We start from the raw sequence: 72,089 nt of genomic DNA, 5'->3' as shown, positions 1-72,089 counted from the left end.
GGAAATAGACCCAACTTCTTTGGTATATTTTCCTTAGTATGTACTATTTTAAATTTGTGTTTTTGTTGAATAAAAGACATTTTTTATATAATAAAAATGGTAAAAAATGTTAATAAGAAAACATGTAAAAAGGGCAAAGGTTTATTCCTAAAGCCTTACAGGGGTCGAGGGTTATTGAATACTCTTATAAATAACCTTCCATTTCCACTTCACATACCAACATATCAATACTGTGGACCTGGGACGAATGTACGTGAGAATTTAGCTAAAAATGTACCTCCAAAAAATAAACTAGACTCTTATTGTAAAGAGCATGACATATTCTACATGAATAATCCCGATACCGCTGCTCGGAACAAAGCAGACATGAGATTAGCAGACTTAGCTTGGACTAGAGTAACGGCGAATGACGCAAATCTTGCTGAAAGAGCTGCAGCTTATGCGGTGACAAATTTGATGAAGGCAAAAGCAAAAATGGGAATGGGATTAAAATTTAATAAAAAAGATGGACAACTACCAGCTGTTAGAGGCCGCAAAAGACGTGCCTCACTTCCGGGGGGTGTACCTAAAAAACGAGCTAAAAAATCTAACACCAAAAGTAAAAGAGTGCGGAATAGTTAATTTAGACAGTTCATCTGGCACACATTGGACAGCATATCGTAAAAATAAAGATATTGTAATTTATTTTGACCCATTTGGAATCCAACCTCCAAAAGAAGTAATTAAATATTTTGAGGGACATAAAATATTCTATATAACTGATCAAATACAAGATTTAAATAGTTCTATTTGTGGAATTTTATGTTTATCATTCATAAAAAATTTTTGTTTATAAAAATGGATTCATTTACTATAACATTTTCGGGTACAGAGCCAGAGCTAAAGTCAGTATTCTTTCCTCCCATAGAATTAAATGATGATTATGTTATTGGATTGGTAGATTTTCAAAGTTATAATTCAATATTTAATGTTAAAAAACCACTAAATACTTTAACATATTACAAAGTAGAGAAAATGACATTACCAAAAGGAGATATCTCAGTTGATGATTTAAACCGGTTATTAAATGGAAAACTTAAAGTTATAATAGATAAAAATGGAGAAGCATTAATTAATACTAAATCCAAACTTTTATTCAAAGGGCTTATTCCAAAATTAAATCAACTTAAAGGAAAAAAATTAACCATTAGTGAAGGTGATGATGTTTTCTATTATGACCACAATGCTCCAGTTACAATAGAAATTTCTGAAGGAACATATGAAGTGGTTGAGCTTGCAAAGGAAATTCAAAAGCAAGTCCCAGACTTTTTCCTTACAGCTAATAATAAAACTATGAAAGCTACACTACTTTCTAGCCACGTGTTTGATTTTACAAAACCATGTTTAGGGTCTGTTTTATTGGGATTTAAAGGTGTTTCTACTCCTGGTGTTCAGTTTGAATCTACAAATAAAATAAACATTAATAATGTAAATGTGATTAGAGTAAAATGTAATATTGCAAATGGGTCCTATTTAAATGGAAACAAATTACACACCTTACATAGCTTTTATCCAGAAGCTCCTCCTGGCTACAAAATTATTGAAGTTCCAAGAAATATTATATATTTTCCTGTAAATAAGAGAAGTTTAGATGTTGTCAGTATTACATTTGCCGATCAGCACGACAAGGCAATTGACTTTAACGGAGAAGAAACTACAATTACTTGTCATATAAAAAAGATATGAGAATTTGTAGTGTAACTTGAATTAAAAAAAATCTTCAAGACATTTAAAAATAATTTATTACTTCCAAATTATAAACCTTGATACACTGACTTCTTTTTCTTTAAATTAACTTTTAATAAGATTATTCTCTGCTCAAATTTGATTAAAATTTACTTTTCTTTACACAGTTTTCAATATTTCTTGAATTTGAAATTATCATTATTTAGTTTCATGAGCCCTAAAAAAAATACAATAACATTAGAATCCTAGAATTAATACTAAAATAAGCTGAAAAGGAGTAGATGAGACATACATGAAAATAAAAAGGTTAAGACTATTAAAAAAATTCGAACAAACTTACCCAATTTGGGGTACCAGAGACTAAGATGGTTAATCACAAACGAACTGAACTACAGTAATACAAAACTAAACCCGACTGAGGAAGAGCCTTGCAGCACGTGCTGTCTTATATACCTCCCCCTCCCCTATGACGTCTCATCTACTTTACAAGAATTATTCTGAATTGACTTGTTACATTTTGTTATTTGAGCAGAGTTGCAAACTATTTCTTTAATAATAACACAAAATTCAAATTTTATTTCAATACATAAACAAAAAATATTAACCTAATCAAAAAATGCTACAAAATTCCCCTGACTAAAATTTTTTGTTGGCAAAGAAATAAAATTTATTTATACGCCTTTACTAAATTCAAACAAAAGATTCTAATTCAAATTGTCTATTTTATCTTGTTACTATGTTTTGGTCCCATCACTTTGGCGTAGAACCCAACAGGTGAGCTCCCTTTTGGCATTTGTTTGACGGGAAGCATGACTGGACCTCCGGTGTATTGAGGAAGGTCAGGGATCAGCTGATCGGCTCATCCACTCTCATTAGCTAGTGTGTCTGCCCCGTCTGCTATGTAGGTGGACTGCATTTGACTTCTACACCATATTCTCGTACACCTCATAAAACAGTTTTAGACCAAGTATAAATAATAGGCATTGTAAAAATAAACAAGTTCCTTCACCCTTTTTAACATTTTCAGATAAATAATCGATTAAAAAGACAATTGAAGAGAAGACAATCATAATATGGTAATTAATACATATAAAACATTTCTTTTTCATTTTCCACATTCTCATCTCAAGTACGTTAGTGTTTTGTGGTGGTCTTCACACTTCGAGAGTGTATGTCAAGTGCTAAGTTTGTGTATAAGTATGTTTTCGTGAATCGAAGTGTGTAGGTAAGTGCGTGTAAGTACGTGTGTGGGTGCATGTCTAGTCAAGTGTAGTGATAGTGAAAGTGGGTCGTTGCGGCCGGCTCAAGTTCAAGGTCAAAGTATGTTTGTGTCTTGAGAATCGAACTGGAATTCTACTTTGAGGTAAAAGACAAACATGATTTTGTAATAAATATACCAATAATGTCATCATTCATAATAATCTGAAAATCAAAATAAAAACATTGTTAACATTTCTTTGATTTAAAACCTGTTCATACTGTACCATTAATAAAAATGTGTATACATAAATATTTACAATACTCTTGATGTTTGTTTACATTGTTTATCCAAGCTTTAGTTGTGAAACATGAACTCTTTTGATAACATCAGGATTATTTAACTTTTGAATTATACAGCTGACACCTGAAATAAAGATTAGTATTTTATAAGGTCCATCATACCTGAAAGCAGTTTTGGCTTGAAACTGTTTACCTTTGTTACTCAACTGATATGTCTTGACATAAACAATACTATCTTTCTTGAATGGATGCATATTTTTCTCTTCTCCATACTTTCTTAATTTTTCATTTGACTTGTTTCTCATTTTATTATTTACAATAGCTTGACTTAATTTTCCTGCTAATTCCTTCTTGTCCACTTCTTCCTCCAGTAGATCATTTAAATGCCACACGTTAGATAGAGAATTGTTTACTTTGTAGCTAAACATTAGTTCGTGAGGCGTGTACTTAGTAGCTTCATTACAAGCACTGTTTAAAGCTAACTGAATGTCACTTAAATTAGTGTCCCATTTATTTTGGCAATCATGAAAATAAATTTGGAAAATTGCTTTAATGTTTCTCAAGTATCTCTCGGCTATGTTACTCCTAGGAACATAAGGAATTATTGTTCTGTGCATAATGCTTTTACTGAATAAATAGTTTTTAAATTCACTGCTCATAAAACATTTAGCATTATCACTTATTAATTCTTTACATAGTCCAAAGTTTTTAAAAACAAAGTTCTCTAAAATATTTACAATTGATTTAGACTTCGCATCCCGCATTGCATATATCCAGACAAACTTAGTACACTGGTCAACTATGATTAACAAGTTATTGTTTTGAGCTTTCGTTCTTGTCAATGGCCCAAAAATGTCTATGTACAACCTATCCATCGGCGCTTGAGCACTACTTGACACCAAGGGACCTTCAAACACTTGTTGAGCCGGTTTACCTTTACTACATAGCTCACATGATTTTATTCTTTGTTTTACTACTTCCGAAATATTTGGCAAGTAAAAATATTCCGTTATTTTCTTGATTGTTTTGTACAATCCTAGATGACACCCGCTTAGTGAGTTGTGAAAATATTTATATACCATGTCTACCAAATTGTTAGGTAAATATATTTTCTTCGCACCTTTACCATTTGATTGGTGCATTAATACACCTCGGTTTAGTGAAAACTTTTGATTGTTAGTTCCCTCATTTATGCTGTCAATTATTTTACAAATATCCTCGTCTTCACTTTGGTGAGACTTAAAATCGCTAAATGTCAATGGAAAGTCTTTAATATTATTAATAAAAAGTACTTCCTTTACTTCTACTTTCTTATTTGCTTCATCGTTGTTGGACTTAACACTAGTATTTACATTATTTACAACTTTCAACTCCTCCTCGACATTCACTTCTTTAGTTTCAAAATGTCTTGACAAAAAATCGGCTACTGCATTGTCTTTCCCTTTAACATGTTGAATTTCAAATGGTAGACTAAGAATAGTTTCTACCCACCTACCTAACTTTCCAAGTTTACGGAAATTTCCTAAAACCCATGCCAAGGCACTGTTGTCCGTTATCAGAGTAAACCTTTTGTGTTCTAGATAGTTTCTAAACTTATTGATAGCACTGACTACAGCTAAAGCCTCTTTATGGTACACAGATAAACATTTCTCAGAGTCTGAAAATTTCTTAGAATAATAAGCCACAGGTTTAACATCCCCATTAAAGCTTTGAAGAAGAACTGCCCCAGCGGCTAGTTCGCTTGCGTCACATTGTAAGATAAACGGCAAGTTGTAATCAGGTATCGCCAAAACAGGTGGATTGATTATAGCTTCTTTCAATTTTTCAAAGTTACTTTGACATTCCTCAGACCAAATAAACTTTTTATTCTTTTTCCTTAGTTCATTTAGACATGCAGCTAATTTAGAGTACTCTGGTATGAACTTGGAAAAATATGACGTCATACCAATAAACCTACCTACACCTTTGGCATCTTTAGGCGGCTTACTATTCCTAATAGCTAATGTTCGGTCAGGGTCTATAGATACTTGATTTTTAGAGATTAGATAACCAAGAAAACTTATTTCCTTACTGGCAAATACAGCTTTACTAGGATTAACTGTAAGGTTATGTTTCTTTAACTTCTCAGTAACTTGTTTTAAATGATTTAAATGTTCCTCTAATGTTTGACTGTAAATAATCAAATCATCCACAAAGTTAAGTATAAACTTAAATTTTTCTTCTTTGAAAACTTGGTTAAGATAAGAAGATAGAATTCCGCTACCAGAATGAAGTCCAAAAGGCAAACGATTCCACTCATACAGTTCATAATTAGTTGAGAAGGCCGTAATATGTTTACTATCTTCCGCTATTTTAATCTGATGAAAACTTTGTGTCAGATCTAGCACAGTAAAATATTCAGAATCCCTTAGATAGTGGTATAATTCATGAAGATCACCGATAGGATAATTAACTTGTTCTATTTTCTTATTCAACGTACTGTAATTTATTACCAACCTATGTTTGTCTGAGTTAGGCTTCTTAATAACAAAACTAGGACTGGCATAGCTTGATAGACTGGGTCTTATTATATCTTGTTTTAATAAGTCATCAATAATATCCTTGACAATTTTATTCTTAGGAGGACTTAATGGGTAACTTTTCTGTTTAACAGGGTTATTATCTTTCAACTTTAAACTAACTTCAAAGTTAATAGCTTCACCTATCTTGTTAGTAAAAACAGTTGGATTATCTTGTATTAGTTTCCTTATCTCGGGTCCTGCTTGATTACAGCCGACAACAATTTCCTTGTTTACATTTGCACTGATTATTGTAGGGTTATGACTCAACTCAATTTAAAATCTGGACTGAATTTAAAATAACAACTGTCTGCACTTAGATCCAAAACTAAATTTGATTTCTTGATAAAGTCAGATCCTAATATTACTCTCCAAGCTAGACTTCTTGCAATTAAAAATCTTACTTTCCAGGAAAAATTATGTATCTTTACAATTAGCTTACATTCTCCAATTATAGAAATATCGTTATTTATTGCTGACTTGCAGTTAACATTAACTTCCCTTGCTTCTTTAACTAAGTTACATTTGGACATTTTCCTGTACATATCTTCACTTATTAAACTGACACTACTTCCTGAATCTAAGAGGACATTTTCATTTATTTTATTTCCAAACATTACTTTAAGAGTGGGAAGCATAGGTTTTCCTATCTTAGATTTTAATCTTGTTTGTTGTACTGATCCGGAGTGATAATTTATTCTTCTACTGTACGAGTTAAATTTTCTTACTTCCTTATTGTTTATCATTTTCTGAACTTTAATTCTACCAGAGGAATTTGCACTCTTTATCCGGGAAAAACCTATTGTATTATAGTGGTTTACGGTTTTTCCCCAGTTGACTCGTTTTTTGGAGAGGTAGGGGATTCTTTGGCACGATAGTTAGGGGTGTAATTGTTTTGTTTCCTAAAACAATTGCGAGCAATGTGTCCGAGTCGGTTACAATTGTAACACTTGGGAGGTGTTCTTGGAACATTTACATTGTTAACCATCCGGTTGTGTTGTGACATAGGGTGTACTCTAATTGAACGTCTACAATCATCCTCATAGGCGACATTTTGAGCGTGAATACAAAGTTGGTCTAAATCTTCAAAAGTTGAGGGCATTTGATAAAATACTAACTTAGCTCTTGTTTCGGGATTCATTCCGATTGTAATCAATTCTACTAACTCCCGTTCAGAGTATGCACAGTTCAATGGTTTAGCATTTTCTTTGACAGCTAAAATGTAAAAATTAAATGCTTCATTTACTCTTTGGGGTCTGTTAACTAAATTTCGTTTCAGACTCTCTCTGAGACCTACAGGTACAAAATAACTTAACAAGTTTTGATGTAAAGCAGTTAAGCCTAACTTCAATCGTTTACATTCCAATATCTTGATATGCAAAGGCCCTGTAGTGTAACCTAAACATAAATCCACGATTTGCTCATCTGACAGTTCGGTTTCATCTTTTAGCTTTAATATGTTTCTGATAAAGCCTAACAACTTATTAACATCCAAACCATCACAAACTTGAAAGTTTTGTAAGTGAATTTGAATTGGATTTGGTAGCTTAGCGAAACTACATTTTTGGTCCTCTTGTACATTAAAGCTCGATTGTGTTACTTTTTCTACACATTTTAATTTTTCTGAGAAAACATTTTCAAGCTCCTCCTCTTCTAAAATACTTTCACTTAGCTTACGTTCTACTGTAGCTTTTTCATTTGCATCAAAGTTAAGTTTATTAAAAGATTCTTTTACTGACTTTAACTTCTCAATCAACATGTCTACTTTAGATCTTTCATCCTCGCCCAACTTAAACTGATTTAAGTTCTTTACTCTACCTTCATAGTGGTTAATTTTTATTTCTGCTCTAATAAAACTATTAATATCTTTACTATCTTTAAGATCCACAATTTTATCATCCAAACTTTGCAAACTATTATTTAAAGTTTGAATTTCTTCTACAACAACTAACTTTTTTGATAGATTATGAGCGTTAGGCATTACTTTAATTTTTATTCCAGCTCTCAATAATTTTCTTAACTCTGACACACTTTCATTGGAATCAAACTCAATCCCTCTCACTAATAATTCATATTGAAGTTCTTGTTTTAGTAAAAATTCTACTTTTAATGCCATTTTAGTTTCTTCAATAACACATTTTAAATCAAATTAAAGAAATTATATCTTGGACTTGTCATCAAACTTGAGTTTAGCAGAGTTTAGCAGAGTTTAGCAGAGTTTAGCAGAGTTGCGCATTTTGTAGTGTAACTTGAATTAAAAAAAATCTTCAAGACATTTAAAAATAATTTATTACTTCCAAATTATAAACCTTGATACACTGACTTCTTTTTCTTTAAATTAACTTTTAATAAGATTATTCTCTGCTCAAATTTGATTAAAATTTACTTTTCTTTACACAGTTTTCAATATTTCTTGAATTTGAAATTATCATTATTTAGTTTCATGAGCCCTAAAAAAAATACAATAACATTAGAATCCTAGAATTAATACTAAAATAAGCTGAAAAGGAGTAGATGAGACATACATGAAAATAAAAAGGTTAAGACTATTAAAAAAATTCGAACAAACTTACCCAATTTGGGGTACCAGAGACTAAGATGGTTAATCACAAACGAACTGAACTACAGTAATACAAAACTAAACCCGACTGAGGAAGAGCCTTGCAGCACGTGCTGTCTTATATACCTCCCCCTCCCCTATGACGTCTCATCTACTTTACAAGAATTATTCTGAATTGACTTGTTACATTTTGTTATTTGAGCAGAGTTGCAAACTATTTCTTTAATAATAACACAAAATTCAAATTTTATTTCAATACATAAACAAAAAATATTAACCTAATCAAAAAATGCTACAAATTTATAAGAATTTATCTATAAGTGTACAAAATGCTAGGTTCCTAAAGTCAATAGGACTAAAGTTAAAATTTTCTATTAATAAAAATAGAAGATTTTCTAGACGTTACAGGGAAATCCCAATTCGACGATAGTGTGGTTAAAATTACAAATCACTCCTATGTTCCCCACAACACTTTAGCAATAAATAATTCTGATGAAATTCGAATATGTATTAATAATCAAGATTTGCTAACTCTCCCATGTAGAAGTTATCTGTATATTAAGGGAGAAATTGAAAATCATGATAAAGGTCATTTTATAAATAATGCATTTGCGTTCTTATTTGATGAAATTAGATACGAAGTTGCAGGTAAGGAAATAGACATTGTAAGAAACCCAGGAATTTCTAGTCTTATGAAAATATTGAGCTCTTACAATAAAACAACTAAATTGACAAATGTAGCATTTGATTCTGACACGAATTTAAAAGAGTTCCATAAAGGTGGCAAGTTTAGTACATGTTTGCCATTAGAGCTGTTAATGGGTGTATTCGAGGATTTTAATAAGGTATTAGTAAATGTCAAACAAGAATTGGTGTTGAAAAGATCCAAAAATGATTTGAATTGTATATTAACAACCGCTAGTGCTCCAGCCAGTGGCACTGCTGATACGATTCCCAAAATTACACTTACCTCTATTCAATGGGTCATGCCACATGTGATACCATCAGATGGAGAGAAGTTACAATTACAAAAGATGTTATTGCAAAATAAAAATTTGCAAATTGCATTTAGAAGCTTAGAGCTGCATGAACTTCCATCATATCCCAATACCACAAGACATACATGGTCAGTAAAGACATCTTCAAGTTTGGAGAAGCCTAGGTATATTATATTTGATTTCCAAACAGCTAGGGATAATAGTGCACGAAAAAGAACTGATGAATTTGATCACTGTAAATTAAAAAATCTCAAAGTATTTCTAAACTCTGAATATTATCCTTACAGTGATTTAAATCTCGACTTTGAAAATGGAGATGTCTCTAAAGCTTATGAGATGTTTATGAGGTTTAGAGTAATTAATACTATAATACTATCCCAGATCCTATGATTAGTAGGGCCGAGTTTATGAAGAAATATCCACTAATCGTAATAGACTGTTCTAGACAGAACGAAACAGTGAAGGAAGGAATTGTTGATATTAAATTAGAGATTGAAACTGCAGAAAATGTACCAGCAAATACATCTGCATATTGTTTGATAATACATGATAAAGTGTTTGAGTACAATCCTTTGTCAAATGAGATAAATAAAATGTAAATAAAAGATGAAAAACATTCAACAAGAATTGGTTGACTCTGCAAATCAAATACGAGAGAAATATAGAGCTTTAAAACGTGGCAAGTTTCTAGAGGCTGAAGAGAGGTTCCAAACATTCCAACCTTTAATAGAGCCATTACAAGAATTAAAGAAAATCACATCAGAGAGGCCTCGAATGGAGATACTCCCAATGACTCCATCTAGAATATCAATGATACCAAGATTACAACCATTACAACCATTACAACCATTACAACCATCCACCCCACAGAAATTAGATTTTGGTCTTTTAGCATCAGACTATTTAGGAAATTACCTCAGTAAAAGTAGTATGACAGACACTACATATGGTATTAGGCGAGAAGCAAATAAATTTTTTATTGGAAATAAGGAAGTTGATATTGCCAATGATGATGTTACAGTTGCAAATAAAACCTACAAGGGGACAAAAGGTTTATGGGAATTGTTAACATTAAAAGAACCTGAGAACTATACTCAGGCTGATTTGCAAAATTATAAAGAGATTTTGGAAGCTACAAATGGACATTTAAAGAGTTACAAAGATGGTGCACCAATTTCAAGTAATAGACATACTAAATATCTTAATATAATTAAACCTCTATTTAAATCTGTTGGTGAAGGTTTGAGACAAGTGACTGGTAATAAAATAGACTATATTTATTGGGATGATCCTAATGAGCTTGTAGATAGGTTAAGACTTCTTTGGCTAAGTCGCCAAGCCGGTAACTCAGGAGTGGATAATGAAATAGATTCCATTATTGAGGAATTGAGAGAAAGTGGAATTATTTATTAAATAAAAATATGTTTATAGATAAATTTTATCGTTTATATAATCCATATAATAAGCCTGCAGAACCCAGGGCTAGTAATGAACCTACTTTAAATTTACAAGACGATAGTTGGAATTGTTTAAACCGTAAAATTGGTAAATGTTAAAGATGGGGAGTTTGTAGATGATGTATCAACTTTGGGACAGACATTAACTAGAAAAGGTGATGTCTTTTTACAAGGTAAAACTAAATATGAGTTTTTAGAATCTAAGAATAAAAAGTGGAATGCTAAAAAACAGAAAATTACTAATGTGGAAAAGGGTGAAAGTTTAGATGATGTGCCCACTTTACAACAGACTTTAATACGAACAGATGGTGGTACATTTGTACAAGACAATAAAAATTATGAATTTTTAGAATCAGAGAATGGTGTTTGGAATGCTAAGAAACGGAAAATTACTAATGTAGAAAAGGGTGAAAGTTTAAATGATGTGCCCACTTTACAACAGACTTTAATACGAAAAGAAGATGGTAAATTTGTACAAGATGATAATAATTATGAATTTTTAGAATCAGAGAATGGTGTTTGGAATGCTAAGAAACAGAAACTTAGCAATTTGATAGACGGCACAGATAGTAAAGATGCTGTGAATGTTTCACAAGTTCCAAAAATGGAAGTAGGCTATTGGAATTTTAATAATAAAAGGTTAGTACGTGTTAAACCAGCCATTGATGACACTGACTGTGTTACAAAAGAACAGACTATAACTTATAATAAAAAACTACATTGTTGGGATGCCAAAAATCAATTCATAAGAAATCTACCAGAAGGGGAACATTCGGATGATATTTGTCTAATGTCACAAGCTATGCATTACGATGGATCAAAATTTGTATATGGAGAAAAAAATTTTAATTTGATGGAATATAATCCTGATTTATTAGTTGCTGACCCCACATCTTTGAGTGGATTTAAGTATATAGATAATAGACCATATATACCAGAAAACTATGTATTTAAAAGAATGGAAGATAATCTATTGATTGGGGCTAATGGTGATGTATTTAGAGTTACAGGAAAGGATGATGTTATAAAAAATGAATGAAATTGCATACGAACTTCGTAAGCCTGCAAGAAAGAATTTCATTAGAAGGTCTTTTAAAGTATTGAGTATAAACGAAACCATACAAATAGATTTAATTGATATGCAAAACTATGCTAGAGAAAATTCTGGCAATAAATATATTTTAACTTTAATAGATACATTTTCTAAAAAAGCTTATGCTGCTCCACTAAAGAATAAGACAGGGTTAGTGGTTACAGAAGCCATTAAAACCATTCTACCAAAGGGGGTTAAAAACATTCAATCTGACAATGGAAAAGAATTTTTTAATCAATATTTTAGCCAACTAATGAAAAACTTAAATATTAATCACTATCACACTTTTTCTACAACTAAGGCTGCAATTGTGGAGAGGTTTCAGAGAACTTTAAAGAATTGGTTATATAGGGAATTTAGTGCTCAGGGAAGTCATAAATGGTTGGATTTACTTCCAAAGTTAATTCGAAAATATAATAATAAGGTGCATAGATCTATAGGAATGAAGCCTAACCAAGTAAATATTAAGAATAGTAAATATGTGCATGAGAGGTTGACTTCTAAAGTAGTGCAAGTTAAAAAGCCAAGATATAAGGTAGGTGATAGTGTGAGAATTTCCAAGTATAAACATGTTTTTAGTAAAGGTTATACTCCGAATTGGACAGGGGAACTATTTACAATAGCAGAAGTAAAGAATACAAAGCCTGTGACTTATATCTTGAAAGATGAAAATGGTAATATAATCAGAGGAGGATTCTATACAGAGGAGTTGTTAAAGACCAAGTATAAAGACATGTATTTAGTAGAAAAGGTAATTAGGAGGAAGGGTGATTTATTGTATGTCAAATGGCTTGGGTTCCCAAGTAGCCAGAATTCATGGATTTCCACTAAGGATGTCCAAGGGAGCATGCCCGCGACCGAGAGCGCGCCCGCGCCATGAGCCGAGTTCGTGTGCAAACCACGCACATACATGATTTTGAAATAGAAATATAATATATCAACTGGAAAGGAGAATGGTAGATGTACTAGCAATTAGACATGGGGCAGAGGGGAGTAGTGAGGGGGGAGGGGGGGAGTTGGCTTAAAAACCCCGCACCTCAAAAAACGGCAGCGACAACCTATACTACTTTACATATACACATGCATGGGTCAATAAATGATTTTTTTTTATTTTTGCTTAATATCGAATATATTTATGAGGAATAAGTAAAAAATAAGGTTTGACAATTATATAGGGATTTGCAGGCAAAGATCAGGATTTTAGATTTGGTGGCCAAAAATAATCCCCATAAGAATAACATGGGAAAAACGTGTCTGAAGTGGGGTATCTTTCTGGGTTCACCACTACTAATATGTGTGTCCGTTAGCACGTTAACTCAAGTAAAGGTTCTAAAATATTTCATGGAATATGTTACGAACGTTTAAAACTAAATTTAAACTAGTTTGCAAACCAGCATGGCGTAAACATGGAGTTTCCCTATTTTTGATTCCTTTTACATAAGATTTCGCAATTTCTTTATTTCTATACTAGCAGTATGTCTTAAAAACAAATAAGAATAAAAGTACAAATATTTTAGCCTAATAAAGCGTTGTTGTACAACTTATGGTTACCGAGAAAATTCAAAAAAATAACTAAAAATGTCTATGTTATTGTTTTTAATTGGGAATAGATAAACAGTTGTCCTAATTAGCTTGTTTACGTACATATGGCAAATTGGTTTATTTTTTTCTGAGCTATCTATAAATCAATAAAAACACACTTTATTACCTTCCATGTTAGAGAAAATTGAGTAACCGTTAAAAATAGTGTTTTTTGAATATTAAAAATAGACAATTTTAAGGGAACTATTGAGAGAAAATTCAAATAGGTAAATGACAATTTTCGTTTTTTGCAGGTTTACTGTAGCAACAGTATTATTTTTTTATATTTCAATATATTTTCAGTAAATTCATTTAGCGCTTGCTGTAAATTTAAATAATTAATTTTGGTTGATTTGATTTTGATTACTAACATCACATTAATTTTGAGCTCAGTGTTTATGTTATTTATTATTAGGTACATTAGTTTACTGGATCAATTGCCGAAAGGAAGTATTTAATACATAAATATAATTATGAAATTTGTTAAATTTTTCCGTCTGTTTAAATGTGTAAAATGTTTTAAATGCTGGAAGGGAGGTTAGGTTTAGGATACTGTAAAGCTCAGAGGTAATATTAAGGTAATAAAGTCACCGTCGTTCCCACATTCTCTGACATAAATTCCGACAGGAATTTAAAATATGCCATTTAAATCAGAATCTATCCCCTTTTCATTTGAATTTAACGTTTTCCTTGAGTGCACCTAAAATGTAATACTAAGATTTATCTAAACCCTTGAATTTATTGATTACATTTCTTTGGGATTAGCAGACTATCGTGAAACTGGACCTTTTTTGCAATGTTTCGGAGCACCTTGTATCGCACCTTTCTGTATTCTCTGCTGTACAATTCCTCAGTAAGAAGAGACTAGTTGTGTCGTTTGCTAAGTGGTGTTTATTTGATTAGATTATACATTACAATCTCAAAATTATATGGAAATTATATGCAAATATAATTTCCATGCAAATTAAAATATATGCAAAATTAAAATTAAAATATATGCAAATTACAATCTCAATTTATATGGATTTTATCAGAAAACTCATTTTATTATCCAGACCAGAAGTATACTTACGCACGTGTTGAAGTGTTGAAGGTTTAGGGTCTGGTTCATAGCAAAGGTAGTATAAAAGTAACAAAATGACCTCCCGCGTCCCTACATCCTATGAATATCTAATCCAAGAAGAATTTGGAAGAATAAATCTTTGAATAGGAATAAATTCCCTCTCTCATAAGCATTTACTTGGATTTTGAATGTTTGAAGTCTTGAATTGTAAAACATTAATCAATCGTCAAGAATATGTTGAATACGAAATCTTATTACCCCAGTCCTGGCAAAGCAACATCAAAAATTGTATTTTTTTGCACGCTTATTTATATCAGAAAAATCCCACTATAAACTAAATGATAAGAGTATAAAGCAATTGTATGTTGATCATCCAAACATTTTTGAGTTATTATTCAAAGAAACACCAATTTCGCAATGGACACAGTTTTAAGTTTATTTTATATTATATGTACGGGTGAGCATAGTAGACTATTTAAACGTATAAATGTGAGATTCGGTCTAGAAAGAAGAATTTAATTTTAGATTTTCTTAAAACATTTTTAAATTCTATTCATGTTTACTAAGAAAATACTTTAAACAAATAATACTAATAAAAAAAAGCTCTTCGTGGTGGTAAAAGAAGAAAAACAGAGAAGAGCAGTAGTGCTATTGCTAATGTATAGTTCCAAAGCGGTATAGTTCCAAAATTGATTTGAACCTTAGTTGTTAAATTTGTGTTAAAAACAAACACATAAATCATCCTTTTACAGCAAACCCAGCTTAAAATTGTGTTGCAGTATATACATCAATTACAGTAACTACTAAGTTATATTTTTGCTTATGACTTTATGATCAAACCTATGATATAAGCAGGTTAATACACATGTTCATACAACATTGGTCAGTTCCATACTATGCAGCAGTTTTCATGATGCAATGTTTGCCAACTCTCCTGGACGCAAACTGGAACTATCAGATTCCTTGCTATTCTTGATCAAGTGTTTTCTTTTTCCACCCTCAATGTTAGAATCGTATGCGTTTTAACGGTTACATCTACGGTAAATCATGTTTTTTTCTCATGCTTACAAACAGAGTTGATATACAACATTGATTACAGGTCCGTTGATATGATTTGTGTTTAAAACGTCTAATACTTAATAAAAGCAGAAATAATACAAATATGATACAAGTTTTTAAATGTACTAAAAGAAAGAAAGCTTATAAACTGGTTTGGGTGATACATTATTGATTCTTTCTCTGCCGCAAATCTCATCGATATTTATTCTATCCATCCCATTACCCAATGCTGCTGGTTCGTGCAAGATTATCCAGCTCTATCCTGAGTGTCGGATAAATGGTTTGTGGGCTCTGCAGAACCAGGTTATAGATACCAAAGTAAGTTCAGTAACATTTTTTTAGATTTCGGGTCAGTGTAACCTTCCACTATTTCGTAATTTTGATAACATTATTAATAACTCAAAGCTTCTTAGTTATATTTTTATGAAACTGGGAACCTTTTTTAATACGGTTTATATTGAAAGTCTCATCACGTATTTTTAATCAAACTTTATAAATTTCAAAACAGCAACCTATTGAGGTTAACAAAGTCCAATTTCGTGAAGACGAGCCAGTACAAAAATATCATTTATCATCTTAAATTTTAAGTTAATTTTTGAATAAATTAAATTAAATTATTTAAATTAAGTTAATAAAACTTTGTATGTGGCTTCACATAGTCGAGTTATATTGATATTGGCATAAAAACCTAAACTAAACTACCTAAAATCATAAAAATAAAAACCTGGACTGTGCAACCGTGCCTTGACCTTGCAACCGTGCCTTGACCTTGCAACCGTGCCTTGACCTTGCAACCGTGCCTTGACCTTGCAACCGTGCCTTGACCTTGCAACCGTGCCTTGACTTGCCTCCACCTCTGTGTGTGTGTGTGTGTGTGTGTCTGCTTTACGACAAACCAAGTCGAGCAACTCACTCATGTCGCCTTGCCCCGCCTCGACTGCTGCAGTGTGTGGCCGGCCTAACATCAACATGGAAGAAGAATAATAAGTATTATTAGCAAGAATTTTAAGATAACTATAATTGAAATGTCTCTTTTGCTAAGTTTCAACAAAACAGTCAAGCTAAAATTACTGTGATTCTGTGGATTTATATATTGTTTCCTATAGTCACCTGACACAGTTTTTACTTTGGCGCACACCAGTATTCCAACCAAACAACACAAAACAGCATGCTATTATTATGCACGTAATCCGTGTACGCTTGAAAATAAGTTGGCAACACTTAAATATATTATGATTACGATATTACTGGGGTTTAGCTGGTGCAGCTTTTCCCATTTCTTTCAATGTTTGGATTTAACCTAACCTAAAAACGTGTTGTACAGTGCTGGAAAGACTAAGACAATTTTATATTATTGTTAAAAGTCAGGAGCCCCGCGCAACAATAGCCAGGCGCCGTCACAAAGGGTTGTTTGTTTACACGGGTTTCTCAGAACGCACCACTGATAGACAAAAGACCTATGTCAACGGACTACCTCAATAGGGGCCCTAGAACCTTCTACTTCTACGCCGGTTTGTAAACAACGGATGCTCGAACTCTCCACTCTAGAATGTTCCACGAAAAACTTATATAAGTGACCGTCCTCCAGCACACGGGAGTTGAGTTGAGCCTTCCGAGAATCGTCGCAGCAAGCGCGTGTCGGTGTTAGTGACCAGTGCTAGTGCTTGTGGCAGTGACAGTGCAGTGACGGTGTAGAGACAGTGTAGTGACACTAGTGACAGTGTAGTGACAGTGTTGTAACAGAAGTGGTAAATCCTGTAGAGGCTAGCTGTAAGTAGAAACATTGTAAATTAGAATAGGCTTTAGCTAGGTTTAGATAGGGTTAGTTAGGTGTTAGGTAATTCTAATATCTGTAAATATAGAATAATTAGTGTAAATAAATAGTTACTATAAAATCGCCAAGTTTTTATTGTAGAGAACCCGTCAAGCCCGCAACAATTGGTGTCAGAAGTGGGATTATTTTGGCGATTTTATTTGTAAAATATTGAGTTTTATTTTAGTTGTATTAGAATTAGTAAAGAATCAGGGTCTTTGTTACATATTAGTAATTTGTGTCTTACATTTGTTTACAAAGGACAAAATCATTCATTGTAAAATTATTTTAATTGTTTTGCATAAAAATGGCTTTCAAAGGTGTAAAACTTGATGAATTAAAAGTAGCTGATCTTAGGAGAGAATTAGAAGAACGAGATCTAGATACTAGTGGAACTAAATCAGCCCTTCAGGCACGCCTTAAACAAGCTTTAATTGATGCAGGTGAAGATCCGGATAACGTTTTATTTGAAACATCTGATGTCAATAAAATGCTTAAAAACTTGGAGTCAAAAATTTCAGAAAGTAGTAAAACATTAGAGTCAAAAATGTCAGAAACTAGTAAGAACCTAGAAGCTAATATTGAATCTAAAATGTCAGAAAATAACAAAAATTTAGAGGCAAAAATGTCAGAAAATAACAAAAGCTTAGAAGCTAGCATTGAGGCAAAAATGTCAAATGTAGAATCAAAAATGCTGAACAAATTAGATGAATATTCGAGCAAAGTTGATAGTTTAGAAAGTAGAATGAATGAAATGGATGAGAAATTTAATTGTTTAGAAAAAAACCTAGAAGATAGGTTAGTTGATAAGCTCAGGCAGGAGATGGCTGCGTCGGGAAGCTTCACACCTGCGTCATCGGCTAGCACGGACGAACTTCGGCAGGATAACGCCCCAGAAACGATCTCCAAGCCAGCGCCCACCATTGCTGCCGTTGCCCCACAGAACATCGTTCCTCACTTCGATGGCAAAACCCCATGGGATGACTACATGCTTCTCTTCGAGACAGCGGCTATGGTACATGGGTGGACTGAGGAGACAAAGGCTTCAGCACTGTGCCTTGCACTACGGGGCGATGCGTTAGCAGTTCTGCATGCTATGCCAATGGCGGAGAGGAAGAATTTCCCAGAACTAGTGAGGAGATTGGACATGCGCTTTGGGCATCGACACATGGACCAGCTTTACCGATCTCAACTGCGGAACCGGATCCAGAAACCCAGCGAGTCACTTCAGGAGTTTGAAGCCGACATTGCTCGTCTGGTGAGAAACGCCTATCCATCGGTCACGGATGATGTCTACGAGAGTTTGGCAGTGGATAAATTCCTAGATGGTCTACGTGAACCTGAGACTCAACAGGCAGTGAAGCTCGCCAGACCTAAGACCCTGAGTGACGCACTGACACAGGCACTGGAGTTCGAGGCTGTACGGCAGTCGGTGAGAGGTCAGGCCCGAGTCCGTGTAGCAGACGCAGAACCTACATCTCCGCTCGACATCGAGGAGCTGGTGAAAAGAGTGCTGGAGGCACTAAAAAATCGTCGCCGGCAGATACGCTGTTGGAGCTGCGGACAGATGGGACATCCCCGGAGTAAATGTCCTTCGACCACACCAGAACTGAAGCAGGAAAACTAAGGAGGGTTGATGGAAAGGGGCAACCGTCAGCCCGTGATTCGAAAGCCCCGAAGGAAAGTGTTAAAGTTGCTTCACTGGGAAGTCAGTCAAGCAGTTTCTACATCGACGGAAAAGTGAACGGGCGTCTCCAAAGCTGTCTTCTGGACACCGGAGCGACTATGACCATCCTGAATCCAAACACTGTGTCGACTGAAGATATTTCGCCAACATCATGGTCTCTACGTACAGCTACAGGTCAGCTGGCTCAGGTCTATGGGCAGACGGTTGCTACCTTCCACATCGGCGGCTGCGTGTTTCAACACTGCGCACTTGTTGCCGACATAGACGAGGACGTGATTTTGGGAACCGATATAATGGTGAAGTTCGGATTGAAGTTGGACATGTCAAGGGGATTAGTGACTCTCGGAGATGAAGATGTCATACTTCGGCGTGGAAAGGATATCTCTGCACGCGTCCTTCTATTGGAAGACACGACGCTACCAGCACGCAGCCAAGTCATCGTTCGAACTACTGTCGAAGGAGAGTGGACTAGTGGACAAAGTGTTCTTCTGGAGCCAGGAAGTGACAGTGAATCCCAGCTTGGACGTGGTGTTTTTGTCGCCAGATCCTTATTTAACTTAGGACACGACAATCCGGTGCGACTGATGAACTTGAATGGTTTTCCTATGACAATAAAAAGAGGAGTAACGATCGGAACTTGCGTGGCTGTTAATTCGGTGGTACGTCAGCTAAAATCATGTCTGCCATCCTCAAACGGATTGCCGAAGGAGCTGGAAGATTTCGTGGAGAGCATATGTCAGGAGCTGACGTATCAACAAAGTGCTAAAATAAAGGACTTTATTACCAGATGGCAAGATGTCTTTGAGTATGGAAGTGGCCCTAGAGGAAGAACGAATATAGTACAACACAAGATAGACACCGGAGATGCAAAACCCATACGTCAGGCCCCAAGACGACTCCCACTGGCAAAACGTGGCGAAGCCGAGAGAATCATAAAGGAGATGGAAGCGGATGGTGTCATCGAACCTTCTAACAGCCCTTGGGTATCACCTGTGGTACTAGTGAAAAAGAAAGACGGCTCAACGAGATTTTGCGTAGACTACCGCCTTCTCAACAATGTCACCAAGAAAGACAGCTACCCTCTACCCAGGATTGATGACACACTCGACACTCTGGGAGGATGTCAAATATTCTCAACTTTGGATCTGAGAAGTGGCTACTGGCAGGTCGGGCTCGCTCCTGAGGACAAGGAGAAGACGGCGTTCTCTATTGGAACAGGACTTTGGCAATTCACCGTCCTGCCTTTTGGACTTTGCAATGCCCCTGCTACTTTTGAAAGGCTTATGGAGAACGTCCTCAGGGGATTGTCATGGGAGACATGCCTGGTATACTTGGATGACATTATCGTCCTAGGCAAATCCTTCGAAGACCACCTGAAGAACCTGGAGAATGTCTTCATGCGACTGCGGACGGCTAATCTGAAGTTGAACCCCAAGAAGTGCAACTTGTTCCGCAAACATGTCAATTACCTCGGCCATGTCGTATCAGACAAAGGAGTGTCTGTAGATCCGGAGAAGATCAGAGCTATCACCGATTGGCCAATACCACAAGATAAACACCAAGTTAGAAGCTTCCTTGGCCTGTGCGCTTACTACAGGAAATTTGTTAAGGGATTCGCTAATATTGCCAAACCGCTAACTAAGTTAACCGAAGACAAGAGAACCTTTGTTTGGGATGACGACTGCGGTAGGGCTTTTGAAGAGCTGAAGACCAAATTATGCAGCGCACCCATATTGAGCTATCCACAATCAGACGGAAAGTTCATACTAGACACGGACGCCAGCAATACAGCCATTGGAGGAGTCCTTTCTCAGCTTCAGGATGGAGAAGAACATGTGATTGGATACTTCAGTAAGGTCCTGTCAGCGCCTGAGCGTAATTACTGTGTCACCAGGAGGGAGCTTCTCGCGGTGGTTAAGTCCATAGAACACTTTCATAAGTATCTGTATGGAAGAAGGTTTCTCTTGAGAACGGACCATGCCGCACTGATGTGGTTGCTAAGATTTAAGTCTCCGGAAGGACAGGTTGCAAGATGGTTAGAAAGGTTACAAGAATATGACTTCGAATCAATCCATCGTGCGGGACCGAGCCACAGGAATGCAGATGCACTATCTAGAAGACCGTGCGGGGACAACTGCGTGCACTGTACACGCAAGGAAGACAAAAGTGCATCAGTTCTTCGCGTGACCGCCGTTGACGACGAATGGGACAGTAAGAGACTGTCTGAGGACCAGAAGGAAGACCCAGACCTAAAACACGTCATGCAGTGGAAGATGGACAATAAAGGAAGACCGTCGTGGCAGGATATTGCTCCATTGTCTAAGAACGTCAAGACCTACTGGGCGCAGTGGAACTCGATTTTAATGGAAGAAGGAGTTTTGAAGCGAGTCATCGAATCGGAAGAAGGGGGGCACCGAAAACTCCAACTAATAATTCCAAGGAAGAGGGTTCCTGAAGTGCTAAGGGAAGTGCACGATGGAATTTCTGGAGGCCATCTAGGGGTACATCGTACACTGGTGAAAGTAAGGGAGCGCTTCTACTGGGCTAATCAGAAAGACGACGTCATAGACTGGTGCAGAAGGTGTGCGACCTGCGCAGCATCAAATGGCCCTGTCAACAAACGAAAAGCCCCAATGAGGAAATACAACGTAGGTGCCCCGTTTGAGCGCATCGCCATTGACGTAGCAGGACCGTTCCCCATGTCCGATTCTGGAAATAGATTTATTTTGGTTGCAATGGATTACTTCAGCAAGTGGGTAGAGGCCTATGCATTGCCTAACCAGGAAGCGGTAACAGTTGCAGATATATTAATCAAGGAAATGGTGAGCAGATTTGGCGTCCCACTCGAACTTCATTCTGACCAAGGAAGGAATTTCGAGTCAGCGGTATTCTCTAGAATGTGTAAAGTTCTTGGTATCCGGAAGACTCGAACAACACCTCTTCATCCACAGTCAGATGGCATGGTAGAGCGCATGAACAGGACGATGGGAAGGTACCTGTCAAAAGTTGTCTCCGATCATCAGCGGGACTGGGACCAATACCTGCACCTGTTCCTACTTGCGTATAGGAGTTCGGTCAACGAAACCACCGGCCAGACTCCAGCCAACGTAGTTTTCGGCCGAGAGCTCCGTCTTCCATGCGACCTGCAGTATGGTTTGAAGCCAGATGAATGTGTGGTTGGCGAGGACTACGTATCGGATCTGCGGAAGAGGATGGACGAGATACATGAGAAAGTTCGTCGCAACATATCTGGAGCAAGTGACAGGATGAAGGAGAGGTACGACGTGAAGGCCGAGAAAGGAGGGTTCACACCTGGTGATCTCGTGTGGCTACACAACCCCCGAAGGCGTCGTGGATATTCGCCAAAACTCCAGAACTCGTGGGAAGGACCTTATGAAGTTATTTCCCGTCTAAATGACGTCATCTACCGGATTAAGAAGCAACCAAATGGCAAACCCAAAATAGTCCATTTCAACAGGCTTGCACCCTACAAAGGAGATCACGGCCAACAAAATGAACAACAAGTTCGCAACATCTCAACCAAACCAAGAGACGTCGTGCCCGAGACACGTGGAAAGGCGGAATTGAAACTGTTATATAAGGACCTCTTCACCTTGCCAGTGGATTATGCCTTGGCCCACTGCGTAGCAGAAGATCTGAGAGCGTCGCGAGGTATAGCCACAGTCTTCAGGAAAAAGTTTGGAGGGACTGAAGATCTTGAGCGTCAGAGACCCGCCATTGGTACCACCCTTCACCTGAAGCGCAATGGACAGCATTTGTTCTACCTCGTTACGAAGGAAGCGTCAAGCCAGAAGCCCTCCTACGAATCGCTGAAGAAAAGCCTGCAAGACCTGCGAGACAAGCTTCTTCGGATTGGAATCAAAAAGCTTGCTATTCCCAGGCTGGGATGTGGTTATGACGGACTGGAATGGAGGATTGTAAGAAATATGGTGCAGGAACTTTTTGAGAACACTGGCATCGACATTGTGGTCTGCGTATACAACCCATGGGGAACCGGAGACATTATAGGTCCAGAAGATCCCAAACTTCGAGAGAAATCTGTTCTGGGTCAGAACAGTCTTAAGGAGGGGGCAGTGTTACAAGTCAGGAGCCCCGCGCAACAATAGCCAGGCGCCGTCACAAAGGGTTGTTTGTTTACACGGGTTTCTCAGAACGCACCACTGATAGACAAAAGACCTATGTCAACGGACTACCTCAATAGGGGCCCTAGAACCTTCTACTTCTACGCCGGTTTGTAAACAACGGATGCTCGAACTCTCCACTCTAGAATGTTCCACGAAAAACTTATATAAGTGACCGTCCTCCAGCACACGGGAGTTGAGTTGAGCCTTCCGAGAATCGTCGCAGCAAGCGCGTGTCGGTGTTAGTGACCAGTGCTAGTGCTTGTGGCAGTGACAGTGCAGTGACGGTGTAGAGACAGTGTAGTGACACTAGTGACAGTGTAGTGACAGTGTTGTAACAGAAGTGGTAAATCCTGTAGATGCTAGCTGTAAGTAGAAACATTGTAAATTAGAATAGGCTTTAGCTAGGTTTAGATAGGGTTAGTTAGGTGTTAGGTAATTCTAATATCTGTAAATATAGAATAATTAGTGTAAATAAATAGTTACTATAAAATCGCCAAGTTTTTATTGTAGAGAACCCGTCAAGCCCGCAACATTATTTATAGTAACTGTAGGAAAAATACAGGGTGAATAAAAAGTCAAGACCCCCCCTCTAATATTTTTTCAAGTAAATATACAGAGATATCCTTTTGGTGGTCGAGCAATCTTAGCAGGAAGTTTCATTTTATCATTTTGAAATTTTTGAGTGTCCCCCCAAAAGGGGGTATTCGGGGGGCAACTCAAATATTTTAAAAGTAAACCCCCTTCAATTGACACCTCATTTTGAAGTGTTTACAAAAACTTAAAGAATGGTGAAAATTAGAGGTCGCTATCTCTTCTCTATCCAAAATGGTAGCCCGTCAAATGTTGTGGAAAATTAATGGTAAAATTGTTAATATTGGCTGTCATTTTGGATAGAGAAGAGATAGCGAGCTCTGGTTTTCACCATTCTTTAAGTTTTTGTAAACACTTCAAAATGAGGTGTCACTTGAAGGGGATTTACGTTTAAAATTTTTTAGTGTCCCCCAAAAGGGGGGATTCGGGGGACAACTAAAAAATTTTCAATAGAAACCCCTATCAAGTGACACCTCATTGTGTAGTGTTTAAACAAACTTAAAGAATGGTGAAAACCAGAGCTCGCTATCCCTTCTCTATCCAAAATGACAGCCAATATTAACAATTTTACCATTGATTTTCCACAACATTTGACGGGCTACCATTTTGGATAGAGAAGAGATAGCGACCTCTAGTTTTCACCATTCTTTAAGTTTTTGTAAACACTTCAAAATGACGTGTCACTTGAAGGGGGTTTACATTTGAAATATTTGAGTTGCCCCCCGAATACCCCCTTTTGGGGGGACACTCAAAAATTTCAAAATGATAAAATGAAATTTCCTGCTAAGATTGCTCGACCACCAAAAGGATATCTCTGTATATTTACTTGGAAAAATATTAGAGGGGGGGTCTTGACTTTTTATTCACCCTGTATAATGAGTAACACGAGTGCAAACTGCCTTTACCCACTAGTTACACAAATAATTATTCTTATTGCATAGATCTCTGATTCATATGGTTTAATCTAATTTTTGTTAGTAAGGCATTATACGATTTAACGACAATAAAGTCATATCCAACATTCCATGGTTAGTTGTTAGAGGGAACAAAGTTTGTTGATATAACTTTAGGTTCTTATGTCACAACTTATTCTCAACCACATCACGCCTGAATTATACATGACTATGTTCTCCAAGCTTCTTATATTCTAGACTGCTCTTTGATTGATTGAATTTCAAGAAATGTGATTTAAATAAAAATTGTAATTTCAAAAGGGAATATAGCATGTGATGTTAAGTTGACAAAATGGATTTCCCTACTGTACTTTTATTCTGTACTGTAGTTCTATAAGCTTTTTGTATATAGAATGTAAATCTCGTAAAGTAATGAAATTCGTAATAAAAAATCACTTAAATTTCACTTTAATGTTGGATTATTAGTATGTTTTTTTTTTCACGCTGTTAAAATTAGATCAAATCAAATCAGTTTTATTTCCACAATATATAAACAATTTACAATTTTTCAAAAATATTAAATACAAATATATATAGTCTAGAAGCATTATACAGTAAATTGTTTACGTAAATTAATTCTAGTAAAATTAAATTAAATTACCCATCTGTACTTTCATGAAAACTTTGGTGTTAGTCTTTTAGCGAACTTCCCTATAGGGAAGTAGCTACTGTATTACCGTAGGTGGCACGGTAAGACCTAGACCCGGGACGATTTACTTTCTCATTTTGTTGTCCCCAGAGGCCAAACACACGATTTGTTAAAACTGTTATACAGTATGTGTCCGTAAACGCGATAACTCTAGTAATTTTGGCACGATTTTGATGGAATTTGGCTTAAAGGTGTAGGACCGGATAAGGTTGAGTGAGTTCGCGAACTAGCAAGATCGGGCCAAAAATGGGATTTTTAATCTTTATCCATAAAAAATAGAAATGTAAAATTTTCAACAAATCTTCTTGGAGAGCTTAAAAGAAAATCATTGTATTGAAGTTGAACAATTAAAAGTTACGGAGAAAAAAAAACATTTATAATTCCAATTTTTTGTGGAGAAAAGAAAGGTGTTCCAGTTTGCTTCTTTATGGATACATGTTGATTAAATTTGGCAAATTTATTCAGTTCATCCTGTAGTGTTACTATTCGGTCAAAATAACACTTGTAAACCTCCCGTAGCAGCAAATTTAAGTACTCGTTGAATATAATGTCAAATAAATGATAACAAATATGTCTTGTTTATAACAATATTTTTGTAAATATCAAATGAGACAAATTGAAATTCGCTTAGTCTGCAGGTTTGCTGAGGCGGGGGTATTTTCATATTTGGACCAAATTAGCTGAGCGAGCAAATGTAGAACTTTGGGAAGTAAAGCTTGTTTACCTCTAAGATAAACTACAATTTTACATTGGCTATGTTTGAATGGGCTATGCTTACTTATCTCAAATACATACATCCATTACATACAAAACAAGGAATCTAGATATTTTGTTAACAATTTGACCTACCATTGGTTATCACGATACTATTTGTTTTATAGCTGGTAGTGATGCTATAAAAGTGTTTCCAAGGCAGTATTTACTTATAAATGATGGCATACCCAGTTGTGGGAACTAATAAAAATAATGCTAGTAGACCAATACAACAAAAGTATGTTATTTCATAGTATTCGTGAATGCTTTATTTTTACATTCTGCATTATGGAGAATTTAAAACAATAAATAAATACATTTTATAGTACACATGTAGTATTGTTTAGAACTTTATAAACGTGATATACAAAAAATATGTTACAAGATTTATCTAGATGAACTTACACTTTACAGATCGGTTACCAACTAGGTTAGCTCCAGACCAATAGAGAATAACAGAAAGATATATTTTACGTCGTGTTGTTATAGCTCTGTCCAATCAATTTGGTAAACCATTTTGCTAAAGTGAATTTGCAGTCTTTGTTTATTAAGATTTTAAATATTTTAATCTAAAAAAAAGGTTAAGTTAATCTACAGTTCATTATTATTGATAAAAAAATGAATGATAAACTTAACCACACTTCGTTATTGTTGTGGTTTTTTATTAACTGTTGTTAATACAAGTAATTAACCTTTCGTACGTAACTAGTACTGACGTTAATCTAAAGGCTTATTCCATCTACAGTTATTATTCCCTCACAATTTCCAAAATTGTTTATACTGTACAAGAAACAAGTTAAGTTAATGTTTCCTTTGAATATTAGTTACTATTGAAAGTTAAATACTGCTTAGTCATATAAAGTACAATTTTTTAATACCCTGTGTTTTATAACGCTGAACAAAATGTAAAAATATAATTAAAAGCTGTATTTAATTTTATTGCTATGCATTTAAAATACATATGGATGGTAAACAGAGTATTCAGTATTATTGAACTAATACCGTATGAATTGAAATTACCCAATTTTATGTCCGTTAAATAATATCATTATTTGTGTTATCCATTATAACTATCAATACGGAACAACAAAACATGACCAGGATTACCAGTATTACTAACAAAACATATTCGGATTAATAAATGTTCTGGCAAACCAAATGATGGACAGCATTACTGTAAGGCTTGTGGTCGTGCCAAGGGTTGTTGTACGCATATTATTATATTTGCACTCTCTATCGTACATGGATGTGACGCCGCGCCGGGCGAAGCTGCTCTAGGGGTTGGTAGAGCGCATGTCCGCTAGAGCGCTCTGTACAGTCCAGGATCAGTTTCGCGTAGCGCTCCCTCTTGTGACATGTTCCCGTTCTGTAACACTACTTGGAAAATACGTAAACTCACAACGTCTTTTAAGTGGTTAAACACTGTTTAAAGATGTATTTAAGTGGTGAGTTTTACCTATTATTGTGTTCTTGTAAGTTTTATTTATAATAGCTAATAAAATATTCAATGGATATTTGTGGAAACTACAAATATGCATTACATTTAAAAGTTTATCTGCTTTGCAATAATTTTTTTTTTAACTTAGTAAAGTATTAAAAAGTTTTAAATTCAAAAGTGAGGATTAAAAAGTAACACTCAATCAAACAAAACTTTGCAAACATAACAATTCTTTTCATTCGTAATAAATCAGGTAACTTATATTTTTAGTAATTAATTTAGATTATAATTCAGAATTTAAAAATAATAAGACTTAGTTGCTGTTATTTTATATTTTTTTATCTCTTTGAAACTAAATTGATTTGTCAAATCGGTAATTTAACTTGCAGTGTTTATGTTATAATTTATATTTTGAAGTCACGCCTTCGTTTGTATACCAGTTTTGTACAAAACAATCTTCGTGAGTGGATTTTTCTTGTTGAAAAAATAAAATTACGTTTTGATCCATATTTTTTCTGTGTTTTACTACCAGACACAGATTTATATATGTCCAGTGGCAGCCATTTTTGTATAGAAAAACTTCCATCAGAATATACGTTTGAATTTGTAGGAGAATTAGTTAACTGTGGTAACACTTTGTAAATAGGTTACGCTTTTTAATTACTCAAACAATAAATCAATAAAAACAGGTACTACCATCACACGCCTGCTCACTTACAGCAAAGTATATGAACATTTATACAGCAATATTTTAGAAGTGCCTATATAAATATTTTTAAAAACTCTACAAAACTTATTTTGTGTCCGATTGCTTGACAATATTCCCACCTTTGATTGTCCAAACCTAATGACAATAAGCGTTATATCCCATGTTTTATTAACATTTGTTTGATTGGTATTTAAAGGCTATTTAGTTTTTAGGCTGATTGACATTGATTGAGCTTCAACAGGGATGAAAAAATAAAACATCATTTTGTACTGTATCTAAGCTAAATATTGCCGTTCAAAAACACAAAAAGAACTTAAACTTATTTCGTACGATAAAAAAATATTTTATAAAATCTACTCGTATCTTCAAGGGAAAAATACTAAGCATTGTAACATAATTTTAGTATACATATAATTGTTTGAAGACAAGCATACAAACATCGTCAGTTGCAAACTCAACACACCAAATTATTGAATACCTCATTGAACAGGTGTTTGGTAATAATAAAAACATTTTGACAAGATGTAAGTAATTTAGGATAGCTTAGTATGCCCAAGCAATGGTGCAGGATGACGCAATGTTTAGGCTACAACGTTGAAACAATTCTTTTAAGCCTTACTCGGTCCCGACCTTCGCATCATCTCGATCGTTAAACTTGAGCTCGGGTCGAATAGTCACTTGAAGCTCAAGTGATGAAATGTACTGTTATCACCATTTAGTCTACCTCTAATTAAAAACCATGAATGTTGAGCCCGACCATACATGATGTTACATTAATGACAGTAAGTAATAAAGTTAAGTAATACAGGCTAAGTACATCAATTATTCTATTTTATAGGGGGATTCATCTATGTAATATAATTTTATGTAACGCACATATAATGTATATAGCCATATTTGTTACAAAATATAGCTTTATAAGTTTATGTAACGAAAACTGGCCTATGCTTACATTTTATACATGTTATGAAAAAAGAAAGGCTACTCGTTGGCTGTCATTGTTTGTGAAAACGTTTGTTAAAAATCTATATTTGAAAATAATTTAACTTTACTATGAAGATCGAAGAAGTTTCATGAGATATAGGAAACGGCCTTTGCATGAATTTTGTATAAAAAATGTTTAAATAGTCATGTCATTTCATAAAAATATTCATACAAAATTGTCACGTAGTTTATGCTATAACCCAAAAGAGACCCCATAAAAATATTATTCATCCAAGTTGTGTATTTACGTGTTGATACGCTCAAGTATGAGGAACGAGTTATGATTGTTATTCTGCGAGTTCTCTCACAAAGATATTGTTCGCGCAGTTATTGGGTTGTGGAATCAGAGATCAAATCAGTTTTCCAATTTGTTTGTAACAAATGTTTTTACTTTTATGTCATTCATTGTATGTGGGGGAGAAACGCAATAATGAAATAAGATACTAAACAAATATTTTCACCATTGTTTTATCATCAACTCTGACATGAACTGGACATTTAAGATGTTAAATGATCATGATTCGGTGGGAGTATTACAGAGGCTTCCATATTATGTCCGTTAAAAGGTAGTGACAAAGCAGGGATTATTAATGGATTCAATTTACAGTTGGAGAACGTAATAGTGTTACCTTTTCGCTCTGACAGGCTAGTTGAAAGGTCTTGATAGCTTTATCTTCATACCACGAGTTTTGAAATTTAATGAAACATTTTAATCTCTATAAAAGATGTTATTACAATGTTGGTATATGTATTTCACAATTAACAGTATCTCTTTAAAACTTATTCTACAACCAAATTAATTTTGGAACAAGCGTTTTGTCCTACATTTAATTAACTTAAGTCACTTAAGACATTTTACAGATTGTTGGGATAATATATTCTTAACACTGTTTTATTTTCTGCGTGAATATTGATACACTTTGTCTCATTTTATCAAAGAATAGGATTTTTAGCTTTTTAACAGTAAAATAGTACCAAGGTGATGCAAATTGTAAATACAATTTGTACATTTAGTATATTTATTTATAAAAGCTAATTATTATTTTAAAAATCTACTTAGGCCTACCCCAATGTAAGTAAGCAGTTACAGATCTATTCAAAAGTTATATAGGCTATGTTTCAAGGATATGACGGTTGAATGATTATTACTATTTGATTTTCAAACTAAATAAAGGCAATATTTTTCAGCAACAGAGTATACGGTAGATATAATGGCGTTCAGGTTATAACAGCGTTTACCTAGTCACGTGACATGCTCGCGCAACCTTGCTAACGTCATTGGAGCTTATTAGCAATATAACCCATGCTACGCTATTACAGGGCGGTTTTAGGATCTTAAACTTAATATAATTATAGTATTTTAATATATTAATATATTTACAGTGCTAATTAAACCGGAAATTGTTAATGAAAGTTATAACATTTGAATTTTAAAGATTCAGATGCTCACTATTAATGCTCTTTTTATCATTAAATTGTATATTCATACTACACAGGCTATAAAATGGTACTATCCTATATTCGAGAAACAACTTTCTCCTCCTCCTTCCAGTGATAGAGCTCAATCTCCTTTCCTTCTGTGATTCCCCTTATCATGAAACGCCGTACTCGTATATGTATAAGTTTTTTGTTTAACAATTTTATTGGTAAGAACAATATTTGGTGCCATAATCTCAATATTTAGTTTAATATCTTTGTGCATAAACCATAGAGAATTATTAACTGTCTACTTACTCCTCAAATATTTAAGCCCTACTGCTTAAGCATTAATAATTTATCCATATAAAATTAACATAGTCCGACGAATTGAATATTTTTTTTAATATTGAAATTATTATGCCATTACCCGAAATTCTTATAGGCTTTATAACAAAAAACCCCAAGCTACTTACGCTATTATAAAAATTTGTGTTTTTAATATTTGTGATATTTTAAAGGAGATATTTTAGTGTAAATCCAATCAAGGAAACGGGAATTCGCTGAGTCTGCAGGTTTGCTGCGACGGGAATACAAAAAAATATTTATTTAGCACTTGCATCAAACAAAATCTGTATCACAGCAATTAACACTAGTGGATTATCTAACTTCTGTAGTTGAATGACGTTGACGCTTTGAAGGGGGTTAGTTTCAAGTGGGACAGTATGCCACACTTCTTGAGACTAATTGTCTTTTTTATTTAGTTAATAGTCTTAGAGAAATACCTGTAAACTAGCGTATGCATCTACAAGTTTAAGCATCAAAAACAAAAATATTGCCAATGCCCAAAAATTAGTGTTAAAGTTTTAATGCTACAAAACTGTCATCCAACAATAAACAATTCCATTATGTTTGTAATAATATCTTCAAGTTTTCTTTTCTCTAAGTCACACAACTAGAACTAAATTACCTTATGAAATACGGAACATTAAAAGGTATAAAACTTACAATCTACGTAGAAAAAGAAACATACATTATACGTAACATTAAACACAATTACACCCTTCGATTACGCTTAAGATCTAAGATCGAGTCCAAAGTCTATTACATAGATCGAGAAGCACTTATTGGATTACACCTTAGTGTGCGGAATCTGCCTCGCTTGGGGCGACGACGTTGAGCTGATGAATTTAACATTAACCGTACAAAACAGGTTTAAATAAGAAACGCTACGGTATAATATTATTACTTAAACGAATTATGTAATAAGGTCTAGGTAGCCTTATATACTAACTACTAGTTTATAACCTTTGACATTGAATGTCATTAGGATCAAGGTTTGTTAGGATGTTTTTTTATATTTATATAATTCATTTATTTATTAATGACGTCAAAATCACTATATTCACGAAGTTCCTCATGAATGTGGACAATGTCAGAGTTTTTTTCAAGAATAAGATCTTTAGATTACAATATGGAACCGCCAAATCTCCATTGATGGCATAGATTGTAATCCAGTGTAGAAATAATACCAAGTTTGTTTATTTTCTAAATGGTCAAATCATTAAGCATCATCATGACTTTAGTCATAGAACCAAAAACTATGATTCAACTACCATGTTGAGGACTCAAAACTAGAGAAAGGTGAATAAGGGGAAGGATCTTGGGATCAGTTTACACCAACCCTAAGCTCAGACGAGCATATTGCAAACATCGTCAATTGGGCCAACTCACACCTGAGATTTGTTCATAGGTCAACAAAGAACTAAAAAAAAAAAACATTATCTTATTGTCCTTAACGAATCACTCCTTTGACCTATCATTAAGTACGGTATGTCTTTATAATCTGGGGACCTTATCAAGTGGGCCACTTGGAAATGATTGTTGGAAAAAAATCTCTAGGGGGATGCTGGTACTTGGTTTCATATACTGACAAACACCAGTTCGTGACTTTTGAATACAACTGAACCTCCAAACTATTCACATTACACACAAGTTTTTATATCTTCTCTTTTTATACAAAGTTCTTAATAGTCTTCTAAACTTCTGACTTCTTAGTTGCGTCAAGTTCAGTGTACTTAAGAGTAACACAATCCAGATCATTATTCCAACCTCAGTTTTTTCAACCTATTATACTTTAAGAATAGTAGGCCTAGTATTTATCGTCTACACCGGTTAAAGAGATCCACCGGTTGCTTCTGATCTAGACTTTTTAATGTTTCTTTCTTCCCACGTCTTCATGTCAAAGATCACCCTGCTCCTTGATTGACAAATAGGTTTTATGTCTTTCCTTAGTGTTCAGCCCAGGTTATTTGTTACACTAAATGTGTGTTGTTGATGTATTGCGATATCCATGTATTATTAGGTGTATTTTTTGTCAATATAGTTAGGCGTTCATATTATTTATAGCATACAACTATTATTTTCTTTTCTCATTATTAGTATTATTTGATATTGTATTGTAGGCCTAATTGTTATTGAATTTCTAAATATTATTTATGGTTGGTTAAAATGGTTGTTATTTATTACTGTTAGAACTTTTAAACTCTTTCCATCATACAGTGTGTAAATTAAGTCACGAAACAAATCTGTATTTAAAAACCGAAATAGATAGAAATATTCTGATTGTAGCATTGATTCTCAACGAAGGTTCAACAAATTATTACACCAAAAAAATTTTAACCATCCAAACATGGTAGGGGGAAGGGGGTGACTTATTTTTTTTCAAATAGCTACCCCGAATGTGTGATCCTTCATTTTAAAGGGCTTGTCAAAAGAAATACAATGACGCAAACCCGAGGTGAATATCTCCCCCCTAGTCAAAATGACAGGTATTCCAAAATGGGTGCTATTCACATAAATTAAATTTTGGAATACCCGCCATTTAGGCTAGGATGAAATACCTAACTCGGATTCAAGCCATTGTATTTATTTTGACAAACCCTTCAAAATGAGGGGTCACTCAAAAGGCGTTGTTATTAAAAAAAAAAATAAATCACCCTCACCCCCTACCCTGTTACAGGGTTAACCCCCCTTTAAAATAAGGTTGATATAAAAAATTGCGGAACCTATGTTTACAATAAATTCCACAAACAGAATATTCTATCTATTTAGGTTTTAAAATACAGATTTGTTTTCATATTTGTGAAATCGGTGCTTTTTTACACACGGTAAATCAAATTTTTGAATGCCTGCCATTTTGACTAGGGGTGAGATATCCACCTCGGGTTTGCGTCATTGTGTTTCTTTTAACAAATTCTTTAAATGAGGGGTTCAATAGGTGTTACTATTTAAAAAAAATAAGTCACCCCCTTCCCCCTACCCTGTTAGGGGGGTAAAAAAATATTTTTGATGTAAAAAATTACGGAACCTTTGTTAACAATCAACGCCACGAACAGAATATTTCTATCTATTTCGGTTTAAAAGTTACAGATTTGTTTCAAGACTCAATTTACACACTGTGATTGTTACACTTATAAATTCTTTTTTAATTGTTTAATTTTCCTTTAGCGATGGATTTAATTGTTTACCTACACTTCATATGTCTATGTATCGTTGCAAAATGGTGTAAGAGGAATAAATTAATAATTTATATTTGTTTTTAATTGTTGGTATTTATAGAACACTTAATTTTTATGATTAATGTGATTAACCGTTTCCCGGTCAAGATTAGCAAAACCATGTGACGCTCTTCTCTCGTAGTCTGTTAAATTGGTTGTGTGTTTTCCCTACATACAGTACAACAATACTGTACAGACTGAGCCTGTAGCCCAGCAACTGAGGCCCAGAATAGTACAAGTACACTCACGTTCGTATTAAGTAGCCACGAGCAGATTTATTTGTTGGGTATTGTTTGTACACAATGGACGAAAGTCTAGTGACTACAAACACGGTTTATTACTCTCTGTGATTATTTCAACAATGATGATTGGTATTGACTCAACCTTTACCACTTTTATTTCCAAATTATATCCTCACACCCCCTTAAAATCATACATATTTATTCTATTAATACTGCGGTAGTACTCAAATATATTTTACTTAATAACAGTAACATATTATTCTTTTCCTGTTGAAAGCAAACAAGTTGGTTAATAGAGTAGAAAGAGTATTATTTAACAAACTCCAACTTTATCCAGTTCATTGTAACATTAAACATTAAACATTAAACAGACAAGTGTTTAAGTATTAACACACTATTATTGAAAAAAAAATTATTTATTAATAACAAAGTTTAATTGTTCCTCCTCTTTTGCTAGTAATATAATTAAGTGTTTATTTATTTATTTATTTATTTATTTATTTATTTATTTATTTATTTTATTTTCAATGCTACAAAACAGCACATGCCAATTACTTTGTAGCATTAATCAAATAACAGGAATGTTAACATGATATTACAATTAATAATAAACACAACTAGGGAAAAAATGTCCGTCTTCAATGGTGACAGTTTCACTCAAAATATAAATAAAGAATATAAAATATAAATAAGAATATAAATAAGAATGACAATATAACATTTAAATATACAGTAACAAGAGAATTTATACTAACTAAAATAATACTGATGGTCATGAATCAAATATATTAAATATGCAATAAATATATAACAAATAAATATGTACTATTTAGAAAAATTATAAATTAACGTTGATAGGAAAGTTTGAATTCATTTAACAAACAGACATTTAACTTTTTTAGTGGTAAATGAAATATATCATACTGATAGGAATTACAAGTGCGAGACATAATATTTAGTGGAGAATTGAATCCAAGATTGGTACGAGAGTAACGAGGGGTAAATACAAGAGTGCTGCGTGAATTGAGTCGTGGAACGTGAAAATTGATTTGTCCCAGTAAAAAGGGACTTGTAAATTTATAATTAACACTTTAGTGCAATTAAGTTTATATCGTTCCATGTTAAGTTTTTGTCTAAAACTATAATACAATGTCCAAGATACAACTCTATTACATATTTTACTAGCTGTAACCCGCGGGCTTTGCCCCGTTTAACTTCTTAATTTTCAAGATTATCTCGTTCGCATGGCTCAATCACGTCCTGGTTGAAGTTTGTTCGCTACGCTCACTCACCTTTAGGTTGGAGCTGGTTCGCTACGCTCACTCACCTTTAGGTTGGAGCTCGTTCGCTACGCTCACTCACCTTTAGGTTGGAGCTCGTTCGCTGCGCTCACTTGCCTTCAGGTTAGCTCGTTCGCTACGCTAACTCGCCTCCAGGTTGAAGTTCGTTCGCTACGCTCACTCACCTTTTGGTTGCAAATTAGCTGTTGTCATAAATGTAAAAGAAATAATAGTGCTGCACCCTGTTGGTAATCCTTGTAACTTTAATGCTATTGAACATCATAGAACAGAACCAACTTGTTTAATTGAAACAGCTGTTAAGATTCAATAATTCCATTTCTCATAAGGTTAACATGGGAAACTCCAGAGCCACTGGGGCGGAGCCCGAAAGGATTTTTGAAATAAGAATATGCCTATATGTTAATCGGGAATGTGAGCTATCATCATGCCAAATTTCAGCCCAATCCGACCAGTATTTTTCGAGTTTACTTTTCCCATACACACATACAGCAACCACCTCTTTTTTATAATAGTATAGATAACATATCAATGCTAAGAGCGTAAAAAGGTCACTCCTTAATTTGAAAGTAATTTAAATCACAGTTTACAGTATCTAACATGATTACAATTTATGTAAGTGATACCGATAGTCCCTTTTTACATTATGATATAGATTTTTACCCCTTAGTATTAAACACACCTTTCGGTCTATAATCAATATAACATGAATGAATATAAACGAATGTGAACAACACACTAAACAATTTGAAATATGTCAATCTAAATTGTTTCTATAGATACTTCATATCTTAATATTAATTTACAGTACATGAGATATATGCAGTATATGATAATAAGAACGCTAGACATTACCTGCAATGAGGGAAAGGTGGTAAAGTTTGCATTGTGATTGACATTAATTCCAGAACCGAACTCTAATCTCATGACCAAACAGTTAAACACGATCCGTCAATCACACGACTAAGTTGCGGAAGATCTGGACCAGGGATTAAACTTGCAAGAGCATCCTTTACTTAAATCATTTTATATAACGGTATCACATGATCAATATCCAAAACTCGAAAACCCACTTCTTTATCCCCTGTGACTTTTTGCAATATCCCTCTTTTAGATAAACGTACATTGTTTGATCAAAACGATTTCAAGTAGACTATCTTAAATAATTAAAAAAATAAGGGGGGGGGGGTGCAAGTTACTTTTCAGCCACCCTGTATACAAAAGTAATTACTTACATAAACGATTGGAGCGTTTGAAAAGAACATAATTAAGGCTTGCCCTGTGAACACAAGGAACATTAAACTTAAAAGAGCTGGTGAATCTCATTTTAATTAAAGCGAATATTTAAACAACTCTAAATTATATTTAGTTTCAAATAGTTGAATTTTCATTACGAGTAATATGCAAGTGTAAAATCGTCGTTGCTTTATTGCTCACATATGCATACATTGAAAGGGTACCTTCCTCTTGATGGTACAGACCTCTCTGTATGATGAATATTGCTGGGAAAGTCTTCAAAAGTTGATATATTCCCGACTGATTCAACACAACCAAAATTTGTAAATTTTAAATTTAAAACTCTCAGCTATTCTTATGAAGAATAAGTAAACTGTTGTAGTTTGCTTGTTTATAAATTTATTATGATAATACCTGGAACATTAGTTTATTTTATTGATGTTTATGACGTTTATGACGTTATTGATGTTTTACAAAAAAAAAACACACTATATTACCCTCCCTGTAGCAGCAAACCTAGGTACCTGTTAAAACTAGCTTTTATTTATATACATTTAATAAAACATCCAATCAGTCAAATGGAAATTGGCTGAGTCCGCAGGTTAGCTGTGGCCGAGTTGTATTTCTATTTGAATAATGTTAAATTTTAAGATTTTATAGTATCACACTATTTAACTAAATGGGATGAATCGTCGTAAACCTTGAAAGTAACTGTCGATTTCCATGGGTTTCGCCTATTTTGATAAATATAAAAACTATATATACTTAATCAAAAATAACTCAAAAACCGTTGGGCTTAGAGAAAAATTTTAAACTTAAAAAATGTGTTTTTTTTAGATGGACCACATTTTGTATTTTTAAGATTTTTCATGTATCTCTAATAATAAAGTCACTATAGCCAAAAATACAGAAATATGCCGCCATTTTCCAATATGGGGGCCGTAGCACAGCTTAAATTTTAGGGGACTTTATATGTTCAAAAGGAATGTACACCCAACATCTGTACCGAATTCCCCGCTTGTGCTAATTTTGTTGGGGTCAAAACATATTTTTATTGTACTACAGTATTGTACTACGCCTTACAGATATTTTTATTTAGAGAGTTTCTAAAAACGGTGAGTCGTGAATATAAACTGTACTTACGCGCTGTGTCTTAATGATTTCAAGTTGACTGTAGAAGATGAAGAGTATTTTGTTTTGAAGAGTATTCGTATTTGCATTGCCGAGCGGCCAGTGTGGACACGTAGCCCAGCTTGTGCCGAGCGGCCAGTGTGGACACGTAGCCCAGCTTGTGCCGAGCGGCCAGTGTGGACACGTAGCCCAGCTTGTGCCGAGCGGCCAGTGTGGACACGTAGCCCAGCTTGTGCCGAGCGGCCAGTGTGGACACGTAGCCCAGCTTGTGCCGAGCGGCCAGTTTGGACACGTAGCCCAGCTTGTGCCGAGCGGCCAGTTCAGTTCAGTTCAGTTCAAAAATCTTTATTCACATAAAAAACATTTTTTTATACAAATATTCAACCATGTGTTGTAAAACACGCGCGGTTGAAAAACTTAAAACTATACTTATATTCTATAAACACTGTCTTGAGTAGGTTCATTTTATTTTAACTGTCTTTTTTTCTGTTTAACTTTAAATTCACTGTCACTGATACCTAATATCTAATTTGATTTTTCTCAAACACTTATGGTTCATCCCTTCACTGGCTATTCGCTCTTACATACTAGTTTATATTTACAAATCGTTTAACGGTATAGGCTACATTCGATAATTAATTATTTCACTTTGTTTGTTTGATTGAGTTGTTTTTTATCAATTCCTTTAATTTACTTTTATATAATTCAATTTTCAAATCCTGCATATTTTTGAGTACTCTAAAATTAAAGTTAAAACATTTTACTACTTTATGGTAACACTGTAACCTGTTTGTGTCTTTCATAACAGGTGGTATCATAAGCATACCCTCAGTATAGTTTCTCGTATTCCTATTAATAACAACTGTTTGAAATAAACTAGTAAACTTTTTATAATAACATAAAATTGAATATAAATATATCTTCTCTAGCTGCATTACGTCTAAGTACTGAAACAGTGGTGCAGCTGAGTCAAATTTCTTTACACCACAAATAGTTTTTAATGTAAGTTTTTGCATTATTACAATTGGTTTAAGTATTGTTGAAAACGTCCCTCCCCAATGAATTAAACCATACTTAAGAATAGATTCAAACCAGGATAAATATAGCGTTCTAAGAAGTTTAGGAGTAATAAACTGTCTCAAATGAAAGAAATTATAGTTAATTTTTCTAAGTTTTTTACATAGTTGATTAACATGTGTGAGCCATTTTAAATCTGAATCTATATGAAGGCCAAGATACTTGACCGAATCAACAAAATTAATTTTTGTACAGCAAAATCACGAAAACAAGTAACTAAATGACAACGTAGATCGATCTCTTCTTTCAACGACTCTGTCAAATGAGGTTTGTAAGTAAATATCATTGCATTAGATTTAGAAGTATTGACAATTAATTTGTTTCTTATCACCCAATTTGATATTACGTCCAAATCATTATTAATTTTCATCCTCAGTAAATCATAATTGTTAGCACTGCATACTAAAGATGTATCATCAGCAAAAGCATATATCTTCGATTTTAAATCCATTGATAACATGTCATTAATATAAATTGTGAATAAAATTGGGCCAAGCACTCGCCCTTGAGGGACGCCAAGCCTTTGATAACATACATATGAATAAACGTTTTTTATTTTAACCATCTGTTTTCTTTCATTTAAAAAAGTCTCAAACCAATTAAAACTATTGCCCTGAATTCCATATAACTTTAGTTTATGTAATAATATGTCTTGATTAACTAAGTCAAATGCCTTAGTAAAGTCAAGATAAACTCCTATTGTTGGTTTACGCTCATCAACATGATTAACTATCTCACTTATGTGTCTTTCAACTGCTAGGTCAGTATTTTTACCTTTCATGGACCCAAATTGATTATTTGAAAATAAATTGTTATCTGAAAAATATTTAACTAATTGGCTTTTCACACAAGTTTCTAACAGCTTAGCAAAGGTATTTAAAAGTGAAATCGGTCGGTAATTATTCATTTGCAATGGATCAGCTGCCTTATACAGGGTGTTTTTTTTAAAAACTTGCATCTTTATTTATGTAAAAACCGCAATAGATAGAAATATGCAGTTTGCGGGAATCATCTATTGACGTAGGGGGGCCAATTGTTTTGAATTCAACGTTACATTCATATTCCCCCCCTTTCCCCCCCTGCCCGCAACTTAATTTTTTTAAATAGCAAGGTACCCCTTGTGACATATCAAATAAAAGAGCATGAAAAAAGAGAATTTTTGATGAAAAAAAATTTAAAATTGGTTCATAAATTTGTAAGATATTTCCCCCCTCACCCCCCCGGAACTTAATTTTTTTTTAATAGCAAAGTACCCCTTGTGACATATCAAATGAAAGAGCAAGAAAAAAGAAAAATTTGGCGAAATTTATTTTTCATTTGATATGTCACAAGGGCGGGTACCTTGCTATTAAAAAACAAGTTATGGGTAGGGGAAAAGGGGGGTGATTATCTCACAAATTCATGAGCCGATTTTAATTTTTTTTCACCAAAAATTTTCTTTTTTCATGCTCTTTCATTTGATATGTCACAAGGGGTACTTTGCTATTAAAAAAAAATAAGTTCCGGGGGTGTGAGGGGGGGAATATCTCACAAATTTATGAACCGATTTTAAATTTTTTTCATCAAACATTTTCTTTTTTTATGCTCTTTTATTTGATATGTCACAAGGGGTACCTTGCTGTTAAAAAAAAATAAGTTGGTGGCAGGGGGGGAAAGGGGGGGAATGTGAATGTAACGTTGAATTCAAAACAATTGGTCCCCCTACGTCAATAGATGATTCCCGCAAACTGCATATTTCTATCTATTGCGGTTTTTACATAAATAAAGATGCAAGTTTAAAAAAAAAACACCCTGTATACTGGAACAATGCAAGGAAAGTAACCCAGCTTTATAGATAAATTAAAAATGTGACGTAATATTGGGACAAAAATCTTAACATTTTCTTTTATAGTATTTATGGAAATACCATCAAAGCCAACAGACTGTTTATTTGGTTTGCTTAAGATTAAACTTTCTAATTCTACCTCAGTAATTTCAGATAAACGTAACCTTGAGCTGCACGCTAGACCTATATCCGGCATATCGGGGAATCCCGGCCCATACAATTCTCTAATCAGCTTATCCGGCATACCAGTAAAATAGTTATTGAATGAGTCAGCAACTATTTTTTCATTACCCTCAACCTGTACAATTTTATCATCTATATTAATCGATGTTAGTTAATTTCTTGACTTTCTCATAATTGATTTGCATATATTCCAATAAGACTTTGAGTCACCCTTTACTGCTTCAATTTTAGATGAGTAATAACTAATTTTTTCCCGTCTTTTCAAATTAGAACATTCTCTAGAGAGTTCTTTATATCTATTAAACAAATGTATGTCATAGTGCTTTTTCAATCGAGAGTGAAGTCTGTTTTTTTCATTTATCTTTTTAATTAGTGTGTCCGATATCCATGGAGTTCGATGCCTATTTTTACTGTTAATAGGCCTTAAAAAACTTGATTGATCAATACATTTATTATAAATATCGTAAAAAACTGTTAGAGATTTATCAACATCCTCACAATCAAACACTGGCATCCAGCTCACTTCAGCCAACCTTCTTTTTAAAATTAAATGATCTACAGCCTTGACAAACTCCTCTTTCAAATCACTATCACAACTCGTTACGCAATTTACATTAACTCCAGCATGATCAGCAAAGTCATAGTTTTCTAAATTACTATGAAAAATTAAATTAGTCTTACTTCTGATGAATACATGGTCTAAACACTTTACCCAATTTTCTCTCCCCCAAGTCGGCTCATTTATAAATGACTCAAAACCAAATGAGTTCATTATACTTAAATAATCAATGACACTGTTATTTTGTTCTAAAATGCATACATTTATATCTCCTAACATAATAGCTGTGTTTTTACAATTACTCAAAATACGTTGCAAATCATTGCGGAAAAAATAAAAAAACATATTTATAGTTTCTATACAAAGCTATTAAGTCAATTTCAAAAGGTTTATCATTTATGGTAAAAACTAATGTCAGTTTAATTAATTCAACTTCACGTGACTGAAAGCGTTCATAATTAAAAGTTAAATGATTAGAAATATAAATTACCACTCCACCAGAAGCATCTGACGTGTGGACACGTAGCCCAGCTTGTGCCGAGCGGCCAATGTGGACACGTAGCCCAGCTTGTGCCGAGCGGCCAGTGTGGACACGTAAACCAGCTTGTGCCGAGTGGTCAGTGTGGACACGTAGTCCAGCTTGTGCCGAGCGGCCAGTGTGGACACGTAGCCCAGCTTGTGCCGAGCGGCCAGTGTGGACACGTAGCCCAGCTTGTGCCGTGCGGTCAGTGTGGACACGTAGCCTAGCTTGTGCCGAGCGGCCAGTGTGGACACGTAGCCCAGCTTGTGCCGAGCGGCCAGTGTAGACACGTAGCCCAGCTTGTGCCGAGCGGCCAGTTTGGACACGTAGCCCAGCTTGTGCCGAGCGGCCAGTTTGGACACGTAGCCCAGCTTGTGCCGAGCGGCCAGTGTGGAGACGTAGCCCAGCTTGTACCGAGCGGCCAGTGTGGACACGTAGCCCAGCTTGTGCCGAGCGGCCAGTGTGGACACGTAGCCCAGCTTGTACCGAGCGGCCAGTGTGGACACGTAGCCCAGCTTGTGCCGAGCGGCAATGCCACGTGCCGATTCCAAACCGACAGGCTTTGCCTCCGGGAACTATCAAAATAATCAGGATGCGACCATGCTTAAAAACATTTTTTGGTTAATAGATATGGAATTTATAAATACGTTTAATATAAACCCAAACACGAGGTAAAAAGAATAATACCACATAATAAGAGTGATATTCTAAAATATATTCGTACTAACTAGGTAAGAAACACTGTTTGCACAATAAAATGAGTCAGTGTATTATAATTTGTATCTGTTAAGTCGTCACCATCGCCGTCTATAGGATCAAACACTTGTATCGTACATGACACTCGTGAATTGGTATGTTACATTTTCTTGGACTATTATGGCAGACAGTGTTAATAATAATGATTTTTAGTAAATTTCCCTATAGGGAAGTAGCTATTACCGTAGGTGGCACGGTAAGACCTAGACCCGGGACCGATTTACTTTTTCATTTTGATGTCCCCAGAGGCCAAAAACACCATTCGTTCAAATTTTTATATATGTATATATATATATATATATATATATATAGACATATATATATATATACGTCCGTGAACGCGATAACTTGAGTAATTTTTGTCCGATTTTGATGAAATTTGGTTTAAAGGTGTAAAGCGGGATAAACTTGAATGAGTTCGCGAACCAGCATGATCGGACCATGGGAACGGGGCTTTACGGGGGGTTTTATGGGGTAAAAATTGGTTTTTCTCACTTTTGACCCTCAAAACACAAAATTTCCCAATTTCTCTTTAGGCCTTTTTAAAGAGCTTAAAAAAACAATTAATTTAGTATATAAAAGTATTTTTGTTCGGTTAATAGTAACGGAGAAAATTAAAAAAATTGTAAATTTAAAATTCCCATGTTATTCTTATGGGGAATATTGTAAAATGTTGTAGTTTGCTTGTTTATGGATAGGGTATATTTTGAATTTTGATCAAATTTATTTATTTTGTACTAAGCTATCAATATTTTACAAAAAAACACACTTTATTAGTTTCCTTGTAGCAGCAAACCTAGGTACTCGTTAAACCTAAATTAAAATATATTTAATTGAAAATCAATTAAGACAAATGGAAATTCGCTTAGTCGGCAGGTTTGCTTCGGCGGGGGTATTTTGATCATAACTAATTTAAAACTGAATCCAAAATCATTATTTCTCAGCACAAACTGGACATTTAAACGTCGTTTTTCACCAAATGGTTTTCTACGTCGATTCTAAGAGCTTTTAAATTAAACAATCGGAGTGTTGGTAAAAAGTGGCAGTTGATGTATTCTGTTGAATTATTACTTTGTAAACAGTTGGAGTTGACGTTTCTTGATCTAATAGTTGGGTCGTTAAGATTTTTTGTAAAACTAATTAAATATTATCGTTAAACTTAAATAACGTTTAAAGATTTCTTATTTGTTCCCACGTTTTAAGTGTAGGCCTATACGTGAATAGGATAAAAGGCAAATCTTCACGTCATATGTATTGATTACCTAGATCTGATTTGTGTATGATATATCATTATTATATTATCTCTTCAAGATTATTTCTGTATTTTTTATACCACTCAATAATGTTCAAATTTAGTGACACTTGGTAAACTTGAATCTATAAAACAATGAAAACCCCGAATATGTCAATTGATTAAAAGTAGGTAGGACTGATATGGGTGATCACAACCACTATAGCTAAAACAACAGTTAACATTAATTTGTAAACGCTAAATTAAAATAAAAACAATGTTAAATAATATAAGTACTACCTAAATTTACGAATGACATTTTTAAGAAAGTCTTAAATTGTGTGATAGAAAGAAAAGGCTTTGTTATCCAATTACATGGCTATTATTTAAATATGGAAGCTAAGGAAGCGAGTAACTAGTTAGGAATATGAGTAGTGGCTTTTCATTTAACATGTTACTCTCGTTACAGGAGATAGACAAAGAAATCAACAGCAAAATAAGGCAGAGGGTTTTGTTACTTGCACAACAATTAGTTGTACTTTAAATAATTTTATTTTTTTTCATGAATATTTAATTATATTTTGTATTGCTTCAAGTCCTTGGATTCGCCTTTTATATATTTTTCGACCTATAAAAGTACAATGTGTATGTATTATGGACGTAAAACATCCAGAGGCTGACTATTTAAGTGACAAAACTTATTAACAGAGCAAAGTCTTTTAACTTAAAATAATTATCATCGAATTATACTTATAGTAGTAAATCCTTTATTCAAAGTACAAGTGACTAAATCTTCAGCCTATCCCAAGACTGATCCGTTGCTACAAACACCCGACATAACCTTTTTGAATCGACCAACTGTCAATTATTGTAAACTTTTATCTTGTAGATGGTGATAATATTTTCTTAGTAACTTTTGTCCACCCATTTAGGAGAAAATCAAAACAATACTTTATGGATCAATTGGTTGTTGAAAGAGACAATATTCAAATACAGGAATATATGCAGGGTGATCAAATTTTCGTTTTATGTACCTAGTTACAGACAATACTTTTTTATTTGTGAATTGCTAATAGTTTACTTTCTCAAGAGCATCACCCATAAAATTTTGCTGGGCTTGGATGTGATTTTAGGACAACAACTATACCTATGTTATTTTAGGATTGTGTATTCTATACGGTAAAGGAAACGTGTGTCTGTGTGTTATAGAGTAGAGCGATGGAGGAAATAGACCCGGAAGTATGGGAGAACACGACCAATGGAACTTTGGAAATCCTGGACATCGACTATCCGAGTCTGGAGGCTGTAGACACTCCCTTCCAGGTCTGTCTGGTCGTGTTGTTCTCCCTGACCGCTTGTTTGAGTCTGGGTGGCAACCTCACAGTCATAGCCATCCTCACGTTCGGGAAGAGGTAAGCAAGCTCCTTAAAATACTCTAATTGTTCCTAATCGATAACAAATAAATATGTTGATTGGATCAAACCACTATTTGCAAAGCAAAAAACCTAACCCGACGGCCTTGGAAAAATGTGAATCCAAAAAACAATCTTTATGTCTAAAAGTAGTAAAAACAATGAGCATTTTATTTATTTGAAAACATTATTATGGCTATAATTTTGATTGTAAATTAAGTTTTTTTTCAATAGCAGTACGACATTTCCAATTAATTGGGTTGTTTACTGCTTGCCTTACATTCTGGTTTTAATTTGGGTCTTAAAATAACTACCAACATTTTCAGTATTTCAACATTGGCAAATCATAAAACTTTAGCACCTCATAGCCAGGAATACAATTAGTTTATATATATATATCAACAACGAATGTCACCATATGGAATATTTTACTTTTGTTTATATTAAATTACACATTATTTTAAAGTTGTTATATAACATAAGTGTTGGATTGTTTTACTGTTTAAACGTTTAGGTACTTAGGTTTTTCCAATCGACAATAATATTTGAAACGTTTTAGTAAAGTCAGTTGGAGAGGCAATCCACTTAACAGATGGTAAAATGTTATGTGACGTTTAAATATTCAGCCAGTACTATCATGGTAGCGGGTTTTTATTTGTAAAACAACTGGGGCACTCAGTTGGATTCAGGAAAAAGCACACATGTTTTAAAGTCATATTTCTAGCCTACGGAAGTAAAAACACAACGTTTTTTGTGACCCATTTTTGTTATAAAATCACTATTATTCCTTTGATGAAAAATGTGTAACTGATGATTGTATGTAATTGTATGTAATGTTACACTTTATTTTAGTAATAAAGATATTTTACAGCATTGCAAAGTTTCCTAAATAGGTACATGCATAAGAAAATTCTGACATTACACAGGTAATGATTTCCTTAAATCATTTTGCTACTACCCCTAGCATAAATTCCACACTCAGAAATCTGGTTTAAATTCCTGTAGACACGTTTACTCGTAATCGTCCTCCATGGTCTTATTCGGTTAAAATTACTTGTGTTATTCACGAACATTTTAAGGCAATAAAACAATAACGATTGCCAGGTAAAAGTGGGGAGTAAATTTGAAACTACACCAGTTTATTCATTCGACGTTGAAAGTGTTAAGTGCATAGACACTTGAAGGAATTCACCATCAACCTGACAATATTCAACATCACTATGTTAATAATCATTTCATGTTGTGTTTGTCAGAGTGTCCTGTCGTACAGTAGAGGCCTACGTTGAAGATCATTAGGATCTTGAGGTACTCATCGTCAACCTGGTGATTTTTAACATCACTATTTTAATATTGATTCCATGACGTGTTTGTCAGAGAGTGCCGTCACACCGTAGCCTATATAGTGTAGGCCATCGGGGTACTTGAGGAACTCATCATCAAACTGACACTATCTGACATTCATGCATTATTTTTCATACTAATTTATATACAAAACCAAAGTAAAAAGTTGCAACTGTATTTTACAGGTCGTCAGGGGATTTGAGGGCTTTCCTCATCAACTTGGCCGTGTCTGATGTCACTATGGCCATCTTCTCAATACCCTTCACATATACGCTGTAAGTAGTCAGTTGACACTGCGCTGTTTGCTGATTGAACCACGTTACGTAATTTTACTCGTTATATGCCAGCGCAGACCAGACAATTTTTCAATGTAAAGTCACGCAGTTGAATGTCTCTGGAATATTTGTGGGCCAGGACTTAAAGGACAGGGATACATTTATTTCTGTTTGCACCAAACCTCAATTCTTAACCATGACAGTAAGAAGTTACGTGAGTTTGTTCTTATGTTGTACATGTAAAATAAGAAACATTTTATTTCCATTTAATGAAATGCACACAAGAAAATAATACTTTCATTTTACATATTTCTTCAGTGACCTCCAAATGGATTGTTTTTATTAATTGTTGGAAATGTTTAACATGTTTATCCCCCAAAATATCCTTATTATATTCCAATACAATTTGAAGTAGCCTTATAAAATGTTTTTTTCGACAATTGTTTCTTGCTTTTGTGGTAATAGAAAATTAAAAAGAGTATACAGCAAAACAATTACTGAAACTATTTAAATTGTATGTTTTGTTTATAAAAAGTTAAAGCTTTATAAAAAACCTATACTGTATTGGTATTGGTAGGTTTCGTAAGTGTAGGAATGTTTTGGCGTACCTGTTAATATACAGCCACTGCGCAAATCGTGCTTACGTGATTGACCCAGTAATTACCATGTGGTTTCACAGAAACCTTTGTACCTCCATACAGCAATCGGAACAAAGGTCTAAAACTCAGCACAACTTTTTCAAAACTATAACAAAGCTCGTTACGAAACTAGGTTTTGATAATAATGCATTGAAAAGAAAAGCATCGAATTAATTTTTAGTTTTTACTAGAGGACCCATGCTGATCCACAGCGTTAAAATAAATACAATATCAGAGGAATAATCAAACTTATGATTTTTGATTAAGTCCGTAATGTATCTTGAGCTTAATTTATTCAAACTATAAATATATCCCAAATTAAAGCCTATAATTTACTGATTATTTTGATTCTAAAACATATAAAAAAACTTGAACAATACTGGAGCTAATAATGTTTATTCATAGAAAACCCTTATGGAAAACAGTTTTTATGTTAATTGTTCACCTTGCGTTTCCTTAAAACTCGTCTGATTTGAATAACTCATAGCTTAAATGAAAGCATGTATTTCACTGAAGAATGGTCTGGAAGCATGTATTTATTCATAGACTGAAATTAATAGGAGGTGAAATAATTGCGTGCATGCCTTCAATTTGAGACCTCAATCATGATAATCGGTCGGGTAGAAGAGCCGGAGTCGGAAAAGAAAAACCAAATTGAACTCCCATTAGAAATGCATTAGAATCAAATTTTGTTTACGTATAAGCCGAGTGGTATTATAGATAAATATATGTCGATGCTTAATGTGAAATATGTTCCTGCATACCTTCAATTTGAGACCTCAATCATGAAAATCGGTCGGGTAGAAGAGCCGGAATCTTAGGTCATCTTGTATACCATATTGTAAATTGGTTCTTGACCGTTTGAAGGTAAAATAAATAAAGAAATAAATTTGAGACCTCAATCATGAAAATCGGTCAGGTAGAAGAGCCAAAGGAACTCGGGAAAGAAAAGCCAAATTTAACTTGCATAAGAAATATATGGGGAGGAAATTTCGTTTACGTATAAGCCGAGTGGGATTATAGATAAATATATGTCGATGCCTAATGGCAAATCTGTGCGTTCATACCTTCAATTTGAGACCTCGATCATAAAAATCGGTCGGGTAGCATAGCCAAACGAACTCGGAATAGAAAAGCCAAATTTTGTTAATAATAAGATAAGCTGCGAAAGCTAATAGACGTCGTGAAATCGTGGATGTCATTCTAAAGTAGTATGGTAGGGTATTTTCAATCAAAAGTTCACATCTAATAATTCCACAATTGATATGCTAGCAGTTAAATTGTTATTATCCAAGATCAATAATCCATACTGTAGTTAGATTATGCAAATAGTTCATAGTTCACATTATGCAAACTTTAAACATCGCTACTAAAGAAGAAGGCGCTTATTAAGTCTTTTCAAATGTCCGCTCCACGTTCCACATAGCATCACTTTCAAAAAACAGCTAGTTTTAATTTTTATTTCTTAACATGATTTAAATTGGCTTGTATGTATTAACGACAGTTTTGTTTGTGGTTTGTGACATAATTTAACACACGCTTACACCTTATGGCAGAGCAGAAAGCTAATCCTTGTTAGCGGAAAGGTACAAAGTACAAAGTACGATGCCTTGGGATTTGTATCAAATAGTTAAGATCAGAGCGGTGCCGGTGCTTACGACTGGGGCGCGATGCATCGACGGGTGACGCTGCGCGGATGCTTTAAAGTAGCCTGAACGCCGACGCCCCACACTACAACAGTTACTCACTTACTCACTCTAACTTTGTCTTTGTTGACTGGGCTTTGCTGAGAACCTACTTAACGATGAAGTATGTTTGGGTAGGTTCATGCTGGGACTCTGGGCTTTGCTGAGAACCTACTTAACGATGAAGTATGTTTGGGTAGGTTCATGCTGGGACGTTGGGTGTTCCCGCCGTGGTTCTGTCCCATCGTGATGGCTATGCAGCACACCTCAGTCATCGTGTCAGTCTACACACTCATGGCTATAGGATTCGACAGGTACCTTGGCTCAACCTTCGATATTGTGAACAGAGATTATCAATACAGGCAATGCAAAACAATTATTTTAACAAGATGTACGTTTGAAAATATTTAATTTATACACATTTACCCAATTAGTTCAGATAAATTGCATGGCAATATTTTTTTTTATTTTCAAGGTCAACATTATGTTAGTAATAATGTTTTATAAATAAAACAAACAATTTTTTTTTATTTAACGTAACAATTATGACACGTGGATTGTGAAGAAATAAATAGCTGCAATAAACGAGTAGATGCATAGATATTGATTTTCGTACACGTGGTTAAGCTCAATTGTGAAGTTGAGCTGTTTTAAAAAGCTTTATCAGGAGTGGAATACACATCAGGCATCAACAATTTAAATTAGAAACCGTTATCTGTAGAATAAAAGCTTTTCAACTGATTCAACATGAACTAAACCAACACTAGGGACTATTATCTTCATACTGTGGTTCGCAACGATTATTAAATAAAGTGTGCTATTGATTCGTTACTTCTATCATTTTAGTATTTCCAGCTAGAAGATATTTTGTTGTTATAATCTTTATTACCTATTCAAATATGATGGAAGGCAAGTCTCTGATACGAGAATGAGTATTATTAACACAAAACAGGGAAGCTTATCTAGTGGTTAGTAATTTTTACACTAAAAAATACATTTCATATTACAAATAACATGATGAAATCCTCAGTATAACGTCGCAGGAGATGTCAAATCTCTCGTGTTATAATTTGACACTAACTCAGCTAAGCTACCCTCGTTGGTTTATTGCTGCAGCTTTGCCAACGTTTTCACCAGTGCTTCAACTCACGTGCTGAAATTTGTTCATAATATTTTATTTATCTATTTAAAAAAAAACAGCATATAAAGACGCATATTGACTACTATAACAAAAATTAATCCAAACAAAGTGTTTCGATTATTTTTTTTAAAGTATCTTAAAATGAAGATACAAAGAAGACATAATACAAATTTGTCGTCTCCTTTATTTGGTAGATCTTTGTTTCTAACGCTTTGATAAAACTAATATATTGTAATAAAATAAACAAAACATCATAATATATAGATTAGAACAGCTTTGTTAATCAAATTTGTATTACTGTATTGAGCAGTAACTAGATTACAAAAAGATATGTTCCATGAAATTTTAATATTTTCTCTTGACGTCTTCCGCCATAATAAAACTCGATTTCCAGACAAACACGTATTATTTTCAAATAAAAGCTTGACTATTTGCCAAAGCTTTGATAAATTTTACTTATAAGTATCAATTTAGACCTTTTTAAAATTATTAATAAAGGAGTTGTATGCATTTCAGGCAACATAGTAGTAAAGAAGAATTTAAGTTTAACCCATTGTTGGTGAAGTAAATCGTGAAAGGCAAAGCACAATGTAAAATGATACACGCTGTCCGAAAGAAAATTCTGTGTCCCTCAATACAGATAATCAACTACTCGTAGAGCACGAGGTTTGAGTTTTACGGTGGATATTTACCTTAGTGAAATGATATACTGTGCAACAGATTGCCTAGTATGTATTCTTATGGGGACGATTTATAGATTCATTAGTATCCTTAATTATCCATAATTTAAATAATCCACAAGTGAAATAGTAAGCGTCAAATTAAAAGAATATATAAACATAATCTACTAAAATAATTTAACGTATTTATTGTATGAGAAACGCAATTCTTTCCAAATGAAATGATCACCAAGCTAAACAAGTGGTATTAAATATAATGTTCCACGATCATTAAAACTGGTGACTTAAACATTCAAGTCACAAGTAATACCCTAAAGCCCCATGTCAGAGACATTTAGAAAATCCGTTTTAACTTATAGATGGATTAGAGAGTAGGGGTGGTATTTAAACGGCCCTTATCCTATCAAAAGTATAACTTAGGACATAAGTGCTTCCTTGTTAGGTATATAAACCCAAATATTTATGGTAGGTAGTATAAATGCAGCTTAAGAAAACGTCGGTATAACATTCTTACTGTACTGCGAGCAAATAGATTTAAATTACTTATCAGTTTTTGTAAACAATTATGGGATTTGTATACAATTAAAAATCTGATATTGCATTTTGCGGACAGATTTGTTGTAATGGGCTGCAGATGTACAATCAGGATCAAAAGATATTTCAAAGATGGCTGGATCTAATATGGTCAAAAACCTCAACCTAAGCCTAAAGTACATTAGTTTAGTATTTAATTTGGCATTTGACTTCCTCTGTTCTTAAAACATCAATGATCTTAGGAAATCATTAATTTCATCATCTATTATTGTTATATTTTTGCCTGAACATGATTAGTTTCGGCCAACTTTTTTTTAGGTATTAAGAAGTATAAAAGCTGACTTCGTAGGCTTCGAGCCAAGTGAAAACGTCAAGTGCTACAATAATTGTGCTATTATGTATACATTTGATGTTTAGATCACAGCAATATTTTTCGTAAGTAAAAATAAAATAAAAGTAAATAGAACTGTTATGTTACGCAGATACAGAGCTATCTGGTATCCCTTCGACCGCCACAGCCGCAATCTACGCAACAAAGTGATCATCTTCTGTATCTGGGTGATGGCGGGTCTTGTGTCTGCCATACAACTCAAGGTGGTCGAGTCTCGCCAGTTCAAATATGACGGAAGGTAAGTCTTACAAAACAGGGAAGCTTATCTAGTCGGGCTTTACGGTTTGCGATGGTATTTTGTTCAAGAGATTGGGGATGCCATCACATTTATGAGGTGGCTTCAGGTTGTTATAAATTTAATCATGTCTCTTGAACTTGATTTTTTACAGGCACACAAGCCACTGTACCAAGCCATAAGGGAGGAGATTGTTTCAACAACATAAAAACAAACAATTTGTATAAAAAACTGTATTCGATTATTTCAATTTGTAGTTTAACTGCTGTAGGTATTGCTGGGTTGAGCTAAAAGGATAAACCAACTAAAAATACATGTGACATTAAAACGTTTTTCCCAATAAAATAAACAAGAAAAAATTAAATAATCATACAATGGTTACACAATAGTTTAATACAATGGTTATTCTGGTTTTTATGTTTTGTCGGTATTACCTTATTAGTAATACCGACGTATGTGGTCGGTTTATGTTTGTGGTATGTAACACTATTAATGCATGTTAATTATTTTGAAATATCACTTAATTGCTTTATTTAGTTTGATTTATATTCTACGCTTTTGAAGTAGTGTTATTACATATGTTTGGTGGTAAAATAGTTGAAAGAGCATCTACACTAGCAGATGTTTAATGAACATTCACTTCTATTCCATCATTGTTTCCCTGGTCTGAACAAACTGTTGGTTTAAGGGGTGAAGTGAGCATTGATGAGTAAAATGTGAGCATTGATGTATTAACCAGAAATGTTCAGAACAGGAGAAAATACTCGCAGAGCAAATAACATTTTACATTGACCAGGTACGCTCTTTGATCCCATCGCTTGTTTTTCCAGCCTTATCCTTTACTAATAACAAAATCCATCATTGGAAAACGCAGGAAGAATATGAAATGACGTAGCCTTCCTGATTCTGGTGCACTAATCCGGTGTGGCCTATATTTTGCCTATAATTGCTTTTAATCCTACCATCTGTTTACCTAGGATGAATCAGGACTGTTCAGAGCGATGGAGCGAGCCTCATCACAGCAGGTACTACACTGTGTTCATCTTTCTGTTCACTTTCTTTATCCCACTGTTTGGCCTCGCCCTCACCTACTCGTCCATCGCGTGGAAGATGTGGCGCAGATCTTCCCCCGGCAACGCCGACCCTGACAGAGACCTCGTCCAGCTGCGTGCCAAACGCAAGGTTTTCAATTACATTATGTTATCTTGGATTAGAAGTTTAAAAATGCAAAGTAATTCAAATCTTGTGTTTGAATATTGTAACAGGTATACATTGTGGCCCAAACCAATATTACCATATCATGAGTATTTTTAATCAATAGCCACAATCAAAAGCCACTTACTATCTTTTTGTATATATAATAATAATATAATAAATATATTTACCTCTAGTATAAGCGTAAATATATGCTTTAAGCGTTTTAAGACGTTTCTTGTATTTACTTTCCATATTTTTAATCGTTACTGTATTTAAAATACATAATCTGACAGAAGTGGTTTACAAGATAAAACAAATATAAAAATGTTTTTTATTAAAAAGCTAAGTGTATTCAGCCATTCCAAATTTAAATAAAAAAGAATTCAATTTTTAAATTATGTCTAGGAGTAATTTATAGGTTTTGATTCTCCAGGGCTTACTATTCAGTATTAATAAATCACAGAAAGGCATCTGTTTGAATACTTACATGAAACAACATTTTATCTTGAATGTTGGAACCTGACATCAATTAGCTTGTTATTAAAATTCCAATTCTCAGTTGAGTTTAATCTACAGTATTTATCGTATTTTTATTTTGACAAATCTGTATGAATTAATTTCAATATCTATAAAAGAGGAAGTAAGGATGTATGTATGTCCGTATATACCCTATGGACTCCGAAACTGCTCGACAGATTTTAATGAAACTTTCAGGCATTATTACGCATTATTCAATGATGGTTTGTGTGAAGTTTGGTGCTACTCCGTGAAAAGGGCTCCACCCCAGACGGTTTTAAGGGGTCTAATGTCAGGCTTTTGGAACTACAATGTTTAAAAATAAACATAATTTAAAAGCAGATGTTTACTTTCACAAACTGTTTTGTAGGTTTGAATAATCACAACGTTCTGTATTAGTCATGATTTAGCATAGTAACACACTGTTTCCACAGAATGCAGCACGGAAAATTATTTTACATTTGGATAGGTCCAAATATATCAAACACCAACTGCAGCACACCTGTGCACTCAACCACGTTCAAATTCCCCACTATTACATAATATATAAGCATAAACAGTAAAAACCTTTATCAAAGTATTATAAACAATAACAGGGATGGCAATGCCATTATATTTCTGTCTTTCGTTGTATACCCACACAATCCAACATAAATTATTAAGTGAATAATAATCGTGCGTGCTATCTCAGGTATTCAAATGCCTCTCAATCTGTCATCAACCCATTAATTACTGTCATTAAAAGAAGGAACCCCAATAATACCAATGCGAAACTTAAATCCACTTAATCTGTGCAACGGATCAGACTGACGATTAAAAAATGACACCAATCTTGATCGAATCAACAATCATCAGTGGTAAGTTTAAAGGAGAAATAGTCTCAATCCCAAGAATACTGATGATTTAATCCAAATTGCCTTTTGAATTCTAGCGACTACAATTTCATTTGCGTGTTGCTTTCGCAATCACAATTATAATGAACAAGGGCAATCCCTGACTATCGCCGGTTTAAATTTAGTAAATGCATGCTTTTCACACGGACAGCTGTATGTTGCGTGCTCATGTGGTGGTAGGAGAGCCTAGAAACTTATATACTTATACACCTAATTAAAAAACAAAAAAATATTGTTTATACACTGGCAATTAAGTAAAAAATATCATATTTTTGTTTTTGGTATAATTTTGTATTATTTATTGTAATGAACAAATTGCCATTTAATATAATAGTTGTTAGTGCAGCAACACAAGCCAGGTAGATTATTTTACTTTTGTTACAGGTTATAAAGATGCTGGTGACTATAGTTGTCCTGTTCTCTCTGTGCTGGCTGCCTCTACAGACGTTCTACGCTATCTACGCCTTCTTCCCTGACTTTGCTAACTCTCAGACTGACGCATCTCGACTAGTCTACGTCTTGTCCTACTTTGGTTGTTTGTGGCTAGCAAATGCAAACAGCTTCGTCAACCCACTCATATATTGTTTTATGAGTGAAAATTTCAGAGTGAGTAAAAACTGAAATTATTTGCTATTATATCTTATCAAAATTATTTCAGCTAATTGAAAAAAAATAATATTTCAGCGTTTTGGTTTTCTTAAATTGCTAGAAAATGATTAATTTTTCGATTCACTTCATCGCATGACCTTGTTTTCTTAGGCTGATCTACGAGACATGGTTTGGAGAGTGTGGAGGAGAAACAACTCACACAACCTACATGGAGGATCCATTAGAAGCTCAACTAGGACTACCATATGTATGACACACCACAACTCAGGTAGACATCATCAAAATCATCATCATTAGATAAAAGATGAACATAGCAAATGTAAGACAAACCAAAACTTTTATCATCATAAAGTACCATCATTAGATAAATACAAGACATGATAATGTGACTATAAAAAAATCACTCAGCATCACAATAACTATGTCATTGGAGTACAACACATTAACACTCAGACAAACATCATCATAATCCTCATTGTAAATGGATAAAATATTAGGGTTATTTTGCACGGCAACTTCATTAGTTATTATTGTTACTGTTAGATTTCAGGTCAAACACATGAAGGATTGTATTTCAGTCACGTATCGTTGTGGGCAAATGTTACTTCTACAAAATTGCTGAATACTTTGTATACAACATAAGTATACGATATCGATGTAGCAATATATTACGAATAAAAATACAAAGATAAAGTGATGATATAAGTGCATAACAACTGTATTTGCTGCCGATATTATCAAATTTATTTTTCAATTAAATTAGGCTAAATTAAAAATCTAAAATGTTTGTTCCACATGAATAATTATTTTCTATATTAACTGTGCTGTTTTTTACAGATTACTCAAGGTCTTTTAGAAGATCTCAACGTGACATGTCATTCAAAAGTACAACATTTGAGAAAAATGCTGATTACCGAAGATATAGTAATGTTCATTCATATTTGTAAAATGAATTAAGAATAATGTGTAAGAAACTACAGGGATTTGGTCATGTTCAAGCTATATGAAACTTTTATAATATTGGTGTGAATTTATAATCCGGACAAAATTGATATGATTATCTTACTACAAGTGGTCATTGTCACACTAGAATTTAATAAGTAATTAATTTCATACTATGAGTTTAAATAGTGATTTTCCCTCCTCAAATTTATAAAGATATTACCAAAGTATTACATTTTATTTTGTTTCAACTTTGAAGCTAAAATACATTACATGGAGTGTAATGCACTAAAAGCTTCTCGACCGTTAGCTTCATTTTATGATTTATAGTAGTTTATGATTTATCTCTTATAAAACAGGAAAATATGTTAGTCATACACATTACTTATGAACAGAAGTTTGAGAAGGCTACATTTTAAAATTAGCGTCAATATTCAGTTTACCCTTTGAGTTTATTTGAAGTGTCCTGATTTCACTTTATGAAAATGTATTTTGTTCTTGATAACTAGAAGTAGGACAATAATATAAATAATGTATAGCTAAAACCAATGTACAACTCAAACATATTGTAAATGTCATGTTTCTAATTTAAATAACAGTGTATACATTTGGTTTTGTCATTAGCTTCATATTCCAGTGTTGGTTTGATCTTACAAAACAAGATATATTGCTGTGATGGAAATGTGAATATTTGGTCCTAATTAGATTGATGTATTTTTGTACTGTTTGATGTTAATAAAATGAAGTTGAAACAGCAAGTAAGTCTTTAAAAAATGGCATTTTATAACCAAGCAATCATGCAGTTACTAATTAACCAAGCAAGATTACAAGCCATGTTGCAGTTCCTCAATTCCTGTGTATCAATAATTGTTTCATGGCTGGGGTTTGGCATGTAGTGCGTCAGAAGCTTTTTGTTGGTTCAACACTGGACCCAGCTGTTCCTGATCATTGGGCTTTTAATAAATGATCCTGGCTATTGAATCAGCTGGTCTTAGTCAGTAACAAAGCTACGCAGATCACCTCAAACCATTCTACACTCAACCTTAAATCATATTTGAATTGAAAAACTCACACAAATTTAACACATGGTGGCGTCCCCATCTCAATGATTGATAATTGATTGGCAATTAATAATTGATCATTGAGGTAGTAATCAGTCAGTGGCTTGTTTCCTTTTTAGTAGATTTTCCATATAAAATACTACAACTTAAAACAATGCCGCAACCCAGACCTCAAATGGACAATCGAGGCAAAAATGACTGCTGTTCAAATATTCAATAAACTTGCTATCTAGTTGTACGATACCTCAGGGGGAGCCCGCTAGAAGATGGAAGAACAAAATAAACTTAAGAATAGGTCAATATACTTATTAAACAAAGGTTTTTATTGGTAGAATACAATACAGCAAACATAAGCTAAAAAAAAAAAAACAATTAAGTAAAACTTGGGATCCGTTTAAAGATTCAAAATAGTAGATTCATGAAATCTTTGAACGGCTGCCATTTTTTACTCCATTGTCCATTGGAGGTCCGTTTCACGTCATTGTTTTTATACTACTAGATCCATTATAAGTTAATAGGTGCTGTTACGAAATTTATTTTGAACTTTTGTACTTACAAAGTAGATATGAGCAATGACGAAGCTGGGATAGAGTAAAATTAATGTATTTGAATTGACATAAAAAATGTAATCCGTCAATAAAGGATAAAGGCCACTTGTACATATTATACACATCCTGTAAAAATGCTAAAATTAAAACTAAAATATGTAAATAATACAAATGTTTAACTAAATTCATTGACTTTCTTACGAATGTGTGGCTATTGACAAACAATGTTAAATTGTATGGAGTATGGATATTGATGTATAAATATTGGACTTTAGCTATTTGTATTCGGGATAAATATGATAACTGGCAAGTCGGTGACTGGAATCTATGTCAGCAGGTCATGGGTTCGAAACCTTGTGCTTACCGCAAAATGTTATAATTACAACTAGGCCTACTTTTGTAGGCATACTTTACCAGTTCACCCGTTGTTTTACTCTATAATTTCCACAGAGAGGTCCGACACTAATGTGAATGCAAATGTGAGGTTAAAAATAAAAAAAAGGTTAAAAAAGGCGACCAATATGGTATAAGAAAAAAATATTGTCATGGAATTTCTTTATTTCCTCTCTTGTAGGGAGCCAATGGTGCAAACATATGTTTCACCATTACAACTTTATAGTAGGTAATACAAAAATTACAAATACGTCTATTATATTTCAGAAATTCTATTTGGTTACACATTACTTACTCACTTTAAATGTGATTTTGATATAAATCCAACTGGTGGAACGTGAATATAAATAAAATATTGTATCACACTATGAAGGGAAAAGAAGTGTCTTTCAAAACAGGAATAAAATTATGTTATCCACCAATCTAACCAAGAATAATAAAAATGAAATATGTAAGAAAGTTTGGGAGATATGCAAAGTTTGGTTTAACGTAAACTTTCATGCTTAAGGTCTTTGGTTTTTTTATATGCATAAAATTACGAACATGTAATAACGCTTTCCTATTCATTGAATGATCTAAACAATACATTTTAGCCAGTTTACAGGTACATAGTAATGTTTACTAGCGTATGCACCACATTGTACATAATTGTTGACATGGCTAGCCTGCGTCGCAAGTGATTAGGCACCTTATACCAATCCTAAACGGATTACTTCAGTATTAGTAAGCCTTTTAAATGATTTATTATCAACACGGTCGCAGGCCTTAAGATAATCCGATACACCAAAATTATATTCATACTAATATATTTGAGTCCATCACCACTTGTAAAGATCTTATCTCTTACTGAAAAAAACATCTTAATAGATAAAGCATAATAAGTTGAAAAAATTTTTATTTTAAGAAATAAAATTTTCTTGTGGGAGTAACCCACATCACCGCCAATAATTATATATATTGAGGTAAGAGTCAACCCCATCGGCTGATCCAAAGGCAGGCAGACAGCTCTAGTCGGACCGAGACATATAGACATAGACATAGACATATTTTATTCATGAATTAAGTACAAATTATACAATGTACATCTCAATCGTCAAATACATTATAATGGTATAGTAGCATTTAAATCAAAACGAAAAATTATTTAAATAGTTAAATCTATTTTATTCTAAAGATTTAAACAAATAAGTCAAATAAAAATGCCATGTTGAATGAGATCAGGCAGACAGGAATTCTTCGGTACTGTAAAACTCACCTTCCACCAAATAATTTTTCAGTAGTTTCCCAAAACCATTAGAACCCAACCTTGAACTGCACTGCTTTACTTCTTCAGGAAGCCTATTAAAGAAAAATGGGCCCGAAAAATTTGCATTCCTTTCAGAAAGGGTCAGACGATGACATGGAGTACGAAGATCTTCTCCATGCCTAGTGGGGTATCTATGACATTGACCAACCGATGGAATATCCTTCAGATGATTTACTGCAGACATTATTGCTCTGTAGATGAATATAGAAGGCAAAGTTAAAATGTTGGTTCAACTTGCAACAAAGCTGTGATACATGATTGGACCATGACAACATTTTATCCACAGTTAGACCTAAAAATTTCACAACAGAGCACTCTTCTATCTCGAACTTATTCAACGAGACGGATTCAGGAATCTTATTGAGAGTTAGGAATTGCATGAAAACGGACTTATCGGAGTTAAGTCTAAGATTGTTCAGCGATAACCAACTTAAAAGTGAACTAACTGACTCTTCAACTCGAGATTGCAAATTGGAACATGGACCTCCAAACAGTAAGGTTGTGTCATCCGCATAGAATATTGATTTAGCTGAATGAAGATGTGCTGATAGATCATTAATATACACGATAAAAAGCAATGGTCCGAGAATACTACCCTGAGGAACCCCGAACTTGCATTCAGCGAGATGCGACCGAAATCCTGAAATCTCAACAAATTGCATTCTATTTGAAAGATACGATCGGAACCAAGCTAGTGGAACTCCTCGAACACCATATTTTTCCAGTTTCTCACAAAGAATATTGTGATTAACTGTATCGAAAGCTTTCGAAAGATCACAGAATACACTCAGGGCTGGTTTGCGCTGTTCAAGGTTGGATAATACATCCTGAACAAACTCAACAATTGCTTGAGTGGTTGAGCGACCCGCTCTGAAGCCATATTGGTTTTGAATGAGAATGTTATTCATGTCTAGATGATTCATTAACCTGGAATACATAATCTTCTCCATTACCTTTGATAAAGTGCAAAGAAGAGCAACCGGCCTATAGTTGTTAACATCGCATTTGTCACCTTTCTTGAAGACCGGGACAATCTTTGCTGTTTTGTAAATATCGGGGAAAATACCTGATGACATGGAAGCATTAAACAGATAAACTAAAGGGTCTAAAATGGATGTGTACATTTGCTTTAAAAGAGAGCTGGATATTTCGTCAGAGCCTGTAGATGTTTTTGATTTAAGCGATTGAATTGCTTGCTCTATCTCTCTGGAAGTAACTGGAGACAAAAACAAAGAATGCATTGGAGGGGTCTGCTGGACAAGATTGACTGCAGTAGACGATTCACCAAATGTAGATCCAACAAAAGAACCTGAGAAATGTTTCGAAAAAAGATTTACTACTTCAGAAGGTGACTGAACCAATGAATCCTGGGATTTTAAGATGGGAAAAGAAGAAGGTTTCAACTCACAGGTCTCTCTACGAACAATATACCAAAGGGCCTTTTGCATGCAGTCAGCTTTCTCTAATTCACATGAGATATCTGTACGTTTTTCCTGAATCAAAAGCCTCCTGAACAGTTTTTTTCTCTCTTTCAAAAGTGCTTTCAAGGCTGGATCCTTAGTATTTCGCACGAGAATACCCAAATCGACATTACTATTGGCGAAATCTTTCAACTCCTTACTCAATGGTTTTTTGTTTCTCCCCCTTTTATTCTTAATTTTCTTTAAAGGAAATGATCTATTAAAACATGTTTGGACAATAACATGAAAAAATTCGAATTTACTGTTCACTTCATTGACCTGGTGTAATCTACTCCAATCTACCTGAGACAAAATTTCCTTAAAATTAGAAATATTACGTTTACAGAAGGATCGTTTCTTAACAAATAATTCTGTTGGTTTGCAATTGGTTCTTATTGATACTAGCTGAGAATCATGATCTGATAATGTGTTTATAAATGAACGACATGAAACTATTTCATTGTTTAAATTGGTAACAACATTGTCAAGGAGGGTTTCACTGGTGTCAGTGATTCTAGTGGCATGATTAACTAATTCACGTAAATTGAAAGATAAAAAGATATTTCTTAGCTTCTCAATGCTTGGATTAACAGAATTAAGAAAATCAATATTCCAATCTCCACACAGTACAATTAACATATTATTTTTCAATAGATGATGAATTAGATGAATTAGAGACTAGCGCTCCAACCGGAAAAGACCAACTGCCGGCAAGCAGGTTTGTCTTGGATCCGTCGCCGAAGAAGAAGGAGGTCCTGATCCTTGGTCAACAGTTGGTAAAGTACCGATAATGTCTAATTAGTTGTAATCTTTTGGGGGATAAAGGGGGGTAAGGGGAATCATATCTTTTTCTAAATTAGACCAAGATCAACCAACAATAAATTAATTCAAGTAACTAAATTAAACTTTACAGTTATCGATATCATGTTTAGGGCAAGTTGCTGCAGGCGTTTCACAATGGCGAGGAGTAGTTAGAGTTGAATAAAATGTAGTTAATCTATTTATTAGAGACCTATCAAAGCTGGCTTATGCTGAGCAGGGTTTTCGTGAGTGCTATTGGGTAGTGGAATCAGCACGATATTCATTAAATGTGGATCTAGCTGGGTTAATTCCAGTCAAGACCCCACATTCTGCTTTTTGATATCACGTTTTATCCTATATTGTTGAAGTATATTTAAATGAAGAATATCGTATCCGTCGTTAAATGTATTTAAATCACTGATTTTTCCGCTGCGGGTTTGAATGTAAGTCTCTTCACACCATTGAGTTTGTTTCTTTATGTAAACTAGGCTCAATCTAAAGTCTTCTAAAGACACTGCTGATGTATAACACTGACAGCTCAGATTAATATTGAGAACAGCGAACACGCCTGCCTCATCTTCGCTGTAATGACGCTGGTTATTAGCCCTTGACATACCACGGTCGACTAAACAAATCACGTATCATACAGTAGCTTCAACTTTCCATAATATTTGATAGATATATAAAGATTATGACACTGCTTAGTAGTAGAAATACTGTAGTATTTTAGTAATTCCCGCAGTAAACCTGCAGACTAAGCAAATTTCCAGTTGCCTAGTTAGGGTTTTACTCAAATACAACAAAAAGACTCAGATGCATTCCCTTTTAACATTGAATTGTTTTGATTACTTAGGTTTGCTGCTACTGGGAAGTGGGGTTTGCAATGAAATGTTAATAGCTTAGAATGAAACAAATAGAGTGGTCAAATTAGACTAATATATATATATATATATATATATAATTACATAAAAAAATGCAATCTATAATAGTTTATTTATTTTCCATAAGAATTACATAAAAATTTTAATTTAAAATATTTTGATCTCGTCAAAAGTACCTTTATTTAGAGTAACAAAATGTAATTGGTTATTCCTCATTCTGTCCATGATTAGTTTTGGATAAATTAGAGGCGGTTCACGAGTACGGGGTTCCGTGGCCCGCGGTTATCGTTGTTCTCGGCCAATTTTAACCGGCGGCCAAAAAATGGGTTCACGACATAGAGCGTTAGCCGAGATCAAGCTTAGCCGAGACCAACGCTGACCGTCGCTCAACAGCAGGGATTTAACGGGGAACTTTCGTTATAAGGTTGGCAACAGCCACTTCCACCATGCACGTGGGCTACCTACCGAGCCGCTGCTCGTGGTCGACGAGTCCCAAAACAATAGGATGACGTGATAAATTATTATAATTACAGTATACAGAGTGTTTACTGATATTGCATAGAAAGGTTGTGAACTTGCACTTAACTTCATTTTATACTAAAGTTTTAAGTTACTGGATTAATCATTGAATTATGAAATGAATAATAGGCTACACTTTTACTGACATGTATCGGGAAAATACAATTATGTTTTTAATAAAATTTGTTAAAACAATCTTGGTAATGTTTGCAAACTAAATTTAGATCACCATTTATGTAAAATATAAGACATACTTATCAGGTTTGCAGTTTTATCCAAACATTAAAAATATTGCATAAAATGATTGTTCTTTTCAAAGATTTATGATTATCTTTTATGTATTAGTAATTTGTGAAAAAAAATTTGGAGGAACAACTGGATATTATAGGAGTCGGGATGCCCTCAGATGTAAAAAAATAATAATATAAAACGTAAATGTTTTTGTTTGAAAGTGATTGCAATATATGTGACGTAGATATATTTATTTAATTGAGAAACAAATAAATATTGAACATTAGTATTGGCTAAGTGATATTAGAATATTTCATTACAGTACAACTGTGTAGAGGAGTGGAATTTCTAAATCAGATGGTAGTAGACACCCTAGTTAGTATTTCGCGCTCATTTCAATACCTCAGCATGTAGCTACAAATAAATAAAAGGTTAAAATACCTGATTGTTGCCTTGTGGTCCAAAGTACTGTATTGTCCTATACGGATCCAACGATGGCGCCAGCGCCGAATTGTACATAATCCACTAGGACAATACTTTGGACCACAAAGGCGACAATCAGGTATTTTAACCTTTTATTTATTTGTCAATCAGTTTGTCCGGAAACACCACAACAAAACATAAAATGTAGCTACACCTTATTTCACTGGGTTTACTCAGACTTTAAGCATGATAAATCTTAGGTGTAAGAAAACAGGTTAAATTTTTTTTTTAATTGTTGTAATACAACGTTTTGTATATTTAACTATAGAATTTACCTTTTATCTCGGCAAATTGAAGAAATTTATTGTAAAACCCGATATGACAAATATTAAGAAATTATCAGATGAAATGTCTTTCAACTGTTAAATCATAAACATAATGATATAAACATATAATTTAAAATATACAAAATGAAATGTGAAACTTAAATAAATTGACCTATATTAATTATAAATAAAAATTCTTAGACGAACCTAACACTATTTGTCGGAACCATTTTTATTTTGCAATTAGGCCTATTCGGCTGGAATAAAAGTGTTCAAAAGTGATTTTGAAAAATAAAACATTAACGTTATAAAATTCATTTTCAATTTAAATTTATATAAATAGGCCTATGTTAAGCTATTAATTATATTTTTATTTAGTAATTAATTAAAATTAAAAACAGAAACTTTTTACGATGTTTTGCATGTTTTCGGCAATCAGTAGTGAAAAAATTAAAAAAATAAATATCATGTTGAGGGTAATGAAATTGTTCGGAATTTAATGGCGAATCCGAATATAACATTCTTTTTGCTAACAAAAAAACAATAAACGAGCAAATGAGATAATCCCGACATGATGTCAACTTAACCCTGCCCCCTAGCAGGGTTAAGTTGAAGGCCAAAACCATTGTTATTTACGCCCGAGATTATCCAGTTTGCGCTAGACCATGACTCGTGAACCCGACATTTGGCCCGGGGTTTTCTCTAATTGAACCCGTGAAGCCGACTTTTTGCGCTCGGGTTTATCCCTGTCATAATTGGGTGAAGTTTATCTGTCTGCGCCCGAGCGCGGGTAACCTCGTACTCGTGAAGCCGATTTCTAAGCCGCGGCGCAAAAAACTGGCTATAACTGGATTTTGCGCTCGAACTAAGGATAACCCGTGACTCGTGAACCGCCTCTTAAAGAACATTAAGTACTTTTTGCTGCTAATTTCATATCTTAAGTTTTATCTCAACTGTTACCGACACAGTTTATAAGTAAAATTGTTAGTTTCAAAATTAAGAACCACTTTGCTTTCTTAGGAGAAATCTGTAATCCACCATTGACGATAACCCGTGGTTCCGTCACGCGAACTTCTCAGTTGAAGATAAAACCCTCACGTTCCTGCCTTCTCGTGTCTTCAGAAGATACTTCTTGTCCAACCCTACTCGTATCTCAACTACAACGGGACTGTTACGTAGCATATTGATACTATGCAATTCTCACACAATACAAGCTATTCTGACTTAAATTGCGTGATATGAAAAATGCCATTTCTGGGTTAAAGATGTTCTATTAAAATCCATGTTTTAGCCCCTGGGCTGTATAATAACTAAAATAATCTTTACCTTCGTCACTGCAGCTCAAATTCTTGTGGTGTAACTACGTTACGGCCGTTTCTGCATTACGATGCCATCGTCAGACTACAAAAACACAAACTCGGCTGAAGTAGCGTCGTTGAAGTTTAAACACGTAACACATACGAACAATAACATACATTTAAAATATTTAAAATGTATGCCGAGTTTGTGTTTTTGTAGTCTGACGATGGCATCGTAATGCCGAAACGGCCGTATCGTAGTTACACCACAAGAATTTGAGCTGCAGTGACGAAGGTAAAGCCTATTTTAGTTTAAAGATGTTCAATGTTTTACTATTTGAAATGAAATAAAATACAATAGAAAATATTAGACAAGTTTTTCTGTTGAATATAATTACATTTCATGGGAACAGTTTTTAAATAGTCTATCCCCGGAAAATTCGTCAAATAGAAAAAAACGGCCCATTTTGATAAATATCAGCTTTACACCTAAATCTGTAATCCAGATGAATGTAAATATTAATTATACTGTTAAAGTTTTTTTAACAGCGAGGTTAAAGCCAGTAAAATTTACAAAACGAATAAGCTGAAAACAAGGAGAAAAGCACTGTATTGTAACGCCTAAGGAAAGGGACGTAAACACCATCCTCGCCTCCGTTCAGACGCATTACATACTATTTGCAGGCTTCCAATTAGATGGATCCGTGATCAAGGATCAACTACCTCTTAGAAGTGAGAAGGCCAAATATCACAAACCCATTGCTATTTAAACTTATAAATTCAAGTTATGAGCTTTTATGACGTTAATATGTAAACGATCATAAATTACTGAACACCAATGTAAGTATAGGAATACACAAGGTAAATAATTCCTAACTTTTGAATTTACGTAAGTAATCACTGTTTGTTTGAGACTGACTGTAACGGATGGGGTAGTGTTTGTACTTAAATCCCAATTGGATAAGGAAAGTTGGTAAGAGCTATATTCTCTTAGTAAATACATTTACAAGCTAATTTCATAAATGTGTTTGCAAACGTTGTTTTTACCGATTATGACTGTTGTGTTTGTCTTATTATTAAGTGTTTAAATATTATGGAAATTATGGACATGCTGAAGGTAAAATATTTAACGCGTCGATCGCCTTGTTTTGTGGAAATATCTACGGATAGAGATCAATCTCCTTGCCTAAGATTTACTTTTATCTATGGTTGAAATTATAAAACAATAAATTGGTACTGGAAAATTGACTGCCTCCTAAACTAGCAACTTTTTTAAACAAAACAATACCCTAGAAAAAAATTACGTACCAGGACCTTTTTGTTCCATTTAAATAATCAAAATAGGTCTAAAATAACTAAAGGGTAGTTCTGTACACAAACATCGGCTGGGGGTATTATTTATATAGACGCTATGATGATTTGAGCTTCAGGTTAAGGAATTGTTTTTTGGCAAACCATCGTTAGATTTTGCATGTTATAAGTGGATTACAAGTTGACTAGATTATCTTTTATGTTTAAATATCTCTGGCAGTATACCAAAACGATTGTTAAAAATTTAATATTAAACCTGTCTAGTGTGAAATATTAATCTCTTAAATAACGTATATTTGTCAAGAGAAACTAAAATAAAATCCATACCATACAACTACCATTCCACTACTTCCATATGGTTCAGAAACCAGTGAATCCGAAAACTATTTTTTTTTTATAGAGTACAGAGGATAATGTATGAACTAGTTCAAGATGTGAAGTTAGGAGGATAAGACAGAACAGAGAGCTAAGAATGGATTTACAAACATCAAGGTTCTGTAAAGCTGCAATTTTCAAAAGTTAGGGTAATGTGGGCAAGCAGAGTGCCGAGAAGAGAAGCTACTTCAGTCGTAAAAACAGTATTAAAATCAGTACAACAAGGTAGACCAATAGTTGACCACCTAGTAGGCCAAGATTGTCTGTAGCTCACAAACATTCTGATCTTGAGCGGGTCTAGGTAGCTAAGTGGTTATCGTGCTTGAATTGAAATCGTAAGGTACTGTAAAAAGCGAGATTATTACCAAACCCAAATGCCATTTGTCACTGTCCTAACAATCAATGAGTTATACTATACCATCAATAAACAATTTGATTCTGTGATGTTCAATAGCATTAAAAAGTTAATAGGCTTACCAACAGGGTGCAGCACTATTATTTTATAAATGTAGAATATAAATTACTTATTCATATATGTTTAAAGGCTCCTGTTGTATGAGAATTTGGATTAATTCACGAAACATTCACAAAAGGACTTTTGGCGTGGTAAAAATTTCAATTAGTAAAAAATTGTGTGTTTTCGTACTTTATGATTAGAATGATTAAACAATAAGTGTAGGCCTACACATCAGATTTAGACGTATTAATGTAATATTGGTTCCAGCAATATTTCCTGTGCACTTACTGTTAAGATATTAAGTTTGAAGCAGTTCCTGTAGACCACGATGCAGAATTCTCAACTTGTCTTTGATTATGTAAAGGAAGAACATCAAAGGGAATGCAGTGTGGTGCTTTTACGTTAGATATTCCCAGTAGTTTAGTAATATTTGTTGAGATTGGTTCAAAAATAGTTGTAACTTCTTAATTTGAAGTATTCGGAACCCCGTCCAAGAAACAGGAAAAAGTAAGGGATTGTTAGTAAAAAACAGCAATATCGAACGAAACTTTGAAGAATAGAGCAATATTTAAATGGGCTAATCATTATAAGATATTTAAAAAAAGATGAATCAGAGAAAATATATTTACTGGAATAAAAAAGCCATGCAATTTAACAAATAGCATGCACGATTTTCGTTTCAACCCTAATTTTTTGGAAAAAAGGAAATTGTTATCAAATGATTCTATTCTATTAAATAAAATGAAGAAAGGAAAATATATTTTGCTGTAGTCATAAAACTTAAAAAGCTATTAAAAAGTTATAAATTAAATCAAATTATTTTTTTGTTTGATTCACTGTTATTCCTTTTATATGAGGGGTAAAATAACCTATTAAAATTGCAAATATTAAGATGTACTAATGATTTAATAGCCCATGAAAATTACATTCAATAATGTGCTTCAAAGGATGAAACAATATTGAATGTGCTTTTGTCTTTTGGTTAATATTAACGTGATTATGGAGAATATCACGTTAGGCTTCAACTGACCTACACTTTTCAACCTTATGTTCTTTATCATCACTGTCTCCTAAGCCACAAAGAACTATCCATGTTCAGTGTTACCTGCTTTAACAAGGGATGAAAGAGATTTAGCTGTCGTCGGTCGTCACTGCGAGGCTTACGTTCAATACCACTGCTGAAGAAATGGAGTTGTCTCGTTACATTGATGTTGATCACTTGAAACTGACAGTTGATAGCTTAACTGGCCGTAAGGATTATATACTAATTGTTAGTGTTTGTTCTATTATTAGTTATAAATTACTGACAGATGTGCCGGTAATTCCTCAGCATTTTTATATACTTGAAAATTGACAGGATATTAATTGAAAAAGATTTACTTCTCGTAAACGATAACCTTACAAAATAAATAATAAATGAAAACTCGTCCGGTTTAAAAAAAGAACATATGATTTGAAATATTTAAAATTAATTATTTAACAAAAATTAATTATTAATAAAAAAACATTAAAAATATAAACAAAAATATTTAAACGCTTTACTATTTTCTTCGACTGTTTTTGAAGAAGCTAGTCAACCGAGCAATCCCCAAAACATTAACATAGTAATTTAGAAAACATTTCTAGAAGACTAATTGTTATACTTTATGCACGTTTAAAGCATTTCATACTTTTAAAAATACCTGAATAAGGTAATGAATAAATTATGATTAGCCGAATCTTGGAAGTAGGATATTATATCTTGGAGGCCATTCTTGGTAGAGATACCCTTTGAAGATAACATTTTCATACCCCTCAAATCCTTCTTTTAACATAAATTTCTCTGCTGGAGACAGCGTATTTATAAAATCAATGATTGTTCAGCATGCAATCATTTTCAAAGCTTAACAAGATATTTAAACAAAAACATTGCAATCTTGTATGTTTTTTATTGCACAATTGTCTAATAAATTTGTTAATAAAACCTATGAATAATAAGTTGTGAAGTAAACTTGATTACCTTAACTTGATCACTACTCTGAGATGGACATTGTTTTGGAGTCTCTTGGGTTTTTCCCCTCTATTAGCACAAAGTCCATCTATATATCTAACTATCTATTTATTTAACTTATGTTATTTTCCAATTAAAACCTCATAAGCTATGGAAAATCAATTTTTTTAAAGGGCCTGTTTTGATTAAAATTTGTATGTTATGGTCATTTTAGTTCTAAACAGTATAGTGCAACCCACCATTGCTGTAAAATTTACGGTTCTAAAGTTATTGCGACTTTTGTGATTGTTCCTTTAAACTATAACCGTTTAATGCTTTCAATACTTTATTATTAAATGGTAACCATACAAAGTAGGTATTTTAAGCCAAGTATGAATGGAGTGTATGATGAGTGGAGTGATCTTGTAGTCTTGTTAGTGACTAGGTAACGCCTACCCATTAAGGTTGTTGACAAGCTAATGGGAGAGAGTATATGTCAAATTGCTGATAGGTACTGTTTATTTCATCGTTTTGTAGAAACCCCAACCTCACTTAATACTACTTGCAAGTAGTATTTTATAATTAATCGGAAGATAGTGATTTCAACACAATCATAAGTACTAAGATTCAGAATCTGAACTGTAGTTTGCTGCGGTTTCAGCTTCGAAACAATCTGTTGGTTTATAAGATTATTACTTTCAGAATTTAACTTTGTGAACAACTACAATCACTACAAACGCTTACAGCTTTATCTTCTAAAAACCCTATTTTACTTAAAAACAAAGAGTTTTCCGATATGTCGTTTTATTAATTTTGTACTTACTTATACATTTAAAATTAATGGTGATATTATATTGAATATTAGCAATTACCTTAATTTAATTAAAAGCTTAGTTACTATTATACTGAAATATCAAATACTCAACGATGTAAGTCATCCCATGCTAAATGTAACATTGATCAAAGCCTTAATTTGAATGAATTTATAGTATAAAATGAAACATTGGTTAAATTATATCAGAAAGTTATCCTGTTTCCACTAATATCATAAAATAAATTTACCGATTTCCCGAGAGGGAAAATCAGTTACAAGTAACTCAGAGTAGCACAAAACAATCCTCAGGGGAGTCTGCTCGTCAGTTTGTACAAAAGATGGCTAAGAGTAGTCTTCGATGTCTGGTATTTGAGAACAAAAGTTTTCTGAAGCCATTGTAAACCCCTCGCCTAAACACCAATAGACTTTTAATACATTGGTAGTTACCTGTTTTCGAGTTCAACAGTTAAATCTAACTGACATTCATTAGAAAATACTTTTGAATTTTTTTTATTGTATTGATATTAACTTGGGGTAAACTTAATATAATATTTTGTTACATTTATATTGGATATATATTTTTATACTTGTATATACAAAAGCACCTTCTTATATTTTCTTATCAATATTCACTGGAGGAATAATTAAATTACTTTATTACGTCAAGACTTAATTTATACTCCCATAAACATTATTTTTTATAGTTTGAATAAGAATAGTATTTTTATATATATTTTTTATGTGTCCAGCACTTTTTATCATAATTTTTCATGTAACATTATAACTTTGAAGTAGAAGAATTTTGAGCATTTGATACATCTAACTTGAAATATAGTTAAAAAATATGCCTGTTTGAAAATGTCAGTTTCAAAGTGTATTATATAGTCAGGTTAATTTCTATGATCTCAAAACAGTAATTAAAACCATTGAAATTATTTAAAACACTTAAAATGCATAGTATAGTATGTAAAGTAAAAAAAGAAGATGTTTTCTCATGGAATGTTGGTGTCCCCTTACCACGTCACCGAACAGGATTCGCTAGCCATTGTGATGAAGATGAGTTGGTTCTTTGTAAAT

General features: G+C 33.9%; 1 protein-coding gene across 1 annotated transcript; it reads left to right on the top strand.

Moving 5' to 3' along the window:
- Positions 1 to 27,520: 27,520 nt before the first annotated feature.
- Positions 27,521 to 57,550, top strand: LOC128983029 (tachykinin-like peptides receptor 99D). Its single transcript, XM_054402154.1, has 9 exons — positions 27,521 to 27,630; positions 45,560 to 45,762; positions 47,289 to 47,378; positions 49,902 to 50,015; positions 52,539 to 52,685; positions 53,660 to 53,864; positions 55,673 to 55,894; positions 56,048 to 56,165; positions 56,735 to 57,550. Exons 2-9 carry the CDS (start codon positions 45,569 to 45,571, stop codon positions 56,842 to 56,844), a joined length of 1,200 nt encoding a protein of 399 aa, XP_054258129.1. The 5' UTR covers positions 27,521 to 27,630; positions 45,560 to 45,568; the 3' UTR covers positions 56,845 to 57,550.
- The last annotated feature ends 14,539 nt before the right edge of the window (positions 57,551 to 72,089 follow it).

The sequence above is a fragment of the Macrosteles quadrilineatus genome, unplaced genomic scaffold (genome assembly GCF_028750875.1).
Source record: "Macrosteles quadrilineatus isolate MER2022 unplaced genomic scaffold, UCM_ALF_1.0 Scaffold_1__1_contigs__length_201487025, whole genome shotgun sequence".
In the NCBI taxonomy this organism is placed as follows: domain Eukaryota; kingdom Metazoa; phylum Arthropoda; class Insecta; order Hemiptera; family Cicadellidae; genus Macrosteles; species Macrosteles quadrilineatus.
The sequence above is the reverse complement of the archived record's forward strand: the minus strand, read 5'-3'. Positions and strand labels throughout refer to the sequence as shown.

Coding starts and splice junctions, on each gene's coding strand:
- LOC128983029 (XM_054402154.1), top strand. CDS start 45,569: ATGGAGGAAATAGACCCGGAAGTATGGGAGAACACGACCAATGGAACT. Junction 50,016..52,538: donor ATGGCTATAGGATTCGACAG/GTACCTTGGCTC, acceptor TATGTTACGCAG/ATACAGAGCTATCTGGTATC. Junction 56,166..56,734: donor TATGACACACCACAACTCAG/GTAGACATCATC, acceptor TGTTTTTTACAG/ATTACTCAAGGTCTTTTAGA.